Source organism: Haliotis cracherodii, unplaced genomic scaffold (assembly GCF_022045235.1).
Source record: "Haliotis cracherodii isolate W230 unplaced genomic scaffold, xgHalCrac1.p SCAF_4, whole genome shotgun sequence".
In the NCBI taxonomy this organism is placed as follows: Eukaryota; Metazoa; Mollusca; class Gastropoda; order Lepetellida; family Haliotidae; genus Haliotis; species Haliotis cracherodii.
In genome coordinates, this window is record NW_027266297.1 from 66,950,707 (window position 1) to 67,022,795 (window position 72,089).

Consider the following 72,089-nt stretch of genomic DNA (forward strand, 5'->3'; position numbering starts at 1 on the left):
TGATGTGATTAAAGTAAAGGAAGTGATATACATTGACACTGGTTTTTCAGTCTAATGCTAATTCCATTGATCTTTGAAACAAAACAAAATGTAAACAGTCATGCATGCTAACATCTCTACTTAGTCTACGATAAACTGCTAGTTTGTTCTTTTATCCTGACTCTTATCTCGAAGCAGAGATAAGTCAAACATTAGTGGTTCAGTCCATTTACATAAATGGGGGTGCAGGCACATTATTTTAAAGTCGACGTGTTTTCTTCATATCCTGTACTTACAGATTGATCCTTGTCAGAATTATGTTGATCAGGTCTAATACTGTTGCCATGGTTGTCAAAAATAATCAGCATCGGTTTCGGGAAACTCATACGCATTAAGCTTGTCTTCTCTTCACTCCGATCTCTATAGGTCTGTGTCCACTTGCTGAATAATCAATCGGTTTTTTTATTATTTGCCCAACTCTATCGTGAGTTTGCCATGTGTGTTTTTACTAGTCTAAGATATCATCTTTAATGAATATATCCACCATTGTAAGGCTACCCGCTTACTTTCGCGAGGTTGGCCGCGATATATCACGATGTTAAGCTCGTGCTCGTGATACATCGTAAGAGATCGTGGTTTTGTCACGATGTCGGAGATATTTTGGACGTGTTCAGAATATGCCCAATATTCTGGTGACACCGTGTCCTGCTCGTGTACATGTGTATATCGTATTACATTCGTAATGAGCTCGTGTTTTATTTGTGACCGACGTGAACATAATGTTTTCACGATTGACACGATGTGCATTCGATGTCTACACGATAGACAAGATGTGAGTACGATTTATACGAGCACAACACGGGAGATTATTTACAGTCCGCCGTCATTTAGCTGAATTATTGCTGGGCACAGCTTTAAAAAACAAACAAATACACACATTTAAGTGAGCTTCTTTATCATGAACGATGAACGCCTGATCTTCCTGTGACACATCCTCCTACAATATTTGTTTCATTGGAGTGAGTGAGTGAGTGAGTGAGTGAGTGAGTGAGTGAGTTGGGCTTAACACCACTTTGAACAATAATTCAGGTATATCACGGCGTGTCAGCTTAATATGGGAGGAAAAGTGATGCAAGTCTCAGACGTTCACCACTTTGGTGAAACCTGCAAACACGAGTATGATATCGAAAAAACACGAAACATAATTGATGGCCAGGCGTGGTGCTGTCCCCAGTGGTTCCCTCATGAAGGAAACCTGCCTCTCTGTCCTTTAACCGACCCAATCCAGAAGCTCTCGTGCCAGGTCCTGCAGCAAGGTGTCGTGGAAGCCGTTCTGCGGCCAATATAGAAGCAAAGTCCTCACCCAAACCTTGCGCTGGACATGGGCGTGGCGTTGGTCCTCCTCTTCTCTTCGCTTACGTCTACGGACAACCAGGATGGGGGCCGCAACCACATACCGCAGTCTATACTGGAAATCAACAGTCAGCCGCTTGTGTGCCATGTTGCTGCGATAAGCACCCTGCAGTTTATGCTGCGAATTATCAATGAAACGCTCCAAAATTCGGCCCAGTTCTGGTTGTGGTTTAGTCGACATCGTGATATAGATCGTGCTAATGGCGTAGTAAGCTCGTAAATAAACACGTACGATAAAGTCTATATCGTGCCAACATCGGTATGATTTCGTTGTGACATCGCACTGACATCGTACTATACTCGTGTTATGTTCGCAGTAAGCTCGTGATGTGCTCGTACTACATCGTGCTAGTGTCGTGTGCACTTCATTCACAAACACGATTTTATAATCAGTACCATATTTAACACTTTGTGATATATCGAGGTCAGCATCGCGAAAGCCAGCGGATAGCATAAGTCTGGTAATCGCTGCATGCATAGAACGTATGTCATTTCGGAAATATCACTGATAGGGAGGATAATGAATAACTACAGAGGGGTTGTTTTCTAAACTTGTGATCATCTTCTATATATTGAATACTAAACTCGCTCCCGTGTAATACCAATTTCATAAAAGGAAGTCTCTTGTTGCTCTCAGAGTGTGGGCACGGGCGTTATCATGCTGAAACCCGTGGTTGCAGCGACGTGCCAAATGAGGTATGGCGTGTGGTCTTAAGACTTGATCAATGTACCGAGTTGCTGTGACACCATTGCCTCTCCTTGAACTGATGTTCTTGAAGACCACAGGGCCGACCCTCTGAGCAAGACCAATTCCACCCTACACCATGATGCTCGGACCACCCACGAGTCTCTCTCAACAACACAAGCATCCGAATAACGTTCCCCAAGGCGTCACCCGACTCTCTCTCTCTCTCTCTCTCTCTCTCTCTCTCTCTCTCTCTCTCTCTCTCTCTCTCTCTCTCTCTCTCTCTCTCTCTCTCTCTCTCTCTCTCTCTCTGCCGTTGAATTACAGTAACGGCTCTCGTCTGAGAAGAGGACTCTTCTCCAGTGTTGGTGGCGCCAATGCTGGTGCTGTGTTGCCCATCCAAGACGGTCCCGGCAATAACGTGGTGGCAGAATGGGTCCTCGGTGTGGCCTGTGACAGTGGAGGTGTCTGCTCGTCAATCGTCGACGTACGGTGTCCGCACTAATGTATCGCTGGTGTGTCCCCAAGGTCAGTCGAGCAGTTTCCACAGCAGTAACAAAGCGATCTTGAAGATGCTGTCGCACAATCTGATGATCCTGACGTCAGGTGGTGACCCATGGTCTTCCACTACCTGGTCGGTCATCTGTAGTGTTGGTGGTCTGGTACCGTTGCTGGAGCCTGTATATGATCCTTACGTGGACAATGCATTGGCTACTTGCCGGGCGGTATGTCCATCTTGCAATCGTCCAAAGGCTTGGTGTCGCTGATTTCTTGTCAATCTTGGCATGTGGTTGCAATTCAAAAACGAATGAATGTTATCCGATCTGGGTGGATGTTTATAGGGCAAGAAATGGGGGAACGCATGTGCATTTCAATTTGCATGCAACTCACGTGCAGCGGGTTACAATGGCCGTTGTCATGATGCGTTTGGGCGATCATTTTTTTAGTCATATGCTTTGTTTTTTTATCATCAAATTTAATTTTTCCGGATAAGGTAATGTTAAATTTTATAAACTTTGACAATTACCCAGATATATAAATGACAACTTTTCATGAAATGTTACTTGGGGTGACGTTTCTTTTGCGGTTCAATATAGATATATAGTATGATATAAAATGTGCTAAAACGACTCAACAGCATAATTCCTCTATAGTTATTAGGCAATGATTGTCATCTGATCCACCAGATTTGGATGATATTAACTTCATAATGCCTTGATATATTTCAGCTTGTGTAGTTTGTTCATCTAAAATGATCAAGTTGATTGACACCTGAACTTGTACATCGCAGGAGACGCGCGTGCACTTGTCTCAGCGTGACCAATAGTGTGACTGAAAGGAGCACGTTACAGGCAGATGTGATCATTCTAACCTCGATTTGATATTGAATGCACAAATTGATGTAAACAAAGAAGATGAAGCTTTAACATAGACATCAACGCTTGCTACCAAAGAGACCACAAATGTGAAGTCACTGACACTAGCATCTTTTCATCTGTTATTAAATATATTCATATCAAAAGATGTACATCGATCTAAAAGATGTACATAGATCTAGAAGTTGATGTCCAAATGATTAGTTGATTTCTGACATGAAAGGCAGTGTAGATTCAGGCTGTCAGATAATAAGTCATAAAAGTCAATGTCTAAAAGTGATGCTATATCGTCTTCTACCGAATCCACACAAGTCACAGACCGTGGGTTGAAATCACCACCAATTATCACAATAACATCTTCTGTAATCTGCAGGACATCTTGCATTGTTTCTTGGAGTATATGAATGCCAACTTTTTACCAGCATATCAATAATGCATATTTTTCCATATTAAAAACAGACTCATATAGCACCAAGAAAGCTGCATTTTCCCCAACGCAAGTTTTCCTCACCCAGAGAACGGTACCACCTGAGATTCGCCCATGGTTGGCTGTTCTTACTGCATTAAAACAATATGTAATGTTATCACTGAAAATATCATTGTCAATGTCACATTATTATTAGCAGTAGCACCGCTTTGGTTTCCCTGTTGTCCATAAGATAACAAGCAGAGAAGCATGACTTGACTCGCTATGTTGTCTGTATTTGCATGTAAAACATTTCTATGCATAACACTAAATATAAGGTGGTCTCGTATAGGTTTCTGGTGGTCTGTGTCCTTGCTTTAAAATCAATCACCTATCATTGCATATTGATTATGTATTTGGAATTGAACTGAGATTTTATCATGTCGACACAAGTGTAGTTGGTTGTGTTTGCGCTTTGGCTCATTGTCAGAACTGACTTATTTACGTCAGAGACAGAAATAAACAATCATGTATTCATAAAAATGATAAACGTGAAGTTTGGATTCTATTGGATTACTATTGGATTCGCTAGAACTGACCATAACAGAATCTGCTAAAACGTAGGACTAGAAGACGTCAGTAGACTTGTTCTTGTTCAATACATTTGTACTTGAGGTGAACAAAATGTAAGCTGACATGTTGCATCATTTTAATACTGCCTTGTGAGAGTACAGTGGTAACAGCAGGGAAGGGGAGGTACAGCTCTTGCAGCCTATACTAACCCCCTTTCCTGTTCTGTTAGTTTTAATATTCATGGGTTCCCGGCAATCTTGACATGCCAAAATATTAAACACCTGCTCAAGATATTTTGGATATTTTAGTCTGCTTAAGAGATTAGTTGTAAATAAAAAACGACAAAGCCCTTTCCATAATTATACAAAATAGCCCATTTACTGTTTGCAGTGACAGAAATGTTGTTTGTTAGATATGCATGTAAAAAACACAGAACGTCAATGCCAGAGAACAACTATCCTACCATTCACTTTCCATAAACATATAAAATCTGTAAAAAAGCATGTAAACCTACATCATTAGCATATGTTACTACCATGCATTTATTTCCGACTTATCCACCATCCACATGATATCGTGATTAAGTGAATGTATCCATTAAACATGACACTCCTCCCTGAGGTAACAGGTGGCAAAAATAGGTAAACAGTGTGTATATTTGTCAGTCGTGTATCAGTAGTATGTGGTTCTGAATGCCCCAGGGAAACTGTTGGTATTAGACATGGCTAATTGCATGCCAAGTCAACGATATAATTCATTCATATTATAGAATTGTGCCTCTATTTTATCTCAATATACTTTTAGGTTAGAAACATTTGGTTCCCGCCTCAATGGAATCTCATACGTTTGGAAAGTGGGACTACATAGTGTTTGGTGTCATGGTGGCCGTCTCGGTGAGTATTGGCATATATCAAGCCATAGTCGGCAGACATGGTAGACTGGAGGAATACCTTCTGGCTGGACGCTCAATGACCTTCTTCCCCGTAGCGTTGTCGTTGATGGCGACGTTCACGTCGTCAATTACCATGCTTGGAGCGTCAGCAGAGGCGTACAGCCATGGCATCATGTGGATTCTCAGTGAGATAGCCTTCTCCGTGGGAAACCTTCTGGAATTATACCTGTTGTTGCCCCTTCTGAAGAGACTCAATATCTCCAGCCCATTCCAGGTAACGCTTGAAACATTTTTTGTCGCTAAAACATTATGCTGACGTCATGTTCTTGTGGTTGATCTGAGCCATTAATTCGCTGGCCCTTCTGAATGAGCATTTAAAAGAAGAAAATCCGAAGCAACTGTAGATCATAATGCAAAACCATTAGAATCTGTGGATTCGGGAATAACAATCATCAGATTCTCTTCATTTCTCCGTTGCATAATGCTCTGTATTACACCGCTGCATTTGGTAGTACACTTACGCACGTTTGACAGGCACAAGACCAATGTGACTCCGTGTGTAGTAGTTTCATTGATCTGTCTCCTTCGTGGCCATCAGTGGCCGTTACATACGACAGGCGCCTTTGGTCGTGGTGCTGTTGTGATACTGGTATTCCAAACTATGACCGACATCTGTAATCATGAGCTTAAATTATCGATACTCAAGATTAAATAATAGATCATTGTTGTAGTAATGTTGCTCTTTCACCATGTTCATTGATATTTGACGGACTAAAGAATGCATAAATTGTTAGAAGCCTTTAATGATCGGAGTTTACTGACATACATATGAAAACGGTTTCTGTTTTATTAATTGTTTTTCAGTTCCTTGAAGGCCGCTTCAAATCCCGAGCTCTGCGCATCATAGCTACTGTGCTGGCGTGTGTTCAGAACGTAAGACTCCATTATACAGGTGAGGTGAGGTGAAATGGGGTTTAACGTCGCGTCCAAGATTATTGCACTTATATAGCGACGTGCATGTACGTGTGTGTGTGCTTGTTTGGCTTCTTGTACTAGTCCGGACTGATGCCGATTTATAGTGCTAGCTCACTGAGATACCATGCCGCAGTTTAACATGAATACCCCACTCAGACACAGTATACTGACACCGAGCCGACCAGTCCTTGTTTTAGCCCCTTAATGCCGAGCGTCGGACAGGGTAACAACAAGTACCATCTTTTAACGTCTTAACGCTCTCCGGGCGGACGCTCTACCACTAGACCATGGAGGCGGTCCCATTATACAGACAGTGATATAGTCGATGTGTAGGTGGTGGTGGGGATCTGCACTGAGGCGGTCCAGGATGATAGTGAGTGAGTGAGTGAGTTAATTTAAAGTCATATCGGCAATATTTCATCCATATCGTGACTTGAACAATTTATGCATTTATATTATAGATAGATTTATATAAAAACTGTCAACGAAGGACAGTATAACAACCAGCAATATATCACAGATCATAAGTGTAAAACTAGTTTTAGAGCAATAAAATGATTTGATTACAACAGACGACACATTATAAAAACAGGCTATTAATCACCAACAACTAAAGTTAGGCCACCCTACTAGGGACCAAGGGGACTTACAGTACCTTTGCTACCTACATGGTTCCCCAGCAGGATTTACACCATTCCTTTAGCTATTGGCGAATGTTGACGAAATTAGCCGAAAATCAAAATATACAAATATTCTGCGTTTAAAAACAGTGATAGATAAATTACTTTGAATGAAGTGGTCTTACATATCCTCTCAGGGGGACAATAATTTTACACTACTTTAACCCCCTTCGAGGATATAGCCACTTACAATATAAGTTAATTATTCATACTATCAATAGTAAAAGTTATTTATTTATTTACAATACATTGTCATCAAAATTTATCAATCAAGTCAATTTCCTGTAAAAAAGCAAGTATAAAATGTGGACTGATCTGATTAAAAAGATCCCTAATGGATGATACTTTGAAGTACTTATCCCTTGTGATGGAAAAATCAATACAGTCAAGCAGGACATGCTTGACCGTGATTCTTTCATCACAAGGGATACAGAACGGAGGATCTTCACCTTTTAAAAGATATTCATGTGTATATCTCGTGTGGCCAATACGACATCGCCGCAAAATGACCTCTTCAAATATGGACTGACAACCGAAGTAGGTGGAACCGATAGTTGGCTTTATTTGATGTAATTTATTTATACCTACTTGGGTGTCCCACTTCTTCTGCATAAGATCTCTGACGTAACATCTGATAACAGGTTTATAATCACTGTATGGAATCAGAAGTGGTGTCACAGATTTGTTGAGTGCTGCTTTTGCTGTGGCATCAGCCAATGTGTTGCCTTTTATGCATACATGACTGGGAAACCAACAAAAGCCGAGGTCGTATTGGCCCGTTGAAAGATCATTATAAAGTTCTAAAATATTCAAAATAAATGGATGACTTGAAGAGCTCGATTTTTTGCCTGTAGACAAGATAATGCATCAGAAAAAATGATAAACCGTTTACAGCTGGACTGTTTTATAATATATTCCAAAGCTGTTAATATTGCTTTGGCCTCTGCAGTGAAAATTGAGCTATGGTCTGATAATCGGGATGATATGGTTTTTGATCCAATGACAGTAGCACTGGCGACTGTGCTACCATCCTTGGATCCATCTGTAAACATGGAACGGTGGGATTTATATTTATTTCTAACTTGGAGATATTCTTGTTGATACATTAATTGATTAGTGTCTGATTTTTTAAATTGTTTAAGAGGAAGGTCTACTTCCGGTCTGACAAGTTGCCAAGGGGGAGAAGACAAAAGCCTGAAAGGAGCAATATTATCTAAATCAATATTGGTTGCAGTAATGTGGGTTTTAATCCGAATGCCTAGTGGTGGGACCAGCTTAGGCTTACTGTGAAAAAGTTCTTCGTAAAGGGGTTGAAAAACACAGTTGTAAGCAGGGTTTAATGGGTTAGAATGTAATTTAGTAATATATTGTAGTGATAATTTTATACGGCGTTGCTTCAAAGACGGTTCATCAGCTTCTACATGAAGGCTGTCCACAGGAGATGTTTGGAATGCGCCAAGACATAGTCGTAGGCCCCGAGGGGGAATGGAATCCAGTTTTTGTAAATTGCTCTTGCAGGCTCCACCATAAACGATGGAGCCATAATCTAATTTAGAGCAGATCAGAGACCTATACAAGTGGAGAAGGGTTGTCTGATCACCTCCCCACTTTGTATTTGCAACAACTTTCAACAAATCTAGAGCCTTCAGGCATTTAGGTTTAAGATTATTAATGTGTGGCCTAAAAGTCAAATGATGGTCGAAAATGAGTCCTAAAAACTTGGCCTCCTCTACAACCTTGATAGGAGTGCCATCTAAAAACAGCTCTGGATCTCTATGATGCTTGTATTTCCCACAGAAATGAATACAATTGGTTTTAGCTTTTGAAAACTTAAAACCATTTTACTAGACACCATTTTTCGATTTTGTTGAGACACAGCTGCAACTGTCTCTCAATGGTGTGCATATTCTTGCCACGACATGAAATAATATAATCATCAACGAATAATGACCCATCAATTGAGTCATTTAAAACTTTAGATAAACTATTTATTTTTACACTAAACAATGTGACAGACAAAATACTGCCCTGTGGAACCCCCTGATCCTGATTATAATGATCAGACAGGGTTGATCCAACACGAACTTGAAATGGTCTATCTGTTAAAAACTGTGATACGAATTGAGGCAAGCGGCCTCTTAAACCAAAGTCATGTAAATCTTTTAAAATGCCATGCTTCCAAGTGGTATCATAAGCTTTTTCAAGATCGAAAAAGATAGATACAGCATGTTGTTTATTCACAAAAGCACCTTTAACAAATGACTCTAAACGAACCAAATGGCCAATTGTACTTCGGTTTTTAGAAAAACCGGATTGGATCTCACTGATTAGTTTGTTGGTTTCCAAAAACCAAACCAATCAATTATTTACCATGGGTTCCATAGTTTTGCAAACGCAGCTAGTTAATGAAATGGGTCGATAATTTGAAGGATGGGTGTGATCACGTCCAGGCTTAGGTATTGGTACAACAATGGCTTCACGTCATGAGGAAGGAAACTCACCCGATGTCCATGTGTCATCAACTATTAGCAGAAAGGTTTCTAAACAGGGTTCCGGTAAATGCTTCAGGAGTTGATAATGTATATTATCAGCTCCCGTCGCAGTATCATGGGCTTGGTCAAGTGCAGTATGAAGCTCATGTATGGAAAAGATTTCGTTATAATCTTCCCCATTGTCTGATTTAAAGTTTTATAGTTTAGAATTTTGGGACATAGTTAGAAGAAGAATAATGTTGAGCGAGGGTTTCTCCAAGCTTATTGACAATATCAGATTTCTCAGTTAATAGCTCGTCTCCATCCTTAAGATGATGGATGCTAGATTTTGAACCCTTACCTTTAATTTTCTGTATCATATTCCATACTTTGGACATGGGTGTTCATGAATTTATTTTTGAAACATAATTTTGCCAAGATTGGCGTTTATTTTGTTTGAATGTACGCCTGGCTTTAGCATTAAGAATTTTAAATTTATTCAAATTATGCACCATGGGATGGCGACGGAAATAATGTTCAGATTTCTTCCGTGCCTTTCTAGCTTGCTTGCACGTATCAGTAAACCATGGTTTACGAATGTGTGGATTTGCAGAGGACTTGGGGATACATTCATCAGCTATTTTGTTTAGTTCATCAGAGAACACTTTTATTGAATCAGGAACATCAACAAAACGACCAGGATTTAATTTGCTCGTACAGAGTAACTCGAACAAGGACAAGTTAGCTTTTGTGAAATTCCATCTTGATGATCGAGGAACATCAGTGGGAGCTATTGTTTGAAGAATAGTTGGAAAATTGTCACCTCCACAGAGGTCGTCGTGGACTGACCATTCAAATTCGTTTAGCAAATCTGACGTTGTAAGTGATAAGTCAAGTGAGGAATAGGTGCCTGTACCAGGATTGTAAATAGGTTTTAGAATTATCGTTAAAAATGCATAAAGCGTTATCAGAAATGAAATCTTCTAGTATCTTCCCTTTCTGGTTGGAATCAGCACTTCCCCAAAGTGGATTATGTCCATTTAAGTCGCCCATAATGATACAGGGCTTGGGGAGCTGGTCATAGAGTGCTTGAAGGTCAGTTTGTTGGAGAGGAGAAGATGGAGGGACATAAAGTGAGCATAATGTAAACACAATGTTCAGAGTTAACTGGACAGCAACAGCTTGAACGGGTGTATTTAGAGGAACAGGGCTATGTATAACACCCTGCCTCACCAAGATGGAGGATCCTCCAGTGGCTCTAGGTCCTGGAGGAGAGAAATAGTTATATGAATTAAATTGTCTTATCTGGAGTTGATCGGTATCTTTAAAATATGTTTCCTGTAAACAAAATACTGATGGTTTAAAATCTTGTATTAATAATTGTAAATCATTGAAATTATTCTTTAGCCCTCTGCAATTCCACTGAATAATATTATTAGAGCCGTTTATGGTGGGTCATCTGGAGATAGTGAGCGAGATGAAGACCCTTTCCCATGGACTGGGACTGAGGGAACAACATCCATCGCCAAAGGTTTAAAAGGGTTATGAAACTCGACAGGGGTATTTGTAGGAGAAGGCACCTCTAAGTGCTGAAGTGCCCTGGCCCTTCTCATTTGCTTTTTCGTTTGTTTTTTGGACAAATTGGCTTTACCCTGAACATTTTCAATTTCATGTATCTTGTCTGATTCTGACTGTGTTGTAGACTGTGTAGTAGATGGGGTGGGACTCTCTGTTTGAGAAGCAGTTGTCAGTTGGCCACCAAGGTTTATGAGGTCAGCCTGTACCCAAGAGATGTCTGTTTGAGTAGATGCTGTTAACATTTTGGGAGCTGGTTTTGTGGAAGACACAGCAGCTGAATAGGTTATGTTGTTTGGAGTCAGGGATGGAAAAAGTAGCTTTTTTGCTTCAATGTAAGAAATATTGTTTGTTCATTTAAGTTTCAGTATTTTAGTTTCGCGTTCAAAAACCGGACAGGATTTGGATGAAGACAAGTGCTTTCCGTCACAGTTGGCACATTTGATGTCATTTGTGCAATCTGAGCTGTCATGAGTTCTGCTGCAACGGAAGCATCTTGTCTTGGCTGTGCAAAATTTAGCCCCATGACGGAATTTCTGACACTTGTAACACCGGAGTGTATTTGGAACATAAACCTCCACTCCGATGGAAAAGTAACCAGCTTTTATCGTTTTGGGTAGAGTTGAAAGTGAAAACGTGAAAAGGTAAGTCTGAGTATTTACAATATGTCCATCTTCAGTTTTTCTAGTGAAACGTTTGACTGTAGTGACACTTTGGTTTTTCAATTCAGCTGCATTGTCTTCCTCTGTCATGTCTGCGAGACAGTGAGCACGATCTCTCACAATGCCTCTGCTTGAATTCAGTGATTTGTGTTCAGAAACAACAACCTGTGTGTTAACAAACTGCTGGAGACCCAGCAGATTAACAGATTGCTGCCTTCCGATCACATTCCACAAGGATTGAGCCAGATCGTAGAAGTGTGACGTTTTTACTTCTCCACAAACACTTTGTATTCCCTTTGAAATTGCAAAAGGGTTCAATTTTAAGGGATTGCCATCAGCAGATGAGATGACAATGAACCTTGGCCACGAGTCAGTTACCTGTGAAGGGACATCTTCATCAGAAGAAAGAGAATCTACATGCCTACGTTTGTTTGTTTTAGATGAACCAGAATGAGGATTGGAAGCCATGTTGTAAGAAAATATTTCAGCACCCCTGCTCCCTACCCGCAATCGAGTGTCAAAAGGGGCAGTGCCACAGTGGAAACCAGTCTGGAACACCAGGGTTACAGGGGTGTTATACTCCAGAAATAAAGACATGAAAAGCTGTTGTTAGTAAAAGGACAAATGTCAGGCTGGTTCGGCCCATGGTATTTTCCTATAAAAACACAGAATTCAGAGGTCTGTGTGTGTGTATCATCAGATTGGCCCATGAGCCACCGCCTTCTGGCATAGGACTCTAGGCAAAATTTAAATGTACATAATCAAGGTCATCAAATATCCTGATCAAAAATGGTCCGAGATGACATTTTTTAAATAATCAAGCATTCCATGCACAGGGCATGGCGTGACCAGCCGATTGATAGAATTGGGCCCATTCTACCACCCGTCTAGGTGAAGTTAGGGTCAAAGTGGTGTGTTGGGCAAAGGAACACTGTTCCTGGCTCCAGTGCCCTCAACCAAAAGAATCCCGTCCTCCACCGACACAGGGGCGCAACCCACGGCAAACAGGTTGCCCAATTTGGTCGCCTTTTACGACCAGCAATGGGGTGCTGTGGAAATATTCTGCCCCGGTTCCACACGGGGGAAGAGCGATTAGCGTTACCCAGCACTCACCACGAGGAGGTTGCTCTTCACGAGTGCCTCCAGGATGATAATCCAAACAGATTTAGTGACAAATAAAGCGAGGGACCAAAAGAATTACCCTAAATATTCCTCTTCTAATAGAAATTTGGTTCTGAAGTCACTTGTGAATACGTCTCAAGTTGGGTTGACCAGCAATGCATTACCAACTGTAGTGAAACAAGCAACCGCTCGGGGAGGTCAATACATTCCAGTGACTTAAAAATCCATTCGTGAGGTACATGTATGTGAGGTGGTACGGTGGTAAGGATCATTTTATTAACCAGCAATTGATCCTTCACGTCTCCAACATCCCTTTCTGGATCCTTTCTGTCCTGTTTAATTTTATATAAAACGCGGATATTTTTCCCGTTAGAATATATTTAATCCCTCATTACCGTTTTTACATTTTCAGCTTTTCTATTTGTGCATCATCCTGTTTGGACAAGGCATGGCATTGCAGGCTGGTAATGACCTCATCTGTGTCATGCATGAACCTCACCTCAACCGCAACCATATTGAGCAAACCTGCATATTTTGCTACATCTTTTCCATCCCTCATTGGCAGTTGCACCACTCGTGTACCATCTTTACATCATATTTGAACCATAAATATATATATCTGTAACACCTTTGCACCCAAACCGTACCTCACATGTACAGCACATACTGCTCTCAACACATTTTTCATGCGGATTCTCGGTCAAAGTAGTTCCTCAGTAACTCATCTCGACAGTGTGACACAGGCAGCCGTTTCATAGCGTTGCCGCTGTGTTAAAACACAGACCTATAAACTTTAACCTTACCTTCAACACTTTTGTACCTCACATATATTATCTGTGTGCACTTCACCTGAATCTACCCTGGATGACGTGTTTAACACCACTGATACACCTATTCCAAACTCCAGAGAATAATCAGTCTCAATTGGGCAGAAAAGTCCGCGAGTAAGAAGATTCTGAAAACTCCCTCTAAAGGTCATCACACAACATGAGATGAGATGAGATTAGATGTGATGTGATGAACGTCTACCATGAAGTTACTGGGAGAACTTAACCAGGCCTTTTTTCTGTATTTTAGTTGTTGTTTTTTAGTTTTGTATTTCATTTTCCATTATATTTTACATTTCAAATACCATACATAGAGTGTGCATGGATTTATTGTGACATTTTTGGCATGTTTGTAGCATGGACAGATCATATATCATAGTTATACAGAGTTTCTAAATAACAAATGTAGAGAAGACCAGAAGGCATGGAAACTTGCGTAATTACAATTTGAATATGCAATACATGTTGTAATTTCATAATATCGAAGTATTTCTTTTTGAATTAGTAAAAAGATTGGTGTGACTTTTTTTTTCTATTAAATGTGTACAGCATAGATTTTGTTACCATAATTAAAGGCAAAACATGTTTTATTCTGTTTGCAATTGACGCTGCAGCTAACTTATAAGATGTGTTAAGGAGGGAGATGGGACGCCAATTCTTATAAAATAATTATTTTCTTTTTTTTCTTTTGGAATACATGTTATCAATCCTTGTTTTGGGGGATACTGATAGAGATCCATTTTTATATGCATAATTTAGAGCATTTATTAAATAACTATGAAGATCCACCCAAAAGAATTGTATAAATTCTGCTGAAAACCCGTCTGGGCCCGGACTTTTGTTATTTTTCATTTTTTTCAATGCTTCAAGTACCTCATCATAAGTCAATTCTCCCTCAAGAGAAGAAGCTATACCATCACCTAGTCTTGGCACATGGGTATCAGAAAATAGGTTTTCTAAATCAATCTGTGTGCAATCTTCAGTTTTATTCAATTTCTGATAATAGTCTCCAACTTCTTGAATTAGTTCATCTTGTTTATTTATTTGTGTCCCATCTCCCTTTCAAGTAATGCTATGGATTTGTTTACGAAGTTTCTATATTCAAATTGCAGAAAATATTTTGAGGGTTTCTTGCTTTGGGGTGGTTAATATGTTTGTAATTACAAGTGTCTTTATCTTGATCAATTATTAAATTCCAATCATCACATGTAATGATTCTTTCTCCTGTTAATTCTACTGCTTGTTCCTTTATTTTTTAATGAATTCTGGTTTGTCCGAATTTGGTCCATATGAGTTAATTATTGTATATGTTTTGTCATTAATACTAACATCTAATACCACAAAGTTACCTTCATCTTTATCTATAATTGAATGCATAACCTTGAATTCAAAATTATTATTAAATAAAATAGCTGTACCCCTTGCATTGCTTTTAAAAGGACAAATATAACGTTCTGTATTACCCCAATGTTGTTTAATTATTAGTTCTTGATCTACTGTGAAATATGCATCTTGCAGACAGTAAATCCAGGCTTTTATATTTAAAAAAAACACTAAATACTTGTTTCTTTTTAAAAGTATTATTTAAGCCTCTACAACTGAGTGCTAATATCTTAAATTTCCCCTTTTTGTATTTTGTCATAAATTAATATTTTGGCATAATAAATACGTATAGTTAGGCCTTTTATGGTAAAACCTTTATTGCAAACTTAATAAAAACACACTTAATCATCTTCAAAACGTTTACGTTTCGAATAAGAAGCACAAATGTAACACATTTTATGTTACAATATAGTTTTAGTATTCCTCCAGTGACAGGCTTCTCTATGACCTGGTCGTTCTTAGTCCCATCATCGTGCGGTGCGGTGCGGTGCGGTGCGGTGCGGTGCGGTGCGGTGCGGTGCGGTGCGGTGCGGTGCGGTGCGGTGCGAAGAGGTGAGGTGAGGTGAGGTGAGGTGAGGTGAGGTGAGGGGAGGGGAGGGGAGGGGAGGGGAGGGGAGGGGAGGGGAGGGGAGGGGAGGGGAGGGGCTACCCTGAAGTTTCTTGGAGAACTTCACCAGGCCTTTTATGTTAAAACCTTGATTGAAAACACACTAAATCATCAAACGTTTACGTTATCTTTTCGAATTACCAGCACATTTTATGTTACAATATATTTTTTGTGTTTCCCAGTGACAGGCTTCTCTATGACCTGGTCGATCGTAGTCACATCATCAGCAGCTGTTCTATATACTACTATTGTGAGTTATTACACCTTTTCTGAAAACCGGATATTGTAAAAAAAAAACTTACTGCTTAATGCTTTGAACCTAATGCTTTGAATAATTTAATATACCCGATGGAATGTCAATGGCTTTGCCAATTATATATATTTTTGCAATGCTTGACCTAATGTGTCATTCAAATTCGGCAGAGTGTTATTCACAATAATTAGAGGTCACAGGCACCTCGTGTACAATTAATTGAATATCAATAAGATGTTAAACATGCATACCTCCTGATTATGTCACAAAGACATGCCTTGTTAAGTTATCCGAACGATTGCTGCACAGGCATACAGGGACATTTGGGCGTTCAGAGTGAGTGAGTGAGTTGGGTTTTACGCCACTTGTAACAGTATTCCAGTCATATCACGGCGTGTCAGCTTAATGTGCAGGTCTCAGACGTTTACCACTCCGGTGAAACCCAAGAGCACGGGTATGGTGCTGACAAACCTAGAAACATAATCGGGGCGAACCGGGATTCGAACCCACAATCATAGGTTTCTGGCGTGCCCAAGGGACGCAACTCTGCACAGCGAATCGCGGCGCCTTAGACGACGGGGCCACCCGTGCCCCCCTGGGCATTCAGAGAATTATTGAGTAGTACATCTAACTCGTACATCAGGGTACCTTGTAATACTAGTCAACAGTTGACTTCAAGTTTAAAAATTTCAAATCGGAGTCAAACCTGAAAAAGTCACTCACACAATGGTTATACTGGAATAAGAAGGGTTGCTGATATTGTGATAGCCCTCAGTCCGTGGCAATACCCGCACCAACCCCGATCCACTTCTGAAAACCAATAATATTCATTTTGTAAAATAGTTGGACTCCCCTTATTTGCTGTTGTTTTGAGACGTATCCTCCATCTCAAAATAATCATTCTTTGGTAGCAGTATCATAGGTCAGTGCCAATCCAATAGGTATGAGATGGCAAACACTCATTTTGATATCAGGGATAGCTATTATTTCTGTACAGTGTTTTGGAAAAGCGATATATAATTAATCCTTCACTTGCCTGGTTGTGTTTTTTATATTTCCAGGGTGGTCTCAAAGCTGTGATTTGGACGGATGTCCTCCAGTATATATTAATGTATATAGGAATGATAGCGGTGATTGTCAAGGTGACCAATATTACTTTCAGGCACTAATTGATTTCTATGACCTACATCTTTTTGTGTTTATGAGTTCATTGTGTTGTTGACGATCCCACCCCATTTTGAGATGAGTAAGTGAAGGTTTGGTAAAAAATGTCAACAATGTTTGGTTGTACAGTTTTTTTGGTTGTTTCCTTATAATTAACTTTCATCAATTGCATGGTCTAAATTTCCAGTTGCTGATTTCGATGATTTGTGATGAAGATATTGGTTAGAATTGGTCTTCAGCATTCCATGTTTGTTGAAAGAGGCGACTAACGGGATCGGGTGGTCAGGCTCGCTGACTTGGTTCCTATATGAATCACTGGATTGTCTGGTCCAGACTCGATTATTTACGGATCGCCATCATTTAGATGGAATATTGCTGAGTGCGGCGTCAAACAGCAAAGAAAGAAAAAATAACAAACCCATTTGGGGGTAATTCTTTGAAAGGAAAAGTAAAGGTAGGTAAAAGTGTCTAAGGAAGTTGCACACAAGATGCTGTAATCTTGAGAAATGTAATCTTATTCTTAGTATTTCAGAAATGATAGAATTTGAAATAAATAACTGATCTGTAACTTGATGACAGGGGACAATTGACAGTGGAGGAATCAAGGAAATCTGGAGCAGGGTAATGGATGGAGGGAGACTGACATTCATGTGAGTACACATTACTTGAGAGAGTTGTTCTGGAGAGAGCTAGTCAGTCGTTTAGCTTCGATTGTTTTACAGCAGTTTGGGTTTAGGTGGTACAATTAGAGGATAACCCACGATATACGGGTGATTACGGAAAATATGGCCCGAGTGAAATTAACGTTCTCAGTTCCGAGCTTTAGCATTTCACCTGAGAATGTTAATTTCACGAGGGCCATATTTTCCGTAATCACCCGTATCGAGTGGGTTATTCTAATTATTACCCATACTCAATTTAGATGATTTACGTCGTTAAAATGTGCTGCATCGTGTTGCTATATAAGCGAGCTCCATCCGGCCATCTCCAATGTATTCATCCGCAGGAAAACAAGCGGCTTTTTACTGCTAGCCGCTTCACTCTTACCAAGTCAAATTCAAACGATATGCAGTGTAGTACCAGAAAAAAATGGAGAATTCTCATTAAAAACTGCAAACTCATGACTTTGTTTAACAACAATTTATAACAATTGATAATACATGTTACTGATAAAACTTTTAGTTATCAGAGACAAATAAATTTACAAAACAGTCAAAGCTAGGTCAGACCGTTGCACAGTTTGAGGTGCTGGAATGTGCAAGGATGTTGTTAATATTGTGTTGCTGGTGCTCCTTTATTTAAGAATTGACCTTCACTTTGTGTGAGTTCATTGGAGTATGAACCTTCATAGAGTGAGGGCCAAACTGTATGAACGTCGGAGCTTGCGACGACGTTCAAACAATGTTTGGCCCTCACTCTATGAAGGTTCATACTCCAATGAACTCACACAAAGTGAAGGTCAATTCTTATAATTTTTTATCACAATTTCTTACCTCAAAGGATGTAGGCCGAGATCTAAATACAATTTTATTTAGTACGTGTGACTTCATGTTTACATTGACAGCCATAAAACAACCAGCTATATCGCGGAGTAATATAGTTCCTCAAAAAGAGAAGTGACATGGGCGTATGGAGGCACAATTTGCTCTTCAGAAACATCTTACGCAGCACATGTGTTCAAATCATATCCTCATTAGATGAGAAAGGTCTGTAAAGAACTACCTGAGTAGGTCAGTCACAATGACAGCGCGTCGTAATATGTTTACACCAAGTACAAGACGTCAAAATGGCCGACACAATAAACGTAACGGGAGGATTTCCGAAGTTGTTAATGAACCTGTGGCGGTTACATGTGTTAGTCATCATTGATCAACTGGCCGATCATTGAAAGGTGAGTAAAGATGCGTCAAACAGACACCAAGGTAAATTCATAGATTGCTGGAGACGGTCAATGTCAGCCTAGGCACGGATCGAGTCGATACAACGATAGTTTAGATGTGCATTTCATCGTTTGTTCATCAGGATAGGCCGCAGCGAGGATATTCGTGAACAATCATGCAGTCACGCTCTCTGACATTTCTCAATGTATACTGAAACGCTGAGACCAAGAATAAAGATTCTAAATGATCAGAAAGAACGCTTATGTATGTTTTCGTGCTAGGGAATTCCCAGGGGTTTCCCCAGGAATGTGGAAGTAGTCCGTCAGTGTTTACGTCATTTCAAGAACACGGTCTCGTGAAAAACGTATGAACGTCAAATTGTGTCGTTCATACACTTATAAAAGCTGGTAAGGCTGAAGCGTTTTCTGAGTTACTTCGGGACTCGCTATCATCATATAGCTTTGATGATTTCATGGGTGAAATTTCTAGCGGTGTTAATTGTGCAGTTACAAAATTGACATCATTGATCATTACTTGTGCTTCTGTCAGTGATATGAAGGTAATTACAAGCTCAAACATATGTACATTCTCAGGAGCAAGATGGCATGATAGCGAATGTAAAGAGTTGAAACATGAGAAATATCGTATTCTTAATATGTTTAGAATAACTGGTGATCTGAACTATTTACAACAGTTTAGACAGTTAAGAAATGCGTATCGAAATATGTGTAGACAAAAGAAATTGATTTTTGAAGAGCGATTACTTGAGGATTTAATGTCTCATACTTGTAGTCCTAAGATCTTCTGGAACCAAGTGAAGGGACTTGTGTCAAAAAACAGTAATGCAACTCAGTTTATAGCTCCATCAGAATGGGTCTCCTACTTTAAAAATATTTTGAATATAACTGATTATGATGTTGATCATGATAATCTTGCTTCCGCTGAGAGTTTTGTTTATGAACACGAGGAATCTAACTGTTTTGTCTGTAATGATGAAGAACTAAATGATATTTTGAATTGTGAAATCACTGAACCAGAAATTTTACATGCTATTAATCATTTGAAAGATGGTAAGGCGGCTGGTCCCGATGGAGTTCTACCAGAAATGATAAAGTGTTGCAAGGGTAATCTTCTTCCTTATCTAGTTATATTATATAACGCTATTTTGCATAGTGGTAATTTTCCTGAGGATTGGGCTCGAGGTTTACTTACTCCCCTTCATAAGAAAGGCAGCAAATTTGATGTTAACAATTATAGGGGTATTACACTTAGTGATGTATTGGGTAAAATATTTACTTTTATTCTTAATAAACGGCTTACTATGTTTTGTGACATTTACGATAAGATACCAGAGTCTCAGGCAGGTTTTAGGGCTGGATACAGCACCATTGATAATATATTTGTGTTGCAAAGTCTAATACAGAAATACTTATCTAAAGCTAATGGCAGATTTTACTGTTTATTTGTTGATTTTAGAAAAGCCTTTGATTGTGTAAATAGAAAATTGTTGTGGTATGTCATGTTAAATAAGGGTATACATGGAAAGTTATTTTATGTCATTAAAGATATGTATTTAAAAGTGAAATCGGCTGTAAAGTTATCAAATAGCACAGCAACTTGCTACTTTGAAACGCTAAGTGGTGTACGCCAAGGCTGCACCCTTAGCCCTATATTGTTCTCTTTGCTTATTGTTGAATTAGAATCAATGTTGCACTCCTCCGGCGAGAGGGGAATATTTGTGAGTCAAGAATCTCTAGACATTTTGTTGTTATTATATGCCGATGATTTGTGTATAATTGATGATACTGTAGTTGGTCTCCAACGAAAACTTAATATCCTTAAATCGTTCTGTACTAAATGGGGTTTAGAAGTTAACCATAGTAAGACTGAAATTTTAGTTTTCAGAAATGGTGGAAAACTTAGGAGTACTGAGAAATGGAGGTTTGGAGATGTTAATGTTAATGTATCTACCTATTATAATTATCTAGGTTTGTTATTTTCAAATCGGCTGTGTTGGACGACTGGTATCAACTCTCTTGTTCAGAAGGCAAATAAGGCTCTGTTCGTCGTTAAGAAATTACAGCATTGTTTGAAGAACATACCCGTACATATACTTTTTAAAATATTTGACATTCAAATTAAGCCTGTATTATTATACACTTCAGAAATATGGGGCTATTCAAAAATTGCAGCAATTGAAAAATTTCAGATTAAATTCTGTAAATTTACTATTGGAATTGGAAGTCATGTTACAAATGTTGCTGCCCTTGGCGAATGTGGTAGATATGGCTTATTTATTGATTATCACAAGAAATGTATTAAATATTGGTTGAAATTGTTATCTTTACCCAGTTATAGATACCCTAAGCAATGTTATTTAATGCTGAAATCTTTAGATGAAGTTAATCGCACTACATGGGTAACTTGTGTCAAAAGACTATTATTCAGTTATGGATTTGGCCACGTGTGGATTTCGCAGGAAGTTGGTAATGAGACCCTCTTTATTAATGCATTTATTCAAAGGGTAAAAGACTGTAACCAACAGGACTGGTATTGTAAAGTTTGTGAAATACGTAAATTATCAATGTATAGGGAATATAAGTCATTGCTAACAGTTGAAAAGTATCTCTGTGAAATCACAAGCCGTCATTATAGACGTATGTTTTGTTTGTTAAGAATTGGCGAGTTGCCATTGATGGTAAATTTAGGTAGAAGATGCGGTATAGAGTACTGTAATAGGCAGTGCAGATATTGTAATTTACAGGAAATTGAAGATGAGTTTCATTTTATGCTTGTCTGCCCATGTTACAGATATTTAAGAAATAAGTATTTACCTATTTATTACTCTTCCAATCCTACCTTATTTAAATATAATACTCTATTATCTTGTAACCGCACTAGTATTGTAACTAATTGTGTTAAGTATATACTGGAAGCACTTGCAATCCGAAATACTGTCACTTAATACCCTCTTTCATCTGCCTCATACTGTATTTTTCAATGAGTATTTGTACGTGGGCCTATGGCCTTTATACTGAAATAAAGAATTGAATTGAAATATAAAAGTGAACTTCGCGGTCATGTGACCGACCTCTCGTCCAATGGAAAAGCCGTATATCGTGTAAACGTCAAATTAAAACATTATTTTGGAGTAATGATTGATGGACTGGATGTTTTTGTGACCAGACACCTGCATGATCTGATGTGCGGGAACGCCATTATCAGGGAGAGTTTGAATCATCCTTTTCCTTGCACTGTGATTTGTTAAACGTTTTTCAGCTGCCTGATCGTGACGGCCATCCTTTTCATTATGGAACCCAGTTTTACGACCAACAGGCTGGCGTATAAACCATGTTTCTCCAGATTTGACCCCAAATTGTGTGTTGGTTGCAAGGTAAAATGGGTGATCATCACCACAGTAATTTGCGGGTCTCAGATCCCGGTACCGTTTATAAACAGCACAAATCACCAGGCTGTGCCCATGCCTTAGGGGCAACGTCACGTGCCCCCTCAGCCTGACGTGTTTTCGATTGTTTCTCAATATACTGCAGATACCCATTATTTTCAGCATTGTTTTTGAGAATGACATCGCCCATTGCATGCGCCTGTGAGGGGTGGCAGAACGCAGACCAAAGTAGATGGTGTTGTTCCACCATAACGTGTTTAAGATTGCATCAGGTGTACTTGTGCCAAGTTGTCCAGATTCACGGAATTTATTTAGTTCAAGATCTGACACGGGATCGGCCCGCTGGGATAAGTTGCCTTTACCTTGCTTTTTCAGGGATTTTTGTTTAGATTTTAAAACTTCTCGAAGTTTAATGAAATGCACGGAGTCTGACAACGAGTGTTTATAGTCATGTCTCTTCAGATAACGCTCAACACTGGCCTTTATCCCTTTTAATGTCGATGGTTCGTATTCTGTTCCATCCGACTTTTTGGCGGAGATGAAAAACCTGCACAAGAGAATATTAAGTTCACTGGGTGGGATTTCTTCAACTTTCCTTGTTTCTTGCAAACTTTGCTAAAAAAACCTGTGAACAAACTTCATGTCAAGTTTTGTTTTCTTCATGGTATTTTCATTTTCATTACTTGCCAAAAAGTCATCAATATCAATTTCATTTATTGCAAAGTTTGTAGAATTGTTTTGTGTGGGTGGATCGAAAAAGTCATCACTCATTAAGTCATCGACGACTGCTTGGGTTAGGCCAAAGGACGGACTTGACGGACGTGGCGGTGGTGCATTTGACACAGTTTCGTGTAGTAATCTCAGTCGGAATCGGGGAACTTGCATTTCGCCAAACATAGTCTTACTACACGTCCAGTGAGATCGCCATCAACTTTGACCAGGTCATCGACCTTTATCGATGTCACGTGGGCAGCCATGTTTGTTTACAAACAAAGCAGACGTATCAAAGTTGTCCATGGAAATTTGATCGATTGTTAAAAGATTGTGCATTAAATAGATGTTAAAGTAATACAATATTGGTACTTTGTTTTTTTTGGAAAAAGATACTGTATATTGTTCTAGTCAAAGTCACGCATTTGCGAGAACGACATCAGCATATAATTCATGAATGAAAGCACGTGTGGTTTGTGAATGAAATGTGAAAGCTCGAAATTAGTTCCGGCAGTCAGTGTCAGCCAATGAAATAGCGTAGAATTTTAACCAGCCAATGAACACCTAGATTCACCAAAATGCACTTTGCAAATATCCAAAAGTTACACGAGTTCTTCCTGCCCGTATGGGTAACAATCCTTTTTTCACCTCGAGATATCTCACTTGTCTTTAGATTTGACCTTGATCCGACTATCCGCCATACTGTATGGAACGTGGGCGTAGCCAGGGTGTTCTATGGGTTTGGTTTTCTCTTCAAACCTGCATATCTTCAGCGCATAACATCGACAAAGTCACTCACTCAGGCTAGAAGGCAAGTATATTCTTCAACAAGTACCATATGGATGATAATATAAGGCTAATATGAGACTTCCTGTTGAAATTACTATTTGAGTCATCACGGGAAGAAATAATCGAATCCCTATATTACTACAGGTTGTGTTTTGCTTATTCTTTAGAAACAGTTATCTTTAATCATTTACTGACATTACAAAACATTGCAATAGTGGTAACGTGTGTGTGAAGCAGAATAAAGAAGGAATGTTTTTCAGGGCGATGTTACTTGCACTGTTCTGCTCATCTGCGTTTGGAGTCCTTTCGGTCAGCAGTGGTCTTCTGGCATATGGTTACTATGACAACAAGAGATGCGATCCTATGGCTTCCAATCAGATCAACAATCTTGGTCAGGTACAATCACACATTAGTGATATATCCTCGTACGTAATTTTGTGCATTGTTTTGTTTTCCCTGACAGTTAAAGCAAACAGAAATGATGAACTTGTAGTGACCAGTTGGAAAACATTCTTGTACGTTGTGACGCTATAAATGAAAAAAGTATTTGATGCGATCCCATGTCACCACTATTCACTCTTAAGGTATTACCCTTCATGGTGCTCGACATTTTCCGAAACTTGCCAGGAATGCCGGGACTGTTTCTTGCAGCACTCTTCAGTGCATCTCTCAGGTCAGTTTGGTCTCAACCTATGCCTACCCATAAAGTATATCTATTAATAATGTTGAAGTAAACATGTATATGAAATACGTCAACTGGATATTTGGACTGTAATTAACGATTTCAAACTGATTTGATTACAGCTCATTATCATCAGGTGTATCTGCTCTCGCGAACATAACATGGGAGGACTTTATCAAGCCCCGTGCTCCTCAAATGTAAGACGTTCGGCAATTGTTTATCGCAAAGATAGCAGGTAAAACAAGATAACGTGGCTTGTGTAATTTGACTTGCCTTGCCTACCTATTTTGCAAGATACTGCCAAGGTATATCAGCAGTATATATTATTAATTTATAATTATGGGTAAAATATCGTTTCATTCATTTTGCAGCAAAGAACAACATTGTGTAACATTTCTTAGAACTTGTGCGAATCAATAGCTGTTCAGCATCTTCGTAATATGCCATGGTTCAGTAGACGATTATATTTAGTTCTACTTGGTAGTGGTATATTGTGTCTGCTCTGTTATAATATTTATTATTACCCATGTGTTACTGCTTACACAGGCATAATAATCAACTGTTTTGTGTCATAACACTTGCATGGAATGTGATTAGCTAATACACTACATTTGACCATATTGGTACTACCTTTGATTGTTCACAAATGTAGACAAAGCCAGATGCAATCTAATGTAGGTCTATTCATTTAACCATACTGTGTACATAAATGTACAATACCTTGGCGTTTCATATCAAGTTTAATTTATGTCCCGACTGGAATAGTTTTGGCTTGATGAGATGTGGGGAGATTAACTTATGAACAGCCTCGAATGCCAAAATGAATTTTTCGCTCTTTTCTGTTTTCTTCAAAATCTAAAATAGTTGTGAAATGACATCAACTTACCAATACTGACGAGGTTGTGATATCACCAGAACATTATGTCTTTAAAGTATGAAATCTAGTCAGACAGGATGAGCTGACAACGTGGTGGTTTCCCTTCCAGCGCCTCACACACAGCTTGTGTTGTTTACTTCACATGGAGCTGAACATAAAATGTTGAGTGCACACTGAACCATTTTCAGGGGTAATTATGAGCTTTGATCATGACATCCAGCATGGAAAAGGCACCATACAAATGGACTATTATGACGACTGAAATGAATAAACAGGGTTCGTTTGATCATGGCATTGACAGGCTTGTAAGGCTAATCATCAGCTCAGGGCCTTGCCCCCTCTGCACGAAGCCCAGGAAGCGCTGCCTAATCGAACTATTTGGAGAATGAAGACTCCCCCAAAATACAGCCTTCTGCATTACCCAGACTGTCAGAAGGGCTGTCCTCCTGGCAGAAATCAGGGTACTCTCCCTTTGTCAGTCAACACATCGGGAGGTACCAAACCTAAGGCACCGAGAACATGGGGATGAAAGCGTGTCATTTCGTAAGCGAGGTTGGCACATTTGTCATGTTTTTCCTGAATCTCGTCGATGACATAAGTAACAAAAGGGACGGAGAATTCTTTGAAAAAGGACAAGATCATGTTTGTTGGCCTGGATATATCTGAGGCTACATATGAGTGTATTTTAAAGAATTTTATACTTGTAATTTTCCATGACGCCCCCTACATATTCTGGGTCATACCATAGATGGACCACTGTGTCAAAACCACAATCATGGCGAAGATGGTACTATAAGCCACTCCATCATGTCGCTTCAGATACTGTGTTTATGACAAAGCTGGGCATCCACTGACAATGTGTTGGACAGTCTCATTACATTTCTTGCATTATCTACATTTCAATCTGCCATTTGATGCAAAATCACACATTGACAAGTGGTTTCGGGTGGGAAGTGACTGATCCTGGGTAACAAACAGAAAGCCGACTTGATCCAAGCTTGGGACTGTGCAGGGTTGCTGAACATCTCAACACGCTGCACATAAACATAAACACTGCCTCTCTAGAAAACTGAGTCAGGGCTGATTTAATATGGCAGCATATGGTTGATAGTCATTTGTCCACCGCCCAGCGGTAATGAACCATAAAAAAAATCAACATTGACATTGAGATTATGTCCCACATCCTTGGCTCGTTTAAAGAAACTGACCGCTCCTGAATATCAAGACAGATATATCAAGTAACAGTATAATAGATACATATCAATACTTTGTATACACGAAACATAAAGAACGCATCACGTGCATGCGATGACAAACTGAAATGTTTTTCGCCTTGAATGAGTGTACCTACTCTTCAATAACGGCAATAATATTGAAGTCAATAAATAAGTGGACAATAATAATTTAACAGACTACCTCATCCATGAATATTAACACAACAAAACTGTAGACATCGATGCGAAACCAGTGACGTAAAAGTCAGCACAATAATGCAATAAAAGTAGTAAACATCTTGCTTCGCATCACTTTTGACTGTCCTCTCACAAGCCGCCCAGCAGGTGTGTAACAGAAACGTATCGCTGTAAGCAGAGTTAAGCATAGCATTCTGATTAATAACTCGTTGAGTGCTAATAAGTGCCTCTTTGTTTCAGATTCATTACAGTGCCTCCTCGGTGACCTCTGGACCAGTAAGCGGCCTGTTCTACCTCGGGGCTCTCTTCCCCTTTGTCAATACAAGAGTATGTCAAGATTTCTATCCATTAGTATATTGTACAATGGAGGAAAACGTCTCACAATAAAACATTCAACTTTACATTCAACTGAACTATTAACTAATATTGTTAAATGTTATTCACATGGATTATAAAACTATTCATCTCAATAATTAATCTTTGACTCACAACTCACAACTCACAATATAAATAACTCACAATATATTTAATCACAAACAAAAGTGGAGATGTTAACCTCTTAATGCATGTTTAGTAAATGCTATCACGCAGTCATTAACTATGATAAAGTAAATGTTGCCTGATGGTAATCGTAGGTATAGACACAATGATTTATGCCTGTTTCATACCACCCTCTCTCCACAGAGTGCAATTCTTGCTCTGCTTACTGGGCTCAGCTTCCTGACGTGGCTGGTGGTTGGTGCCAGTGTTTCCCAGGGGGTGAGGCAGACGCCCCTTCTCCCCCCTGCTCCAACAGATCACTGCCCAAGTGGACATCCCTCCCTGTCATATTCGATGACTAACATCACCGTGATGAGCCCAAACTCAACAAATCACAATCTCCAGCAATTTACAGGGTAACGTATGGATCTTTCAATGACCAATGTCAGACCTCAATTTCTTCCTCCATTAAACACCATTTTCAAACTGTTTTATTCAATCATTTTTCGATATGCTCTTTTTTAAAATTCCAATCGCCTACTTCTAATTTATGTGGTGCCGCTTGGTCATGTGTACAACGCACATGTCACAAGAGCGATGAAGAAAAGCAACGTTGCTTGTGGAGAGCAGTTGGATAGTTGTTCGACAGCTTGAGTCTTGAGAGAAGGATGAGATGGTAATGTGACCTTCTAGCGCCACACAGGCAGCTGTGGTTGTATAATCCTTCGGGAGCAGAGTATGAATATTGTGTGCATAGTGATCCATTGACCAGGGTAGTAGTAATAATGTAGTGCCTTATGAATGGAATCTGGCGAATAATAAATGAACTTATTGCTATAATATTATAAACCAAACTTTCATTTCTGCCTTTATGTAGGTCAGGCCTGGATGCCTTCTACAGCCTCTCCTACACTCTGTACCAGTGTTTTGGATTCCTCATTGTGCTCGTGGTGGGGGTTGCTCTCAGTCTGGCCACAGGTAAATGAAAATTAAACGACATAATATATATCCTTTAGAGGCATTTTATGATAATGTTGTGACAATGAAGACACAGTTGACTCATGACATTTGCTTCATGAAGGTACTAGCGTCTTTGAAAGTAAATAAGTGATTACAATCCATACGTCAATATCATATTCATCTTCGCCATTTTATACTGAATATGATTCATTTCATATACTGAGCTGCTCTCAATCTGGCAACAGGAAGATGACAATTTTAACTCGGGCAATACACTTTGTTATTCCACTTTCGTTTGCCAAATTTCTTTCAAATTCAATGCATTACGATTTTTTGTTTTATACAAGCAGAAGATCCAAGACGGACAGTATATATACTATACCTGTCACTACTTACTAGTAACTATGTTAATCCTGCAGGTGGAAATATGGGTGGTGTTAACCCTCTCTACGTGAGAAAGTACAAAGGGAGTAGAGATCCGGAAGAGGAATTTGTGGTGGTCTGTATCAGCTGCTGTAGATACAGCTTCATAAAATGCATTCACATAAACTCAGTTTAAAATAATTAATGCGTTATATTAGATTGACATATAAAATAATTTTTTAACAATTCGAAATTGATCTACAGATGAGATTTTCATTTTCACAATCAATTGAATAAAGTTATGATACTTTATGAGGAATTATCCTTTCACCGAGGAACACTTGTAAATAAAAACGACAAAACCCTTCACATTACCATTGCGATTGCACGATTCCGCCTACATCATGAGTATGGGTTTATGAATCACTATCCCATGGTTATGATACCAAGAGTTTGCGATAAGTTGAGCATACCCTAACCCACCGGTGGCATCCGACACAAACACATGCAAAGAAAAGTAAAAAAATACAGCTGGTGTTCAGCTTTGACACACAAGTCGTTGGAGCCAACACGTATGATACGCCTTGTTTGGTGTTGCTCGGTACTGTCGAGAGGATTGTTGACACCTGGTCGGTAGTTGCATCAATGACAACCCCGTTTCACCTTCACAAATAGAAGGACCATGATTCACAAGCGCTGAGGATACATCCTTATTGGCTCCTGCTGAATATCTGTCACCTTTCATTCACGTCTATGAAACTATTTCACTCACCCAAAAGAGTGAGTAAACCCAGTCCTGAACACAAGATAGAGACAGACGAGACAGAGTGAGAAGTTAAGAGATTTGACAAAGTGAGGATGGGTGAAGTCACAAGCACGTGGAGGTTGGCTGTGTTAGAATGTAAACATAGACATAATAAATAATTGATGTTTGCGTGTCAAAAATCGTATTTAGTTGTTTAGGGATAAATGTAATAATGAACGTACGCACGAACGCACGTAGACTAGCCATATCCTGTTCTCAGTTGGTTATCATGTTTTATTTTACAGACTGAAGGAACCCAGATGCGCGAGCGTGACTCTACAAACAGGCAACTGTCAGAGGCTGCCGTCAAACACTGAGCTCCCCTTTATACAACTATCAACAAAAAACAGGAATGTAGAAACATATCTGCGACACAATACCAAATTCACTCCACCATCTTAGAACACACACTGCTTGTACATTAATAACACAGAGAATGTTATATACAGCTGCTCATCACTTGTTTCACTGTTAATGAGATTTTTTTCTAAATGCCACTATTGTATTGGTGGAGGATGCTGCTGTCTTACGTACACACTGTTATGAATTTGAGGACGAAAGCCATGTTATATACAATTGTACTCTTTATGCGGGTCGGCGGGAAATGTCTTTTCCAAAGACAGTTAACCATCATCATTTTTGTTCAGAAAGATTTTGCAAGTTCTAATGTACATGTACGTGTTCTCGACAAAAGAAAGCATCAATTAAGTATGTCTATGATAAAAATGTATTTTGTGTAATGGGTCAATTGGCCTTTCTACAAATAAATATGTTTGTCTGTCTGTCTGTCTGGGAATCGTTTTGAACTGTACATTTACACATAATGCTAACTTTCATTGATTGATCCAACAATCGAACAATTTTCATTCAGTCCTATGCTTGAGAGGTAGATCTTCTGATATTCAATTTGTTTTTGTGAATGTTCCCAATGCGTCGAACACAGATGTGTTTCATTCGTGTTCATCCATTTGTTATAGCAAACAATTTGTGAGATGTCTTCAAATAGCTTCCTACCTCTCGTCCATGGTTTCATCTTTCCAAACAAGTGGTGAGCTTGGTATCTACTTCTTTCAAAATATTTGAAATTTGGTCTCTCAGACGTATGATATCTCCAACACCTTTTCATGACGTCAAACATGGCGAAAGGGGGTTGAAATTGTGGACGTGGCATAGCGCACGTACAAAATGTTGCAGTATTAGAAGTAACCATTTCCGACATATGCAGAGCTATATGATTTAGGGGTGGTAATGTTGACTTGACATTAATAGGGTATAGAAACATTCTGAGGGTGAAGAGTTCCCACAACAGTAAGTATTATGAAGTGCAAACTTCCTTTTACCACAGGCCACTGCTTTTTGCAGTTCTGGGCCCCCTTGCACAAAGCGATCTTAGCGCTACAACTGTTGTAAGCCTATGTTAAAGTATGGGAGTTACGATCATCTTAGCGTTAAGATCGCTTTGTGCAAGTGGGTCCTGGTGACCGTGAGAAGTAAAAAATTACCAAATTTACGATGGACGATTTCAGTACTATTCCATTTTTGGTATTCCTGCACCATATATTAATATTCCCGTTTTTGTTTGCAGACGATATCATTCTAATCGCAGAGTAGTTATGAACAGGATTAGCATAGTCTTATGGAAAAGGATATTAAACCTTTCTCTTATTCTCTATTCAAGGTATCATTTGGTACAGAGTTGTATGTTTGCTGTGTGACCGTACACTGAGTGTGGCTCTTGCTCGGTTTAGCATCCACTATGTGTTGAAACTGGGAGATACGCCAATATCCCACGCAACAGAAGAATATGTTGTGTTTGTAAGGCTGGGTATGTGGAGACTGAGTATCATTTTTTGTTAGTTTGCTCCGGTTATAACAAGTAACGGGTGGACCACTTACCACAGAAATATTGGAATATCCGACCAAACAAAAATTTAATTTCATTATGTCTACAACTAATTGTAAATTAATTAACCGTCTAGCTACATTTGTATCTCTATCAATCAAGCGATGTCACTTCGTAGTACATTATTGTCAGAACAATAAGATCTGTGTACATCACGTCCTTTGTAATACAAATGTAACTATGGGCCAATGACCTACACTTACGAAATAAACCGAACTGAAACCTACCATAGTTTTTGCTTGCTTGCCCACATTAAGTTTTACAAGCCTTAGTCCAAATAAATTTTATAAGTGAAATAAGTCCCACAGATTTATAGGCATTAACTGTTTCATAAATTCACCATTGTAAAACCATTTCTATTTTTTTTACAAGGGGCCTCCCATTCTACCATTCTAATTTTACTCTTCGCGTATTAATATCCATACCCCATTTACAGGAATATAAATATAATTCATCCATACATTTTTTTGTAACTTTAAAACACTATCTGCAACAGGTATTAAGCCGTCGGCAAACAAAAGGGCAATTATATTTAACATTTCCTCTGAGATAAAAACACCATCATGGATTTTTTTTTAAAAACATATAACTAATTCGTTGATAAACAAAGAACATATTACTGGACTAAGAGTACAACCTTGTCTCACCCCACATGAACTATCAAATAATCAGTCAATTACTTTACCATGATCGTATGTTATAGTTGCTTTAACATCATTGTACATACTCTGGATAATACACACAAAAAACTTGCGGTGAATACAATTTTGCAATGAAATATACATTAACCTACACCTATTAACCATATCAAATTACTTTCGTTTGTATACGAGCTTGTAAAATGAAAATGTTATCAAAAGTGGAATGATCTTTCTTAACACCGCCCTTGATATTCACCAATTATGACTTGGTTATAAAAGAAGCAATCTACTCTTTGTTCAAACTATAAGGAAACATTTTACCAATTATTTTGAGAGGTGATATACCACGAATGTTAGTAGGATCACTTTTATTTACGAATTGAACGTCTTTGATAATATACAACATAAGCCGAAAATATGTCAACATCAACATAATTTTATTCTCTGAACAAATGGACAAATAATGTTTGCCCTTAATCTTATCTTCCAAAAAGCTAACGGTAGAGTGAATATTAATATAACATGACCCGATGCACTGAGGCGAGGTCATCCTTCAAGGGCGTATTTATACATTACGTCATAAAAATATGTGAAGAGGTGTATTTCAAGTTGAACGTGAGCACGAGGACGGATTTTACTTACTGCTGTTAAATGTGAAGTTTATGGAACAGTTATGGAAAACACCCCGAGGTATGAACCCTCCCTTGGCACTACTTTGCTCAGGTGGGGTTTCTTGTCACCTGAGATGGATCTACTGTATGACCTGATGCTAGCTTCATTTCTATGCCCTGACAAGTACATGATTTGGCTAGTGCTTGAATGGCAGTTGCACGAATTCAGTGAGGTGTATAGACCCGGCTGAGACCTGCTTCCTTGAAATTGGGCGAATGATCAAACCAAGTTGACGATCCGACATGGGCTTACTCGAGTACCACACAGGGTCATTTACCATGGCACTTGATTTGGGAATGCAAAACAACTTTTCTGCATTTGGGGAATTTTTGACATGAGAAGTTTCAAGATTGCGACAGGACACTGTGACGTACCAGAAGCATACATGTGTTTGTCGGTAGTGTTGTTTTCTGGGTCATCGAAAACCACCTGTGTGTTTTTTTGGATTGTGTCGTGTGAAATTGCGGCATATTCGCGATCCTCGTCATCAAAATGAAATTCAAAAGAACCAGGTCTCAACTGAGAGGGAAATTCTAGGCCACGTGAAACAGAATGAAAGCTTTATACAGAACACAGAGTGGACTCTCGTGTGACATATAATCTTGATTTTGTTGTCATATCGTCATTGCCAATAATTGGCTTATGTTGTTTTGGCATAAATTGACCTTCACGGACACTGGACCTTTTGAATTTTCCACTGAGAAGGTCATTGGCACGTTGGAATTCTTTTTCCATTACTATGTCCATGTGGCGACCCAACAGAAGGATATTTCTGTTGAGGGCAGCTCTCATATTCTTCATCGTGTTTCTATGGTACCCATCGGACACTGGACCCTTACCATCCTTCCTCATGTGCCGCCGCGTCTCGGCATAGAATGCACGGAGATGGTCGGCCAACTCAGAAACCGGAATTGTAATCCAGTCTACGGATATTTTTCTCGTCTCCGATGACCAATCTGTAAAACAGGTAGGCAAGCTCTTTTCAGTATTTATAGTAAATATAAGTTTTATTCTTTCCTTTTTAATGTCTTTTTTGTTTAACACTAGACTAATTAATTTTAGTTGGCTTACCATCGAACATTTCCAAAGCCCATTTAGTGTTTATCATTGTTGATTTGCTGTGCCCTCTGTTTCTCTAAATCTTGGAGGTTTTCTTCCGACACAATAGTAACTCGGGTTTTAGGTTGGGGTTGATCACTAGCAGTCGCTTTGATCTCAGTGTCGGCGGCCACATCTGAGGGGGGCTACAACCTTGTTGCCAGTCACAATTGTCTTGATGCTAGATTCCTCAGTCATTTCCGAAAACAATGCATCAAGGTCAATATCGCTCAAAAAATCGATTTCGTTCAACTCAGTAGTTTTGCAGATTTCAGTTTCTTCACTTGCGTAACTAGTTTTCACAGATAGCCATTCCATATCAAAATCAACGTAATGACAATCCATTTTGTTTCATGTAGCAGACGACAACAAACACCAGTACCAAAGTATTTATTTATTTTGAAGTCAGATTAAATGTTACAAGACCAGACAAAAATACTATAATTAATTTCAATGCCGATAAATGCAGGTATTAAAAAGGAAAAATAAAATAGAAAAAAAGAGTTCATTATAAACACCGATTGAGAGTTCGGGGAAACCCCAGAAAGTAGTTCCGGCAAAAGTTCACACGATCAATTCGCAAAAAGTTGTCCACATCGTATGAACTTAGCTGTCCGTTCACAGGTGTGTGAACTCCAAATATCAGATCACGTGACGACCCATTCAGATAATCAGCATGAAAGAAACAGTATAAACTTAAAATGTATGAAATTATTTAGGAATTGACTTTCACTTTGTGTGAGTTCATTGGAGTATGAACCTTTATAGAGTGGGGGCCAAACTGTCGCAAGCTCCGACGTTCATACAATGTTTGGTCCTCACTCTATGAAGGTTCATACTCCAATAAACTCACACAAAGTAAAAGTCAATTCTTATAATTCTTTATATCACTAGTTTTACCTCAAATGACGTAGTCCTTGATTTATACACAATTATATTTAGTACTTGTGACTTAATGTTCACATTGACATCCATACAACAACCAGCTGTATCGCGGAATAAAATAGTTCCTCAAACCGTAAGGTGACATGACTCATGTATGCTCAACAGGGACAAATTTGGTTTCTTTAGAACAAATGTACTCAAATAATATCCTTATTAGATGAGAAAGGTCTGTTAAGAACTACCTCAGTCACAATGACAGCGTGTCGTAATACATTTACATCAAGTACAAGACGTCAAAATGGCCGACACGATAAAAGTGACGGGAGATATTTCCGAAGTTGTTGATGATCCTGAGAAGAATGACTGCACGCAGAAGCAGAAGTCACATATGACATCACTGTCATACATGATCTCAACTGACTTCGTAACAGGAACCAATTTCCACATTCAATGTAGATATGGAGATTTAGAAGGTGATTGCAAGCTCAGTGTTTGACGGGAGCCTCTGACAGTTGCCTATCTGTAGAGTCACGCTCGCGCATCTGGGTTCCTTCAGTCTGTAAAATAAAACATGATAACCAACTGAGAACAGGATATGGCTACGTTCATCCTCAAATACATAACAGTGTGTACGTAAGACAGCAGCATCCTCCACCAATACAATAGTGTCATTTAGAAAAAAATCTCTTTAACAGTGAAACAAGTGATGAGCAGCTGTATAAAACATTCTCTGTGTTATTAATGTACAAGCAGTGCGTGTTCTAAGATGGTGGAGTGAATTTGGTATTGCAACTACCGATCAGGTCTCAGCAATCTTCTCGACAGCACCAAGCAACACCCAGGAAGGCTTACCATACGCCTTGGCTCCAATGACCTCTATGTCAAAGTTGGAACCTGTGTGACAACATTCTGAGGGGCCTAGTGTAAAGTCGTTTTCGCCTCCCTCACTCCACTGATATGGCACTGCGTGATTCCACGTAGCGTATGGCGAGGGGCCAACGACGTGCGCAAGGTCGAAACTATGGTGGCCGAGGGGGAACATCGCTTTCTCGCTCTATCGCTTTCTCGCGGTATATCCCCCTTGGCCACTATATGGGTCGCATGTGTTATATGTTTCTTTACGATAAAAAGTATATACGTAAAACAACATTAATGAATTGTTAAACCCGACCTCAGTGGGCGGTAGGTTTTAATCATGAAAGAGAGCTGACATGTTTCCAGTCACATATATACATATGTATATGATATGTGATATGAGGTGACATTGGGTTTAACGTCTTATCGATTATTGATACTTATATAGCGACGTGCATGTACGTGTGTGTGTTTGTCTGGCTGCTTGTACTAGTCCGGACTGATGCCGATTTATAGTGCTAGCTGACTGAGATATCATGCCGCAGTTTAACATGAATACCCCACTCAGACACAGTATACTGACTCCGAGCCGACCAGTCCTTGTTTTAGCCCCTTAATGCCGAGCGCCAGCGTCTTTTGGTATGACGCGGCCGGGGATCGAACCCCGGACCTTACGCTCTCCGGGCGGACGCTCTACCACTTGACCACGGAGGCGGTCGTATATGATAAATTTTTCCACTACCTACTTAAACATAATTTAACAGTTGAGACATAGGTGTTTTTTATAACAATCAACGTCTTTCTGCGTGAAAAAAAAAAGAATTTGATTGATTTATGGCCTTATTTAGGAGTTTTATTGGATTCCCCGCCCCCAGGCCAAGTTATCAAACAAATAGCTAACACCGCTCATTAGCGCTGAGTAGTGCGTACTTCCTAAAAAACAATAGTGTTTTCCTAACAACAACGCTTAAATCAATGTTTAGTCTGTTTGCGGAGTAGATGTCATCAAAGTGGAAGTCCTCACCCAAGCGATGGTAATACTACCGGATGTCCATTATGTAATTTCCTGTTTTTGGATGACATATTGTTCTCAGTAACTGTAATGTGGACATAGATAGTTGATTGGTTTTATATTCAAGTTGGTATGTTGGTGAGGCCGTCTTATCAACAGTCATTTCTGAGACATAAATGCAAAGTATTTTTAATTAAGTCTACTCTATTTTTTTGCATTTATAATTACCTTTAACATTGATTTAAAGATTTACAGTACATACTATTCTAAAGAAGTTAAAAAACACCCGATTCTTTCATATAACTATGGTTAGTCATTAGACATCTTATAATTACTTTCGATCAAACTGTCTTCAGGAATAAAATCTAATCTTAAGTGCATGTAAAATATAGTTTAACTTTCCCGCTAGGAGACTAGATATCCGATTATAGTATAGACTCAGGCAGGAATATACATATTTATGTAACAATTCTCTATCCATTTAAACTGTATGGTTAACAATTGTGCGTTCTGATGTGATTAATGTGGTGATCTACTACATTTTTACACAGACGATGAGTCGGACACACACACACACACACACACACACACACACACACACATACATACATACATACGTATTTTTTACAAAACTATACTTAAGATATGTATAAAATATTACAATGATAGCTGATTAAATACATGTAGTAATGCATTTCATATAGTTATGAACTTTAACTGTGTGGCCAGACTAATTATTATGTCTCTCCATATGTGTAGTTTACACAAGTACACATATCAACTGTGGTAACACCACAGCGATGGGACAGTGGGGTTGCCCAGTGGTTAAAGCATTCGATCGTCAACCCGAAGACCCAGTTCGATTCCCCACATGGGTACAATGTGTGAAGCCCATTTCTGGTGTTCCCCGTGATATTACTGGATTATTGTTAAAAGCGATTTGAAACCATTCTCGCTCACTCACTCACAGCGGTGTTATCAAATTACTATATGCAAGTACATATATTTGTAGATTTGCACAAGACAAGAAACACAATTCAAGTTAAACATACATCAAATGTCAAAAAGAATATTTACGGACAACCTTATGACACACTGTAACATCATATACTACCGAACATTTTATAGAACACCCACAATTATAAGATTGTATTTTTGCAAAACAATCAGCCATGACTAATTAACCATAGTCCTCTAAGCTTCTTTTGAAAAGTATATATTTAGATTTTAACCAGATTTATTAAGAGTGTATTGACATGATTCGGCGTGATGGTCACATTCAGCTGAATAGGGCCATAAATCAATCAATTACATTTTACTGATATAAAATCACACACGTCTGTACAGTTAAATTATGTTTTAAGTAAATAGTGAGAAATGTTCTACATTCCCTACCAATTGCAGCAGATATCACATGCGGCCCCTATAGTGATCAAGAGGGGATATTGCTTAACCACGAGAAAGCGAGAAAGCGATGTCCCCTCTCTGCAACCATACGAAAGAGCAGGGAAGAAGCTCAATCGTCAGATTGTCAATCGCGTGAAAGAACTCAAAACGTCCAGTGGTAAGGCACGACCACGTTGATCGACATGCTGACAGGGTGAACCTCAGAGACAATTTATAGGTGCAAGCACGCATACCATCTTCATAGGGAGTGTTATGCAAGTTGAGACAAAGCAATGCAGGAAGTATATAAATAATCCCAAAGAGGGGAGACCAACATATGTTGTGGATGAGAGCAGCCTAGTAGCCCTGGTGGCCTGGTTTTGGTGTTCATATCTTCGAGCAAAAACAACATCTCCAGCATAGCCTTAACTCTTGCCAAGCTTCACTATACTAACACCACGGGAGTTATCTCCCTTTATTTATGGTGGCCGACTCGTCCATCAACAACTTGGCCTTTCTCCCGACACATTTACCTTATGTTGTCATTCGCTGTCACACAGTATTTATTTCAACAGTCGTTTAAGTCACACCAGTGATCTCTTAACACCAAAATTAATACATTCCCATCAACACCACAGGTCTGTCAATTACCATGTGCTGAACGACTTTCTCTTGTATATAATCCTGTCAGTGCAACACTCACTGGTCACCTGATATACACTTAGTGAATTTCCATTGACCTATCTTAGCGCTTGACTAAAACTAACAAAAGATTGACCGACAGGTTAATTTCTGGATTTTTCCATGAATGTTTTCGCTATGAAAATATTATTTTGTTTACTGACAAAGATTGACAGAAATATCATATAATTCAATAAGAAACCTTTATTTAAGTGGCATCTGTGCATTACTTAAGCATTCGTCAGTTTATGCATCCTCTGTATGGTCAAAGTATTACTAACATGAGGATGTCTAAAGTCGTTCATATTCAAAAGATGTTGTTTAAGTTTTCCAAATTTGATACGTCAGTGTAAAAAATGATATCCTTTTTTTACTTGTATCATATCTTTCCGTGTAGTAATTTTTCGGGTGAAAATTTGACTTTCCTTTGCATGTGTTTGTGTCGGATGCCACTGACGGGGCAGGGTACACTCACCTTATTGAAATTACAGTTGGTATCATCATCAGTTGATAGTGATTCATAAACACATACTCTTATATATTATAGGCGGAATTGTACAATCGATTTTGGCAAAGATTTCTTATGACTATGGAAAGGGTCTTGTCGTTTATATTTGCAAGTGTTCCTCGGTGAAACATCATAAAGTGTCATAACGTTTTTAAATGATTGTAAATATATCAATTTTGAATTGTTAAAATGTTATGTTCCATGTTAAAATTGTAAAATATGCAGGAATCTAATATGAAGGGTTACTTTATTTATAATGTGTTTATGTGAAGGCATTTTATGAAGCTGTATCTACAGCAGCTGATACAGACCATCACATATTCCTCTTCCGGTTCTCTCCTCCCAAGGTACTTTCTCACATAGAGAGGGTTAACACCATCCATATTTCCACCTGCAGGATTAACATAGTTTTTAGTAAGTAGTGACAGGTATAGTATATATACTGTCCATCTTGGATCTTCTGCTTGTTTAAAACTATTAAAAAATCGTAAGTATCGAATGCATTGAATTCGAAAGAAGTTTGGCAAACGAAAGTGGAATGACAAAGTGTATTGCCTATGTTAAAATTGTCATCTTCCTGTTGCCAGACTGAGAGCAACTCAGTATATGAAATGAATTATTTTCAGTATGAAATGGCGAAGATGAATATGATATTGACGAATGGATTGTAATCACTTATTTACTTTCAAAGATGCTAGTACCTTCATGAAGCAAATATGATGAGTGAGTGAGTGAGTTGGGTTTAACGCCGCTGTTAACAGTATTCCAGTTATATCATGGCGTGTCAGCTTAATGTGGGAGGAAAGCCCGAAGTGATGCAGATCTCAGAGGTATACCGCTTCGGTGAAACCCAAGAGCACGGGTATGGTGCTGACAAACCTAGAAACATAATAGGGGCGAACCTGGATTCGAATATACAATCATAGGTTTCTGGCGTGCCCAAGGGACGCAACTCTGCACAGCGAATCGCGGCGCCTTAGACGACTGGGCCACCCGTGCCCCCCAAATATGATGAGTCAACTGTGTCTTCATTGTCACAACATAATTATAAAATGCCTCTAAAGGATATATATTATGTCGTTTAATTGTCATTTACCTGTGGCCAGACTGAGAGCAACCCCCACCACGAGCACGATGAGAAATCCAAAACACTGGTACAGAGTGTAGGAGAGGCTGTAGAAGGCATCCAGGCCTGACCTACATTAAGGTAGAAAAGAAAGTTTGGTTTATAATATTATAGCAATAAGTTCATTTATTATTCGCCAGATTCAATTCAATGGCAATGACACTACATTAATATGACCCCAGTCAATGGATCACTGTGCACACGATTTTCATTCTTAGCTCACCAGGGAGTATACCACAGGTGCCGGTGAGGCGCTAGAAGGTCACATTACCTACTCTCAATAGTCGAGCTGTCGAAAAACCATCCAACTGCTATAAACAAGCAACGTTGCTTTACTTCATCGCTCCTGTGACATGTGCGTTGTACACATGACCAAGCGGCACCACATAAATTAGAAGGTGGCGATTGGAACTAATCGAAGAGCATATCGAAAAATGATTGAATAAAACATAAGTTTGAAAGTGGTGTTTAATGGAGTAAGAAATTGAGGTCTGACATTGATCATTAAGAGATCCATACGTTACCCTGTAAATTGCTGGAGATTGTGATTTGTTGAGTTCGGGCTCATCTCGGTAATGTTAGTCATTGAATATGACAGGGAGGGATGTCCACTTGGGCAGTGATCTGTTGGAGCAGGAGGGAGAAGGGGCGTCTGCCTCACCCCTGGGAAACACTGGCACCAACCACCAGCCACGTCAGGAAGCTGAGCCCAGTCAGCAGTGCAAGAATTGCACTCTGTGGAGAGAGGGTGGTATGAAACAGGCATAAATTGAAACATCTCATTATCTCAATGCAAAAATAGTTTAAGCTTATTTTGTGTGTTCCTTTATAAGGTTGATAGATTGTTAGGTTGCATAATAATTTTCTCCTAAAGTCAGTCATGAAGATCTCGGTGATGATAGGGAAGAGGGGAGATCCCAAAGAGAAGCTGAACTACAAGATCAGAAAATTCATAGAAGCCATCAATGGTGTTAGAGTCTTTATCAAAATGTCGCCTCAATTGAAATAAAGAATAATTGAATAATGATTTAGCCTTGTTCATCCCACTGACAAAGCTACTCAAATAAATATGGCGTGGTGGGGTAGACTAGTGGTTAAAACGTTCGCTCGTCACGCCGAAGACCCAAGTTCGATTCCCGACTTGGCTACAATGTGTGAAGCCCATTTCTGGTGTGCCCCTCCGTGATATTGCTGGTATATTGCTAAAAGCGGCGTAAAACCATACTCACTCACTCACTCAGCTAAGCTTACACACTCCACATTAAAGTTCACATCCTTCATCTTTAAACAGCCCATAATAGACCACACATTACAAAAACACACATGACAGTCTTCTGTTATTGTTACATTCCTCATGGAATCAACTGAAAATATGTAATAAAACACAACAGTGTGCATACCAATGATTACCATAGAGCAACATTTACTTGTACCTTTATCCGATTTGAGATACTTGGTAATAATTAATACCTGCGTAATAACATTTCCGAAACGTCTATAAAGAGGTTAACATCCACACTGTCAAAGATTAATTATTGACATGAATCGTGTTATCATTTGTAGGAATAATGTTATAAAAATATTGATAATAGTTCAGTTGAATGTTTTATTATATGAGACTATTTTCTCTATTGTACTCTACACTTATGTATAGAAAAATATATGTGCAATCTTGACATACTCTTGTATTGACAAAGGGGAAGAGAGCCCCGAGGTAGAACAAGCTGCTTACTGGTCCAGCGGTCACTGAGGAGGCACTGTAATAAATCTGAAACAAAGAGGCACTTATTAGCACTCCACGAGTCATTAATCAGAATGGTATGCTTAACTCTGCTTACAGCGATACGTTTCTGTTACACACTTGCTTGGCGGCTTGTGAGAGGACAGTTCAGGAGATGCGAAGTGATATGTTTACTACTTTTGTGAAATTCCCGAGCCCTGGCAAAAAATGGAAAACCACTCGAAAAAACACAAAAATGTCAAATACGTATTAGCAGCACAAAGTTATATTGTGCTTTTGAACACAAGGAAGAAAGCACCTGAAGGATGGACGTTGATCCCACGTGGGAGACAAGCAGGGCCAGACAACAGACCAGAACTCCCCATGTCAATACTGAAGGAGAAAGAATAATGAAGACATTGTACAGACCATGTAAACGTGGGTGTGTTCTGGTTGGGTGTGTGACAACAAACCCTCACGGTCTCCCAATTCTAATAAATGGTGCAGAAATATACACGGCCTGACATTCGCTGTACATGAGCTGAACTTGAGTGTAACATCCCGCGGCAGTGAGGACGATTTCTTAAACAGTAGTGATATGTATATATTTAAGTCAGTATGATATTGTCGGTATTCTCTATATCTATGTATTATATGGGAAAATATATAAATAAAAGAATAATGAGGACATTATGCAAACCATGTAAACGTGGGGAATGGTGTGTCCTTGTTGAGCGTGTGACAACAAACCCTCAAGGTCTCCCAATTCTATTGTATGATGCTGTATGATAAATAAGGCAATACGATTTTTTCCGTATTCTCTTTATCTATATATATTGTATATTGAGTCACATTAAAAACTTCACATTTTTAAAAGTAATTCCATATATGATATACAACGGACAAATGTATCAGAGAAGGTAATTTTTAATCATTAATGTCCAAAGAGGGATTTTAATTAACGGTTGTCACCATAATTTGTTCCGAGCACCTACGGCATTTATTTGTCTGATGATCCTTTTGTGAAGCATACCAAGACTCAAATGACTGTCAACCATGCGAAGCACCATAATAAATCAGCCCTGACTCAAAGAGAGGCTATTTGAACGACCACTGCATCGAGTTTCTATGCAGGGTGCTGAGAAGTGAAGAATCCTTCATTTGGCTGAATCGGCTGGCCTGAAAAGTGAAACAGATGGCTTTCTGTTTGCCGCTCAGGACCAGTCACTTCCCACTCGAAACCACGCATCAATGAGTGATTTGGTATCAAATGGCAATATGAAATGAAGATAATGCATTGAGTTTAATGAGACTGTTCAACACATGCCAAGCTTTAAGACAAACATAGTATCTTAAGTGACATGATAGAGTGGCTGTTATTACCGTCTTTGTCATACTTGTGGTTTGGACACAGAAATCAATCCATGGTATGACCCAGAATGTGTGGAGGGCGTCATGGAACATTATCAGTAAAAATTCTTTGGAATAGACTCGTATACAGCCTCTGACCTGTCAATGCCAAGAAACATGATCTTGTCCTTTTTGAAAGATTCCTAGGAAATTATATATACTGAACAACAAAGGTTCCTGTGATATTAAATAAGATTTAATGCAAAGTTGTGTTCTTTACCAAATCTGAAACTATTTTGGTTTGCAACAGATAAAAGACTCCTGTGAGTGTTCAAATGGTTTAATTTTCCATTCTGACATCAGAAAATGCGTTATTTCATTAAAAAAATCATGAACATGCCAAAATGTCAATTAACAAATCAATAGCGTGTGTGTCCACCTCTGGTTGCGACGCAAGCAACACATCTTTGTCTCATGGAATGGACCAGGCGCCGTACAAAGCCCTGTGGGATAACTGTCCATATCTGCTGGAGCATGCTGAAGCATGTTTTCCTGGAGTGTCTGCGGAACACTTGGTTGACGTCGAAGGCGCCGATCCATCTCATTCCACATGTGCTCGATTGGTGAGAGATCAGGCGAGCAAACCGGCCAGGGGACGATATTCCCGTTGTTTTGTTGAAGGGAATCCTGAACAAGTCGAGCAATATGAGGCCTGGCGTTGTCATGTTGAAAGGTAATGCTTGGGCCATGATGACGGTAGAACAACAAGGCCGATGATCTCGTCGCGGTAGCGCTGTCCGTTGATATTTCCCTCTACCACTATCAAACGGGTCCTTTGTCTTGCTGTAATCCCAGCCCACACCATAACGCTGCCGCCCCCGAACCGATCTTCTTCACTGACTCAGTGATTGACGTAACGTTCACCTCGACGTCGGTACACTCGAATCCGCCCATTGTTGTGGCTGAGGCGAAAACGAGACTCGTCAGTGAATAGAACTTGTCCCCGCTGCATGGCCGTCCAGCGTAGACGCTGTCTGCACCACTGTAGGCGTCTGGCTGTCTTCTGGTGACAATCCCTGCACATCTGTGTCGACGACGTACGGTTTGTGAAGATATTCGTCAAAAGCCAAAGATGTCTTTTTGCAGTCACTGTTGCTTGCTGGAATTGATTTCGTAGGTGTGGTTGTTCGAATCCAGTTGTCGTGTCAATTATTGGTTACGCGTGGCCTGCCACTCAGAGGATGGTCTCTGACTGCATGCGTCTGTTGCTAACGTTGCCATAAACACCAAATGGTGTTTCTGTGGACGTTAAATTGTCTTGCAACACCACTTTGACTCGATTCTGCTTCAAGCATACCAGTGGCTCACAGACGCTCATTTTCGGACAGGCGTGTTGTTTCGTAATGTTGAATAATTGCGTAATGTTGTTGTTTTTCTGAGTGGTTGTTGTCAGCACGATGCTAAACCATGCATATACATGTTTTTATACCCATTTTAGGGTAGTGAAATGCATGGGTCTTGCTTTAAAGTCAACTTTTGCATGGAATGCATGCTTTTCTGTAGCAGTTGTGTTTTTTGTGTCTTGATTCCATACATGTATTACAATATTGAAAACCAAACTTTACTTGTTTGAAAAATACACTAAAATATTGGTGTCACAGAAACTTTTGTTGTTGAGTATATGTCATTGAGTTCACTAATGTGATTGACAAGATTCCGGAAAAACATGGCAAATGTACCTCGCCTACGATATGTCAAGCTTGCATCCCAAGTACTAAGTTGTCCGACTCCCCATTGTTCTCGGTGCCTAAGGTTTGGTACCACCCAATCTGTTGACTGACATTGAGAGAGTAACCGGGTTTGCTGCCATGAAGACAGCCCTTCTGACAAACTGGGTAATGCAGAAGCCTGCATTTTGGGGTAGTCATCATTCTCCAAAAAGGTCTTGGTGGGTTCGATTATGCAGCGCTTTCTGGGCTGCGTGTAGAGGGGACAAGGGGCCCTGAGCTGAAGACGATGCCAGGATCAAACGAACCCTGTATCCTGCTATTGTTTATTTCAGTCGGCATAATAGTCCATTTGTATTGTGCTTTTTCTTTGCTGGATGTCATGCTCAAAGCTCATAATTACCCCTGAAAATGGACCAGGGTGCACTCGGCATTTTATGTTCAACTCCCTGGGAAGTATACAACCCAAGCTGTATGTGAAGCGCTGGGAGGGAAACAGCCACGTTGTGACTAGATTTCATACGTTAAATGTTCATAACCTCATCAGTATTGGTGAGTTACCTTTTAACGTTAACGTCACTTCACACTATTTTAAATTTTGAAGGCAAAGGGAACTAGCGATAAATAGAATTAATTTATTTTGTCATTCAAGACTGTTCATAATTTAATTTCCCCACACGTGCTTATCTCATCAAGCAAACATTATTCCAGTCGGGACATAAACTTGATATGAAACGTCACGGTAATGTACAATTATGTACACAGTATGGTTTAAATGAATAGACCTACATTAGATTGCATCTGGTTTTGTTTACATTTGTGATCAATCAACCAAAAAAGTCAAATTTGGCGTATTAACCAATCACATTCCATGCAAGTGTTATGACACACGTGTTTCTCTACAGTTTATTATTATGCCTATTAAGCAGTAACACGATGGTAATATTAAATATTATAACACGTGAGCAAATACAATATACCATTTCCATTTACTGCTGATATACCTTGGCAATATTTTGCAAAATAGGTAGGCAAGGCAAGTCAAATTACACAAGCCACGTTATCTTGTTTTACCTGCTATCTTTGCGATAAACAATTGCCGAACGTCTGACATTTGAGGAGCACGGGGCTTGATAAAGTCCTCCCATGTTATGTTCGCTAGAGCAGATACACCTGATGATAATGAGCTGTAATCAAATCAGTTTGAAATCGTTAATTACAGTCCAAATATCCAGTTGACCTATTTCATATACATGTTTACTTCAACATTATCAATAGATATACTTTATGGATAGGCATAGGTTGAGACCAAACTGACCTGAGAGATGCACTGAAGAGTGCTGCAAGAAACAGTCCCGGCATTCCTGGCAAGTTCCGGAAAATGTCGAGCATCATGAAGGGTAATACCTTAAGTGTGAATAGTATGTGACATGGGATCACATCAAATTCTTATGTCACATTTATACCGTCACAACGTACAAGAAATGACTCGTCACACTACTACGTCATCATTAATTTCTGTTTGCTTTAACTGTCACGGAATACAAAACAATGCACAAAATTACGTACGAGTATATATCACTAATGTGTGATTGTACCTGATCGAGATTGCTGATCTGATTGGATGCCATAGGATCACATCTCTTGTTGTCATAGTAACCATATGCCAGAAGACCACTGATGACCGAAAGGACTCCAAACGCAGGTGAGCAGAACAGTCCAAGTAACATCGCCCTGAACAACATTCATTCTTTATTCTGCTTCACACACACATTAGCACTGATGCAAAGTTTTGTTAAGGCCACTAAAGGATTGAAGGTAACTGTTCGAAAGAATAAGCAAAACACAACCTGTAGTAAAATAAGGATTCGATTATTTCTTCCCGTGATGACTCTCAAATAGTAATTTCAACAGGATGTTTCATATCAGCCATATATTACCTTTAAAATAACATCTATATTGTACTGTTTGAAGATGTGAATAAAATTTCAATCTTGCCTTCTAGCCTGAGTGAGTGACTTTGTCGATGTTATGCGCTGAAGATATGCGGGTTTAAAGAGCCAACCAAATCCACAGAACACCCTGGCTACGCCCACGTTCCATACAGTATGGCGGATAGTCGGGTCAAGGTCAAATCTAAAGACATGTGAGATATCTCGAGATGAAAAAAGAATGTACCATCTAATATATATATATATATATATATATATATATATATATATATATATATATATATATATATATATATATATGTATATAAACCCAAGCTGCTGTAAAACAAACGAAGTTATACAACTGACAAGCTCTCTCCTGAACAACTGTCTCAAGTAATGTGTACTCACATGAATGTCAGTCTTCCTCCATCCATTACCCTGGTCCAGATTTCCTGGATTCCCCCACTGTCAATTGTCCCCTGTCATCAAATGTTACAGATCAGTTATTAATTGCAAATCCTATCCTATTTGAAATACTAAGAATAAGATTACATTTCTCTAGATTACAGCATCTTGTATGCAACATTCTTAGACACTTTTACCTACATTAACTTCAAAGAATTACCTCCCTTTCTATTTTTTTGTGAGGTATTGTTTTCAATATAATGAATATCCATGACATGACACAGCAAGTTTATTGTCTTTAATTATATTGTTTATCATTTATTGTCTACCATCACATGCCATCAGAAAAATACCTTTCAGATAAACGACTCGGTTTATTTTGCGTGTTTGTTGTTTGACGCCCCACTCAGCAATATTCCATCAATACAACGGCGGTCTGTAAATAATCGAGTCTGGACCAGACAATCCAGACATTCATATATCAACAGAGTCAGCGGGCCTGGCCACCCGATCCCATTAGTCGCATCTCTCGACAAACATGGAATGCTTAAGACCAACTCTAATCCAGATCTTCACAGGTAAATGGACTATGTAAATATTTGTTAGAAGACCCGTGAAGATCCGGGGTAGAATAGGTCTTCAGCAACCTATGCATGTTGTAAAAGGCGACTATGCTTGTTGTAAGAGGTGACTAACGCGATCGGCTGGTCAGGTTCGCTGACCAGGTTGATGCATGTCATCGTATTCGAACTGCGTGGATCGATGTCCATGATGTCAAGCACTGGATTGTCTGATCCAGACTTGATTAATTACTGTATATTAACCAAACGGTATTGACATTTTCGCCAAATTTTCACTTACTCTTCTGAAAGTTAATATTGTCAAAAACTACATTTCAATCCAACTGAATCCAGCCCAAAAAAATATCCGGAGGATATTCGAAATCAATGGGGTCGGATCGGTAACAACACTATCAACTGTCAAACACAAATGGATGTAGGTCTTAGAAATACATCAGTGCTGTGCAATATTCCTCACCTTGATTATCATGGCTAGCATTCCGATATACATTAGTATATACTGGAGGACATCCGTCCAAATCACAGCTTTGAGACCACCCTGCGCAGCAATCGTTCGGATAACTTAACAAGGCATGTCTTTGTGACATAATCAAGAGGTATGCATATTTAACGTCTTATTGATATTCAATTTATTGTACACGAGGTGCCTGTGACCTCTAATTATTGTGAATAACACGCTGTCGAACTAGAATGGCACATTTGGTCAAGCATTGCAAAAAATATCTCTAATGGGCAAAATCAATCAAGCAAATGACATCCCATCGGATATATCAAATGTTGGTAAAGCATTTGGTATTCACAACATGAAGTATTGGGTTTTTTTCATTAACAATATCCGGTTTTCAAAAGAAGGTGTGATAACTCACAACAGTAGTATAGAGAACAGCTGCTGATGATGTGACTAAGATCGACCAGGTCATAGAGAAGCCGGTCACTGGAAATACACAACAAATATATTGTTACATAAAATGTGCTGGTAATTCGAAAAGATAACGTAAACGTTTGATGATTTAGTGTGTTTTTCAGTTAGACCCTCATCTCATCTCACCACAACTCACCTCACCTCACCTCATCTCATCTAATCTCATCTCATCTATCTCATCTCAACTATCTCATCTCATCATCCCAACTCATCATCTCAACTCATCTCATCTCATTTATCTCATCTCATCTCAACTATCTCATCTCATCTATCTCAACTCATCATCTCAACTCATCTCATCTCATTTATCTCATCTCATCTATCTCATCTCATCTAAACTATCTCATCTCATCTATCTCAACTCATCTCAACTCATCTCATCTCATCATCTCAACTCATCTTATCATCTCAACTCATCTCGTCTCATCTATCACATGTCATCATTTCAACTCTTCATCTCAAATCATCGTCTTAACTCATCTCATCTCATCTATCTCAACTCATCTCATCTCATCTATCTCATCTCATCTCATCTCATCATCTCAACTCATCTTATCATCTCAACTCATCTCGTCTCATCTATCACATGTCATCATTTCAACTCTTCATCTCAAATCATCGTCTTAACTCATCTCATCTCATCTATTTCAACTCATCTCATCTCATCTATCTCATCTATCTCATTTATCTCATCTCATCTATCTCATCTCAACTCATCTCATCTATCTCATCTCACCTAACTTCATGATGATGTGACTGAGAACGACTAGGTCAAAGGGAAGCCTGTCGCTGGAGAAACACTAAAACTATATTGTAACATAAAATGTGTTACATTTGTGCTTGTTATTCGAATCGAAAACGTTAACGTTTTGATGATGATTAAGTGTGTTTTTATAAAGTTTTCAATAAAGGTTTTACCATAAGAGGCCTGGTTAAGTTCTCCCAGGATCTTCATAGTAGACTTTCATCACATCACATCTAATCTCATCTCATCTCATGTTGTGCTATGGCCTTTAGATCGAGCTTTCAGAATATTCTTACTCGCAGGATTTTAGGCCAAATTGAGACTTAGTTTTCTCTGGATTTTAGGTGGATTCAGGTAAAGTGCACATAGATAATATATGTGAGGTACAAATGTGATGATGGTATGGTTAAGCTTATAGGTCTGTGGTTTAACACAGCAGCAATGAGATTGATGACACAACATCACCATCAGTTTTGACCTGAAACTATGACACGCATGAGTTACTGAGGTACAACTTTGACCCAGAATCGGCATGGAAAGGTGTTGGGAGCAGTACGTGTGGTACATGTGCGGTACGGTTTTGATGCAAGGATCTTACAGATGTGGTACATTTATGGTACAAATGCAATGAAAAGATGGTACATGTGTAGTGCAACTGTCAACCTTGGATGGAACGGGTGTGGCAAAATATGCAGGTTTGCTCAATATGGTTGCGGTTGAGGTGAGGTTCATGCATGACACAGATGAGGTCATTACCAGCCTGCAATGCGATGCCTTGTCCAAACAGGATGATGCTCAAATAGAAAAGCTGAAAATGTAAAAACGGTAATGAGGGACTAAATATATTCTAACGAGAAAAAATATCCGTGTTTTATATGAAATTCAATAAAATATATCAAATTCTGAAATGAATGAATACAGCTTTGAATACATACTCATGAAAGCATCTCCTTGATTCACAATTTGCACGGACAGATATGAGAGGGAAAGGGCTGTTGGAGTTGTAAGGATCAATTGCTGGTTTAGAAAATGATCCTTAAATAGGCTAAACCTCACCACCGTAATGTGTTGGATAGACCACAAGAAAAGCATATGAACCCCACGAACCTGTACCTCACGAATACTGACCTCCCCGCACGGCTGCTTGAATTGCTCGTCAACTCAAACTGAGATGCATCCGCACAAGCCAGTGGTCACTTCGGAACTCAATTCTATTAGAAGTGGAATATTAAGGGTGATTCTTTAACTTTCCTTTTTGCTTTGCAAAGAGGAAGGTAACCATCCTGGACCACCTCAGCACAGATCTCCAACAGAGTTATTGACCATCTTGAGGAATGTTAGGCCTATATGGACTTAGGGGTGCAGGTCAGGGACAAACCCTACGATGCCCACATCAAGGAAAACGGACGGAGTACAAATGTAGACTTTAGAAAAGCTGGAGTTCACGGCTGATCTCATGAACGCCCACAATAAAGTCAAAGCCACAATTTTTTATGCTATACCCGTCCTTTCGTAATCTTTTGGTGTTGTTGATTGGACAAAACAAGAAATTCACGTTTTTGATACCCTCACGTGAAAAATCATGTCAGACAATAAATACCACAACCCTCGCTCTTCCCTCAATCGCTTTTATTTACCAAATATGATGGGATGGCGTGGTTAGAATAAAATAGAATTGCATTGTGCACTTTTGCACATATTTATTTGTCTGATGATACTTTAGTGAAGCATATCAAGTCTCAAATGACTGTCAACCACGAGCAGCACCATATTAAATCAGCCCTGACTCACAGAGAGGCTATTTGAACGACCACTGCATCGAGTTTCTGTTCAGGGTGCTAAGAAGTGAAGCAACCACGCATAATCCTTTATGTGGATGAAGTCGGCTGGCCTGAAAAGTGAAACAGAAGGCTTTCTGTTTGCTGCTCAGGACCAGACACTTCCCACTTGAAACAACGGATTAGTGAGTGATTTGGCATAAATGGCAACTTGAAAAGAAGATAATACATTGAGTTTAATGAGACTGTTCAACACATGCCCAGCTTTTAGACAAACACAGTATTCTAAGTGACATGATGGTGTGGCTTTTATTACCGTCTTCGCCATACTTGTGGTTTTGACACAGAAATCAATCAATCCATGGCATGATCCAGAATGTGTGGAGGGCGTCATGGAACATTATAGCTAAAATGGATAGAATTATCATTAAACCGCCCGCATGTTATCAGAAATGTGCGGGCCACTGTAACTTGATAATGCCCTCATATTGTTTGACGACGAGCCATTATCACGCCCGTTGTTATGTGACGTCATAGGGTAGAGAAAATGACGTCACGTATTATAGTGACGTCATCTGGTTTGTTCTTTGACGTTTCCATATTTGTCAAATGTGGTAAGTGACATTCGCGTTGATTGCAGTAAATGTTTCAAAACCAATGATGTTGTTTCTCTTTATTTGATAAAAAATTCCATCCCTTTTAGCTATAATAACGGTAACGCTCTTTTTCAGGTCATTATCATTTGCAGAAGCCCTCGGTCTTTTCAACTGCCCTCCTTCGTCGGGCAGTTAATGGAAGACCTCGGGCTTCTGCAAATGATAATGCCCTGAAAAACAGCGTTACCCTCATATTATCAGTATAAATTCTTTGGAATAGACTCGTATACAGCCTCTGACCTGTCCAGCCCAACAAATATGATCTTGTCCTTTTTGAAAGAATACTAGGAAATTATATATGTCATTGAGTTCTCTCTCCCTTTTGATACTAATGTGATTGACAAGATTCAGGAAAAACATGACAAATGTACCTCGCCTACGAAATGTCACGCTTGCATCCCAAGTACCAAGTTGTCTGACTCCCCATTGTTCTCGGTGCCTTAGGTTTGGTACCTCCCAATCTCTTGACTGACATTGGGGGGCACGGGTGGCCCAGTCGTCTAAGGCGCCGCGATTCGCTGTGCAGAGTTGCGTCCCTTGGGCACGCAAGAAACCTATGAGTGTGGGTTCGAATCCCGCTTCGCCCAGATTATGTTTCTAGGTTTGTCAGCACCATACCCGTGCACGTGGGTTTCACCGAAGTGGTAAACGTCTGAGACCTGCCTCACTTCGTGCTTTCCTCCCACTTTAAGCTGACACGCCGTGATATAACTGGAATACTGTTAAAAGCGGCGTTAAACCCAACTCACTCACTCACTCACTTGACTGACATTGAGAGGGTACCCGGGTTTGTTGTCAGGAATACAGCCCTTCGGATAATCTGAGTCTTTACATACTCCGAAAGGTTCTTGGTGGTCCAAATTGCTGTCTGGGCTTCATGTAGAGGGGGCAAGGGCCTAACCAGCCTGATTGTGCCAGGATTATACAAACCCTCTTTGCTGCATTTATCTTTTATGATATGTAATTAATAATGATAATAATAATGATAAATCACAGAACCAACTTGTCAATAACTATTATCATCATGCCATAACTTTGCCCCAGTCCTGAGCGATATGATCAATGTTTTCGTGTTATAGGCATCGATTATTTCACTGTCTGTATAATGGAGTCTTACGTTCTCAACACACGCCAGTACAGTCAAAATGATGCGCAGAGCTCGGGATTTGAAGCGGCCTTCAAGGAACTGAAAAACAATTTATAAAACAAAAATCGTTTCATATGTATGTCAGTAAACTCCGATCATAAAAGGCTTTTTACAATTTATGCATACTTAGTCAGCCAAATATCAATGAACATGATGAAAGAGATACAGCAATCATTACTACGACAATGATCTATTTTTTTATCTTGAATATCGATCATTTAAGCTCATGAGTACTTATGATTAGGGATGTGGATTTTAGTTTGGAATATCACAACTGCACCAAGGAGAGACCTAAGGCGCCTGTCATAATCGTATGTAACAGCCACTAATGGCCATGAAAGAGACAGATCAATGAAACTACGACAAACAGAGTCACATTTCTATTTCTCTATACTTTTTGCATTATTATCTCCAGTTGCTTCGGATTTACTTCTTTTAAATGCTCGTTCAGATGGGACAACAAATTAATGGCTCAACTACAAGTCACCTACTATGGCGTCACCATAATGTTTCAGCTACAAAAAACGTTCAAGCGTTACCTGGAATGGGCTAGAGATATTGAGTCTCTTCAGAAGGGGCAACAACAGGTATAATTCCAGAAGGTTTCCCACGGAGAAGGCTATCTCACTGAGAAACCACATGATGCCGTGGCCGTACGCCTCTGCTGACGCTCCAAGCATGGTAATCGACGACGTGAACGTCGCCATCAACGACAACGCTATGGGGATGAAAGTCATTGAGCGTCCAGCCAGAAAGTATTCCTCCAGTCTGCCATGTTTGCCGACTATGGCTTGATATATGCCAATACTCACCGAGACAGCCACCATGACACCAAACACTGTGTAGTCCCACTTTCCAAACGCATGAGACTCCATTGAGGCGGGGAGCAAATGTTTCTAACCTAAATGTATATTGAGATAAAGTAGAGGCCCTAATAATAATTCTTTAATATGAATGACTTACATCAGTGACTTGGTTGTCAGTGGCTTGAAATTAGCTGTTTAATACCAACAGAAACAGATACCTACGATGTTTCAGTTCATATCAATGGCAAATTGGACAAAAAAATGATTCAGCCATGATCAGAAATATCTCCCGCTTCCTAAGTTGACAGTGAACCCAATCATAAGACTCGACTGCATAAATAATAACAGAGTGACTGGGTATTCCAATGGGCAAAAATGTCTTGCAGATGAAAATGGAGAAATTTGTCCTACAGAGTTAAAGACAAATTAGCATTCTAGATAAAGTGGAATAATGTTTCTCTACCGGATTTGTGTTCTTGGATCTTGCGAGGTGAGCTAAAATGTAGTAATGACCTGTCCAGAGGAAATTGTTTTGATTCTGCTCTGCTGTGAATGTGTTATGATTTATAACGCGAGAAAATGTTTGTAGATAACAGACAATAATCTGTCAAGCTTTTTTTTCAACAGCAATATTTTCACTCCAGTAATCAGACAAATTACCAGTTCGAACTTTTAAGTCAACTCCTAAAATGCAAGGGTCGTTCCTATAGTCTTGCGATGGATCTTAGATTTTATTTCCTGAAAGGTTTATACCATTACAAATATACCTAAAGTGGTGACTACGCTTGTCCTAAAAGGCGACTAACGGGATCGGGTGGTCAGACTTGCTGACTTCTTTGATGCATGTCATCCAAAATTGCATGGATCGATGCTCAGTTTTGCAATGGATCTTAGATTTTATTTCCTGAAAGGTTTATACCATTTCTATCTGATTGTTTGTCATTAAATGTGGACGGTTATAACATATCTGCATTCATATCGGATAATGACTTATCAAGCACTACAAATATACCTAAAGTGCATTGGGGCCTGCTAAAGGCAAGACAGGCTGTGTCCACTGTGAAACGAGGATGTGTCAAATGTCTCGGCAAGCTGATCGGAGTATGTTGGGCATGTGTACGTCAACCCTTCACTGGTTAGACACACGAAGGAGATTGAATGAACAGAATCAAATTACTAATTATTTAATATGTATGAAATTCTCAGTTTTAACTGTAATCTCATTTAAAATTAGAGCGTGGTGCATCTTAAACATGCATGTTTGCGTCAGTCTTTTGTCATTTATTATTGTGCAAGGAAAACTATCGTCTTGAGTTTAATTCTAAAAATATGCAATTGTACTTGGTTCTTCGATTATATTATATGCTAGTATTACATGCTGGATTTTAATAAGGCGTTTGATTTATTGTTCTACAATGTAGAGGCGTTTCTTTCAAAATGCTAATTGCCTTAAATTCATTAACAATTGTGTCAAAGAATTTGTCAGAGCTAACAACATTTTGACAGACCCTTTACAATGCCTAGTTGGTCTAAGACAAGGATGCGTGTTGGACCCACTATTGTTCTCAATGTTTATTAATGAACTTGCTGATGAAATAGAATCTACATGTGGATATGGTGTTCGGCTTCATCCAGATATCATTCATTTTTTTTCTGCTTTTGTTTGATGACGATGTGGCACTTACTTCATCTACAATTATTGGTCTTCAGAAACAGATTGACACAGTCAGACTTTAGATGGCCTTTGTCCTGATTTCCCAATTTCAATTTTTCTGTTAATTTAGAAAAATAAATAAATACTTTTATTCAAGAATGGTGGCATTTTGTCAAGATAAGAAAAATGGTTTTGTCGTGACACACCGATAGAATGTGTTACATTTATATTCATGCCTTGGAATATTATTTTCTAAATCTTTCTCATAGAAAAACTATCTTGCAAGTGTCACGTTGCAAGCCAACAAAGGTTATGTGTGTTAAAAGGACATTGTCAGCAATCCAACCTCTACCTGATGACACATATATCTTTTTCAATATGCCCCTTTTTTGTTGTACGGTTCAGCCACATGGTGTCATCGCTGGTTTTCAGTGGTCCATTTATATAATTTTTTCACGGAGGCGCACTACTTTTAGCGACATTTATGCATATTCATTGTACAAACGACACTTTGAAACCGACAGCCGAAAATAAATGACACAGCAAACGCTTCATTTCTAACCAGCATTTTTCAAACTGTGTTTCCCCGTTTTCAGGGAACACTAAAGTTTGAATCTTGTGGTAACTGACCACCTTCTCCCGGACATATTTCTTCCGGTTCATTACAGTGTGACTGTTGCAGTTCTTTTCGCCTTGTGCCCTAATTGATAGGTCCTATGAACATTGTTTTTATCCCACTCTCCGTTAATTGGCTACTGACTTTGTACACGTGTCAAGTTATGTGCATTAATTTACCGATTCATGTCACGCCAAAGTTTGTATTCATATACCTGGAATGGTTATCAATCTAGCCATTTTTGTCTTTTTTTATATATATTCAACTGGTTTTGGTTAAACTGTTGTAGATAAAACATGTTTTACGTTGTCGAATTTAATTATCAGCATCCTTAACATATTGTTAATAAACTGGGTTAAGTCTATGAGGTCAAATGTCCATCCAGGTAGGTGTTTGGTCATAAACGTTTAAACATGCAACGTTTTTTCATGATTGGTATATTAGTCACCACTTTGAGTTTGATACTGTAAACTCCATTCTTAAATTATTTTAATTTTGAAGTTTTAAGAATATGCTTCGTGATATCATTGATCCATATTTAAACATATATAAAACAAGGCTCATATCACTCACGTATGCAGTAAGAAGTACTAACTGCTTCTAACTAGTCTACATATACTGAGCATGAGCTCTTCATGAGCAAACGATCAACATTCAATCTGAATTCGGACGAGCAAGTTTGCATGCAAGGCGAGGTTTCTACCCCGGGTGAGACAGGTGTGTCGGAGCTGTTCAACCTACACACTAATATATGGCTGATATGCCGCAAATTAAGGTACACGAATTGTATTTGTTTTCATGTCGATTTGATATCTGGTACCAGTTGCCTGTTTCAAATGTATGTGTACTTACCTACAGCACCAGCATTGGAATGTAGCAAACCGCAGGTGGCTATTAGTAGTCGTGTTACATGTGTGTCACACGCAGGCGATCAGATCACGTGTCTAACTGTATATACATATTTATAACACTCAACACTCAACGGGCATAATCAAGACGGACATCACTATCATCGCCGGTTTAAATATTCAAAACGGTTTACTACCAAAGCATGTGAATACAAATGGCCTTAACAGTGATAACTAAACCAAACTAATTTCTCCATTCTTTAAATGATTTCTGTACCTTCCAAGGACGTGAACTAATAATGGTACTTTTCAGTAAACGAAACTTTTTATTTGGTACATATGATCATTTTCAAAACTCTAAGTACAACTTGACATTTCCTGAACAGGTGTGTGTGTGTGTGTGTGTGTGTGTGTGTGTGTGTGTGTGTGTGTGTGTGTGTGTGTGTGTGTGTGTGTGTGTGTTCGGATGAGTATATAAGACACCCCTCAATTGTATATACATGAATACTTATTATATATCCCTTTACTTTTCCTCGTCAAATATTAACTCTTAGTAATATAAGGTATTGTATTAGGTATCAAAATAAAAACAGATTTGTTTTCTTTCATTCTATATTTGCCCACACGTCTTGACCGTTTGACGGTATGACAATGAATACATTGCTTGTTTGTTGATAAAACAAAATAAATAAAAGCGATATAACCTTTCCATATTCATTAGAAGCAAAAAAGCAGAGTTAATTGTACGATTCCGACTATATCATGGAGTATGTGTTTATAAATCACTGTCAAATAGTGGACCCGTGAAGATTCCGGGGTAGATTCCGGGCTTGCCGTAAAAGGTGACTATGCTTGTCGTAAAAGGCTACATACATACATACGGGTGGTCAGGCTCGCTGACTTGGTTGATGCATGTCATCGATCCCATTGCGTGGATCGATGCTCATGATATTCATCACTGGATTATCTGGTCAAGACTCGATTATTTACAGACCGCCGTCAAATAGCTGGAATATTGCTGAGTGCGGCGTTAAACAACCAACCAACCAACCAAATATACAAACATTCGGATGGTATATTATTTTCAAAAGGTTATGCAATTGAGGCACAAATAGTTTAATCTTTGATATGAAAAACATGAAGTTTATTATATCTACTCAGTGTTTTAAGACATATGATGATGCTTGTTAAAACTACCATTATAAGTGAAGTATAAGTATAAGTTCTGGGCCAGGCATTTCCTTTCAACATGACAACGCCCGGCCTAATATTGCTCGACATGTTCAGAACACCCTTCAACAAAACAACGGGAATATCGTCCCCTGGCCGGCTCGCTCCCCTGATCTCTCACCAATCGAGCACATGTGGGATGAGATGGATCGGCGCCTTCTGCAGACACTCCAGGAACTTCGAAACATGCTCCAGCAAAAATCGACAGATATCCCTCAGGACGAAGATATGGACACACACGCTATTGATTTGTAAATTGACATTTTGGCATGTTCATGTTTTTTTATGAAATCACGCATTTTCTGAAGTCAGTATGGCAAATTAAACCATTTGAACACTAACAGGAGTCTTTTATCTGTTGCAAACCGAAATTGTTTCAGATTTGGTAAAGAACGTAACTTTGCATTAAATCTTATTCAATATCACGGGAACTTTTCAGCAGACTGAGACAACGTGTGCAAGCAGATGAAACACCCTTCCAGCAGCTGTATGAAGGTGAACAATCCGCAGCGCCGGACCTAACCTCATTACAATCTGATCTTTGTTTTCGCTACTACAAAACAAAGATCTGAGGGCATCTTATTACAGATCACGTCAGAATGACCTTCTGACAACTTTGATCGACCAATGCAATGATTAACAAAAAATTAATCAGAAAGCAGCTTTCTCGAACTTTATGTCACTAGTTTCCATTCCAGACAACGCTATAAAGGTATCTTTTGAATTCTTTTGCAAGTGTACAATGAGGACTCTACCGTCGACACCAGAGCAAGACACACATGCAGTTACTTGATGCGGCTACTAAATTAATCAAACTTGGAAAATACATTTCTATGATTTGCCAGTGAAAAAAGGGAAGACTGGCTTGACACTTTCAACCTGATTGAATGTAAAAGTATTGCCATTACAAAAACTGTAATTACTGTTCGAACTTTTTCTGTTATATTATGAATATAATTAATCCGTGTATTTCATTATGTGTTATATTTTTATTTCATTGCACACTTGTTTCCCTTTGTGCCTACATTGCTTCGCTCAATATGAACAAGTCTGTCTCACATTACATGTGAATCAGGTAACTCTCACTTTCTGAGCATCGGACCTTATCTTTTCATGATTTTACTATGGGCACGTTGGGACGATACCTGGATAACATCACACCGTTATTCAGGGGAAGTGTCCTCTTGTGGACTGTAACAGTGCAATGACATTGTTCCTTTGATAATGTAGACTATATATTGGACTTTAAGAAGACATTGGAGTGGCGTGTTTTGATATATTTTTCTGTAAATTCATAATATTCATAACTCATTGTGGGTATTAGTGTATCGATGTTGATATTCGGGTATTGGTGTCTTAGGATTAGTATAGTAGTAGTAATGTTAGTAGTAGGATATTAGAGTTAGTTGGTAATTATAGTAGAAATATGTTTTGAATAGATGTTAAGCTAGTTTAGTTAGACAGTTTAGTAAGTTGCGTAAGTTATTTAAAACAGACTTTCACTTTTCCTTTTATATCACTATTTCATATTCCTAGAGATCTAGATCTATTAAATAATTTCATTTAGTACATGTGACTTCATGTTTACACTGACAGCCATACAACAACCATCTGAAACGCGGAATAAAAAGGTTCATGAAAAAGAGGCTACAACTTGCTGTACAGAAACATCTTTTTTTATAGTTTGGTAACAACAAATAGACCTAAATAAGATCATCATTGGACGAAAAGGTCTCGCATGAACTAGCTCAATATGAAATGTAGATTATGCAATGAATTTAATGAGACTGTCAAACACATTGTCAGTGGAGGCCAAGCTTCCTGTGCACAAACACAGGATCTTTAGCAGCATGATGGAGTGGCTGGATCTTCTATTATCGACTTCGCCATGCTTGTGGTTTTGACACAGAGGTCCATCCTTGATAGGGATATTTAGAGGGCGTCATGGAAAATGATAAATGCAAAATTCGATGGAATAGGCTCATGGAAGACGCTTCCAGGATGACAAGGACATAAAGGCTGCCACAGAGGCGTGGTTAGAGGGCCAATCTGCGCATATCTATAAAAGTAGTATTAAAAGCTTCAAGGAAAAATGGAATAAGTGTATTCAGGTGAATGGAGATTATATTGAAAAATATAAGAGCAAAAGATATTCTGCGACTCGGTCTTTTATTGCAGTTGCAAAATTTATTGAACGGCTCTCGTAACGGCCACTAATGGCCATGAAGGAGACAGATCAATGAAACTACAACAAACGGAGTCAAATAGGTCATGTTGGTTATGTCAAATGTACATTACCCAACGCAACGGTATAAAACAGAACATTAATCAATAGAATCTGTTGATTGTTATTCCCGATTCCACAGATTCTAGTGATTTCCCTGACTTCTATTTCTCTATAATTTTTGCATTATGATCGACAGTTGCTAAGGCTTTACTTCTTTTAAATGCTTGTTCAGAAGGGACAGCGAATTAATGGTTCCGATCAACTACAAGAATATGACGTCACCACAAAAAATGTTTCAAGCGTTACCTGGGATGGGCTAGAGATATTGAGTCTCTTCAGAAGGGGCAACAACAGGTATAATTCCAGAAGGTTTTCCACGGAGAAGGCTATCTCACTGAAAATCCACATGATGCCATGGCCGCACGCCTCTGCTGACGCTCCAAGCATGGTAATAGACGCCGTGAACGTCGCCATCAACGACAACGCTACGGGGATGAAAGTCATTAATCGTCCAGCCAGAAGGTATTCCTCCAGTCTACCATGTCTGCCGACTATGGCTTGATATATGCCAATACTTACCGAGACAGACACCATGACACCAAACACTATGTAGTCCCAATGTCTAAACCTATGAGACTCCATTGAGGCGGGGAGCAAATGTTTCTAACCTAAATGTATACAGATAAATGTAAGTAGATAAAGTATAGGTCCGAATAATAATTCTTGTATATGAATGAATTATATCAGTGACTGGGTTGTCAGTGGCTTGAAATTAGATATGTTTAAGACCAACAGAAACAGATACTTTCGATATTTCAGTTCAAATCATTGTCGGATTGGAAAAATAATGATTCAGCCATGATCAGAAATATCGCCCGCTTCGTAGGTTGACAGTAAACCCAATCATAAGACTCAACTGCGTCAGTAATAACTGACTGAGTATTCCGAATAAAGATAAAGTGCAATAGTGTTTCTCTACCAGGTGTGTGTTCTTAGAGTGTGTGTGAAAAGGTTTGTAGATAACAGACAATAATCTGTCAAGCTATATTTTCAAGAGCAATATTTTTACTCCAGTAATCAGACAAATTACCAGTTAGGGCATTTACGTCAACTCCTAAGATGCAAGGGTCGTTCCTATAGTCTTGCGATGGATCTTAGATTTTATTTCCTGAAAGGTTTATACCATTACAAATATACCTAAAGTGGTGACTACGCTTGTCCTAAAAGGCGACTAACGGGATCGGGTGGTCAGACTTGCTGACTTCTTTGATACATGTCATCCAAAATTGCATGGATCGATGCTCATGATATTAATCACTGGATTGTCTGGTCCAGACTCGATTATTTACAGACCGCCGTCATATAGCTGGAATAGTGCTGAGTGCGGCGTTAAACAACAAACCAACCAACCAGCCAACCTAAAGGGCATGGGGGCCTGCTAAGGGCTAGACGGGTTGCGTCAACTGTGAAACCAGGATGTATCGGCAAGCTGATCGGAGTATGTTGGGCACGTGTACATGTACGTCAACCCTTCACTGGTTTGACAGTCGAAGGAGATTGATTGAACAGAATCAAATTACCAATTATTTAATATGTATGAAATTCTCAGTTTAATAATGAATAAGTTGATAAATTTGGACCGCAGTTACCACTTAACAGCTTAAGACATAGAGACAGGGAGTCGATATATAACAAAAGTTATGGCCCTGTTAAGACGATTGACAGTTAGAACGTTGGAGTAATAAATGACCAATAATTGTAGGGTCAATCGCTTTTGGCATGTTTAAACTCACGTTAAGGCACACGACAAGTCAAAACTGGCCGCCCTTATTATGTTCTTATGTTAGACAGCATCTATGCTCGTGGATTACAGAGACAGATGTGATGTTTTACCTTGATGTTATCACAATAAGCGAAAATGTCTTTAAAGTCCACAGTTTGTTTAATGGTTCAAAAATAAGTGTGTTAAAAATATATCAACATTTTCTTTCATTGAACACAATATTTGAACTGTATTGCCGTAATTAATCTAGCCTGCTGCCTATGTAACTTAAACATGTATGCAATTAACAATTGCGAGATATGTAGTACACATTATATTTATTCAGTCAACATAACAACATGCAAATATATCATATAGCCGACATATTTTCATACAATATCACACAAAAAAGTAAAATTTGAGAAATGGATCCATTCATAAAGTCCATCCATTTGAATATTAAGCCAAATTAGCCAAGATGCAGCAGCTCTGACACATGGTCCGTGTAGTTTAACTCGGTAAGTCTATCGGCAAGAAGATCGGCCTTCAAGGATCGAATCCGAGCATCGATGATGCGGTAGCGACGTCTACGGATTGGATCTCTCTGCTGTCGTTGGATCTGCTGAATTTTTACTTCAGTGACTGATTGTTCTTTCTGCAGCAATCGCACAACCTCACGTTCGGATGTTTCTTCATGGTTTCATCTGTTTGCAACGCAGGGGACACAGGTGGGGACACGCAGGCGCCGAGATTCGCTGTGCAGAGTTGCGTCCCTTGGGCACGCCAGAAACCAATGATTGTGGGTTCGAATCCCGGTTCGCCCAGATTATGTTTCTAGGTTTGTCAGCACCATACCCGTTCTCGTGGGTTTCACCGAAGTGGTAAACGTCTTAGACCTGATTCACTTCGGGGTTTCCTCCCACATTAAGCTGACACGCAGCGATATAACTGGAATACTGTTAAAAGCGGCGTTAAACCCAATTCACTCACTCTGTTTGCGACGCCAGATGCACTGGGTGTAGTGAAAGAAGCACCCACGAAGCTGCATTGTGAGACGCACGTTCAAGTCCAACTGGAACACATCAGGAGAAAGTTAAAGTCCTCGAGTCTCTGTCGTATGTTTCAGGTAATGATTCAGCATGGATCGAGTCGATTTGGTCAAAACGTCGAGGTGAAGACGAAAATGAACCATCTGCAAAGATGATATCTGCTGCACAGAGAAGCTCCGGATTCTGGCTTGTGAAGAACAGCAAAATGTTTCCAGCATCTAGACGGTGCAGAAAGTCATCTCCAGCTTCCGTCATGGCCAACTCATTCTCCAGATTGATGTCTGCAAGTGTCTGTGGAAGCCTAGGGACGGTCTTATGTCTCTGTCGATACATGCTGGTTCTCATGGAGTCAAAGAGAGGGGTGTGTTGGAGAAGGGCGTCAGGAGCAGCTGTTGGGTTCTTTCTCAAGTTGCTGATTTCTTCTTGGTAGATCTGGGGGATAGGCGTGATGATATCAGTCATTGCACGATGGTGGAGCTTTGACTTGAACGCATCAACTTCAGTCAGAAAAGGGATAGCAGGGTGGTTGTGACCTGGTGTCACCAGGTACGATGGGCAGTTGGCATCTGTACATCTCCAGTATGTTTTCTGAGCTCTGCGTCTGTTGACTCTGTACTTAAATCCATTGTGGTAAAGATTCTGACCTCTATGAACTGTTGTCTATCAGTGTAACATGCGCCATAGCATTTGCCATTTTGACACTGGTGACCACATTTTTAATGATCTGTTATATATATCCAAATGCAAAATGTTTCAAACAGCATTCCGATAATCCTTCTACTCCTATTATCACATGAAATAATTATTTCAGTTTTTACTCCTTCTACTCCGGATAGTTAATGACCTACTTTTCATGTTAATACACAAAAGATTAATTTTCCTACTCATATAAGTCAAATATAGTCTTACTTTTCTTAACAATAATTTAAGAAAAATATTCTCTTTAACTTAATCCCTTTACTCGTTTTACGAACAGTATCCATCAGTAATCTCTAAGAAAACATTCTTATCAGTTAATTAACACTGTCACGGTTAAGTGACCACACCATGTCCAAAGGCCGGGTAATTTCTTTTGTCAACGGTTAGCAACAACATATTTTTCATGTGTCGACAGATCGGGCTGACACCGCTGATGCTGTCATAATGTTCTATTTCAGTCTGACACACCAAGCGCGAATAAGCGTTATGCATGTGTTGATAAACCACACTGACGCAAATATATTTTTGTAGATATGAAACTTTCTAGTTAATTGTGGATACGCTGGGCACACATACATAACAAAACCTCGTGACCGATGAGTTGGTGCCTTGATATGCAACAAGAAAGAATCTTGTTTATTTCCAGGTCATCCTGATCATCGTTTACTACTGCAAATTGCATGGTTAGAGGCAAACTCAAAGGCGCCGCCCAGCTTTTAATAAAACAACAAACAGGGTTGTAAGTTTCGCTTTGAACCACCATCCTCACCCTGTCGGTAGGGGTTATGTAATCGGTGCGCGCATAACTGTGTCCAGGCGTGTCAAGATGGCGGCGATAGGTGTGTTCTCTCACGAGCAGCCAGATTGTTTGCCTCTAACTTGTTCCAGTAGTGTCTCGTGACTACAAGCAGCATGAGGTATGCTACTAAACTGAAACATAATGCCCCGTAAACCAGAAACTGAAAATAAGGCAAATAAACAGACAGCAAAACGGGAAAAGAAATCATTATCATCGGCGAACGACTCTTGACACAACTTTAGGTGACACCCCCCAGCGGAAAACACCATCGACAACCATGGACACTGGTAACCTAGTGAAACAGTCTTTGGAAAGCGTGTACACCCTACAGGCAGCTCTGTATCCACCCCAGAGGTGCCACCAACCACCAGGCAAGTTTTTACAACAACCCAGCCCTTATGCCCCGCTACCTCACCACCCTGCCCTTGACATGTCCGCCATTATGACCAAGGTTGAAAAAATAGATTCGAAACTAACCAAGCTTGATGATATTGAGAAGGATGTTGCAGAGATAAAAAATAATGTGGCAAGGCTAGAACTAAAGGTCAAAGATCTGGATATGCTGGATGATATTGAACAGAGTGTGAACTTTGTTAGTGTTGGCTATGAAGAATTTAAAGCTGACAAATCAAAGATAGAGAAAGAAATCAATATGATGAAGGCCCAACTTGATAAGCTCAGTCCAGTCTTTGAAAAGCTCCAACTTGACAATGTCAACCTTCGGGAGTCTGTCGTTGACTTACGATGTAGGTCCATGCGTGATAATTTCGTGTTCACAAACATTCCTGAAGCCTCTCTGGAAGAGTGCGAGAAGGCCCTGGTGGACTTTATTAAGCATGAGCTCCACATGGATAGTGATTCTATCAAATTCAAACGGGTACACAGGATCGGTCATAAAAACTATCAAGCAGGACCTGATGCACGGCCCCGCCCACCCATAGCCAAGTTTCTGTACACTCATGATAGAGGTGCATTTAGGGGGGCGGCTAAAAAGTTGAAGGGTGCAAATTACAGTATCAACGAACAGTTCCCGGAAGAAGTGGGTAAATACAGAAGGGAAGTATTAAAGCCACTACTGAGGGAAGCAAGGAGTTCTGGCAAGAAAGCGCACATATCTGTAGCTAGACTCTTTATTGATAATGTACCGCAGAAAGCTGCTATACCACCCCCGTATCGGGCCCCCCAGCAGAGTTCATCTGCACAACCCAAGCCGAGCCGCGCGTAGGAATACGCTGGTGGCCAGACGGCGATGACACCATGTCACCAGCCTGTCACCAAATATGCCCAACCACATACAGCCAGTGTGACTGCCTCTGACAGCGACGGCATAACCGTGTACTGCAGGATATTCCGGTGAGGCAATTTCATTCTGTATTCTGTAGAGTATCAAATACTGTTGGTAATGCGATAGCACGATGCCAAGTGTAGACCACATGGTGTGTGACCCTGTGCACAGGGAGGAAACTTTTCATAATGTTTTATGTCATACCCCAATTAAGATCACTAAGAGACTCCCTGACTCCACTGTGTCAGCTGATGACTCTGTTTGTATGAAGTGGGTTGGTGATGAAACCCCACACTATCATCATACCGAAAAACATGACGCTGTCGATACGATCGAGACCAGTAATGTTGGTTGCGCTACACCCAGTCGCAATGTTGAACTGGGACTGAGAACAACTGAATAGTGTTCGCAATATTGATGACTCTAGTTTTAACACTTCCATCGATGGGACTCCTAAACTGCCTAACAAACACCATTATACTGTAAATACAGGTATACCACCACTAAGCATTACTAAGGACAATACCCAAGCTTTTAACATTCGCCCTACATCTTTGCACTTTTTAAATTTGAATGTGTGTGGAATAAGGAGGCGATTAGAATACCCCGAGTTCATGGATCTAATTGATAATAATGATATACTAGGCTTCCAAGAAACCAAAACTGATATATTGGATGATATCCATATTGAGGGTTACCATGTCTATCTCCAACTTAGGAACAGTGCTTTAAGAAGATCAGGAGGTGTCGGTTTTGCAATAAAAGAAAATTATGCTCAATATGCCAACCCCATTGAGGAAATATGTGAGTATATTCTCTGGGTTAAAATCTCTAAGGAGCTATTTGATATCGAGCAAGACCTGTATTTAGGAGTAGTATATATTCCACCCGAAAATTCTAAATACTTTAATGAAGATGAATACTATCAACTTGAACAATCCATATTACATACTCTATCCTTGAGTGATTATGTTGTACTGATGGGCGATTGTAACGCTAAAACTAGTAACCTGTGTGACTATTGTACCATAGAGAAACACATACTTGATGAGTTGGATATAGACATAAATGATTTGAGATCTGAACTCGAACCTGAAGCAGTACTCGATGATCTTTCTCTTCCAAGGGTTAGGTCGTCAAAAGATATATCAAGAGTTAATAACTCGGGTGCAAAATTGATAGAACTATGCAAGAATCTGAACTTATTTATATGCAATTGGCGTATGGGTCAAGATACAATGGTTGGGAACACTACGTGTCTGGACAAGAGTGTGATCGATTATGTCATCTCATCGACAATGTGTCTTCCTTTATTTAAAGATTTTGAAATTAAAAGTTACTGTTCATTGTTTTCTGATGTACATTGCCCAATAAGGTTTTCTCTAGATAAATCAAAATGTCCAGAAAGTCAAAATCGCACTATAAAAACAGTGAAAAATAAGACGGGCTGTGAACCTAAGCCCTAAAGATTCGAGAATACAAAAAAAACAGATATATTTTGATAATATCGATAGAGACCGGATTGATTGTCTTGTCAAATTAGCAAAGTCATTACGTTTGGGAGTTGCTGAACCAAGCACTATGAATGATATAGCAAACGAAATTGCACATGTCCTAGTGGACGCTGAATATGCAACATTCAGGGTGAGATCTTGCTACCGGCGTGATGCGGACGCTCCCACTAAGAGAAAGCAAAAACCTCGGTTCGGTCACGAATGTAAAAAACAAAGGAATTACTTCCGTAAGGCTAAAAAGAAATTTAAGAAAACTAACACTATTAAAAATAGAAAGCTTTTCCGAGAGCAATCGAAGGCATATAAGAAATGCTTAGACAAACATATCAAGAAACATAGAAACGATTTATGTAATTTATTCAGAGCCAATCGAAAACATAGTCCACGTGAATTCTGGAACGCTCTGAACAAAAATAAGAGTAAGGTAAATAACACTGAGCCTGCTATCGCAACATTTTATGAATTCTATAAAGATATAAATAAAGACATGAATACAGACACAATTATTGATGAAGAATATCCAAATTCTACTATGCACGATGATTAAATGCTCAATAGTGATATCACAATAGAAGAAATACGCAAAGCTGTAAAAAGCCTGAAAATAATAAAGCTTCTGGTATAGATCGCATTGCAAATGAGTATATAGTAAACTCCTTGGAATTATTAGCACCCGTATATCTTGATTACTTTAATGCCGTGTTCAATACCGGAAACATACCAGATGCATGGCTAACCTGTGTGATCAAGCCAGTATTTAAAGAGAAAGGTAACCCACTAGATCCAAACTCCTACAGACCAATCACAATTTTGAGTTGCTTGGGGAAACCTTTTACGAGAATACTAAATACACGATTGTCATCTTTCACTGATAACAATAGCCTCCTGTCTCCCGCACAAGCTGGATATAGGAAAAACTACTCAACAGTAGACAACATGTTTATCATCAATATGTTAATGCAGAGCCTTAAGTATAGCAAACAAAAGTTGTACTGTGCTTTTATAGATTTCGCCAAGGCTTTTGACAAAGTGTGGAGAATAGGTCTTTGGCACAAACTGTTGAAAAGTGGCGTCAGGGGTAAATTTCTCATCCTAATTAAAAATTTGTACAACAGTATTACATCGTGTGTTGTTAACAACGAAATATCAGCTATTTTCCCAAGCCTTTTGGGAGTTAGACAAGGGGAAAATGTATCCCCATTACTATTTTCATTGTACATAAATGACCTCGAGCAATCTCTATTGGAACATAACTGTCACGGTATAAATGTTGATTATAATCTTGGTGATGACGCAAACGTATTATTACAATTTATAACTTTACTGTTTGCTGATGACACAGTCTTATTTAGTCGATGACCCGCCGATTTACAGAAAACCCTTGATTTACAGAAAACCCTTGACTCGTTTAAATTATACTGCACTAAATGTAAACTAGATGTTAACATTTCAAAAACAAAAATTATTATGTTTGGCAGTGGTCCTGCTAAACGAAGTAAACTCCAGTTCATGTTTGATGGAAAACATCTCGAGATAGTAGATAGCTATGTTTACCTTGGCATAACATTCCATAGAAATCGAAGGATGATAAGCGCAATCAAATCTATTGCCTCTTATGCCAAGAAAGCTATGTACTGTCTCCTGAAGAGAGCACGAAATATCAATCTACCTCTTGATTGCCTTATATCGGCGTTTGATTCTAAGGTATCATCTATCTTGTTATATGGTACAGAAATATGGGGGTACGAAAATTTATAAATTATTGAGCGTGTTCATTTAACATTTTAAAAATTTGCTACCCTATTAAGAGCATCAACTCCAAACTTTATGGTTTATGGCGAATAAGGCAGGGAACCTCTACGCATAACTATCTCAAAACGTGTAATTAAATTCTGGCATAACATCGCAACACCTATGTGTGATAAGAAACTTTCACAAATGATTTATCACATTGTTGAAAGGAATCATGATGTAAGCAATCCCTGGCTAGAATGGATTAAAACAATATTAAATAACTGGACTAACTCACATATTCTATAACCCTTATACGTGTAATACCACATGGCTGGTTGCAAAGGTAGGCCAGATACTACAGGATCAATTCCTACAAGAATGGAGATGCAATATGGCATTGAGCAGTAAAGGCTACTGTTATCAGTATCTGACAGAAAAACCAAAATTTGAAAGATACCTACTAATGGCAAAAAATATGTATATTCCAATCTTAAAATTCAGAACTTGTAACCATAATTTACCTATTGAAACCGGCCGTTGGAATAATGTAAAGAAAGAGGATCGTGTATGTGAACTGTGCAACTCTCCTACAGTTGAAGACGAATTTCATTATCTGTTTAGATGCCAGGCTCTGTCAAAATATAGATGTGTATACTTACCAACGGCTTACCAAAACAATTGGTCTAATTTATATAGATTCAAGAAGTTATTATCCAGTCAAAACACGAGATATCTTAAGAACCTATCGAGATTTATTGATGAAATATTTAAAGCAATAAGAAAATACATAACAGAAAAGATATAACATATTCATGCATGACATACTGTCATCTTGTCACATATTAATACTTTGTTTACATGCTTGTTCTTTTGTATTCTTTTGTACCACCGATGGTGGTTTGGAGAATTATTAAAACTGAAGCTACCGCCGGGGTTGATACGGTGTCATTGTCAAATGTTTTTGTGATAGTTGTACAAATATTCGTTGTATATCGTATATTTTCGTAATTAACTATTTTTAATTGCATTTTTACTATTTATTCATTATGTGATATCAATCATGCATTTATGGATACCAAAGAATGAATTTATATCACAAATTTAGCAAATCGGTTTTTCAGATATCAATAACTGAATTTATTATCAAATAATTACTATTTATTCATTATGTGATATCAATAATTCATTTATGGATACCAAAGAATGAATTTGTATCACATATTTAGCAAATCGGTTTTTAGATATCAATAACTGAATTTATTATCAAATAATTACTATTTATTCATTATGTGATATCAATAATTCATTTATGGATACCAAAGAATGAATTTATATCACACATTTGATTTGATTTTTACAATGAAATGTTTATTAATATAGCAAATCGGTGTTTAGATATTAAAAACTGAATTAGTAACGCGTTGCACACGGGTATAACACGCGTGGCGGACGGGTTCCACACGAGTGACCAACGGGGTGCACACGGGTTGCGTAACGCGTTGCCCATGCGTGTAAGGGGAAGGAACTTCTAGGCAGTAGTGTATATTTATAAACTTTTTGAACAAATAAAGGTGCACAATGTGTACTTACCGATACGTCATTTTCTTGTTTGAAGATTTGGGAAATATGTGGCCAATCTGTTTATTAATCATTTCAAATGCAAACACTTGTTGTCTGTACAGAAACCTTTTTATGATTTTCATGTTCCAGTAGCCATGAATGATTGATTGTGAATATACGCAAAAGCATTTTGTATTTTCACACGCATTAGCTGAGGAATCGCTGTGTTCAAAAGGATTAATGACCTTATTATGGTAGCATGATCTTTGTCCGGGTGGACATACCCGTACGCTTCATATCACATTTCGTTTTTTAGATGAGGAATTCTGAGAAAGCAGAAAAAATAGTCGTATGAAAACTATTATTTTCATTTGAAATGCAAAAACCTATTACGTAATAGATTTTACTTTTATGTTGAACTTTACTGCAATTGTTTCATCACTGACGACATTTAAATGATGTTTCACCGGAAAGCTAAGTGAATTTAGTGTTATGCATGCAAATGTCTAACATACAAATACAGACAACATAGCAAGTCACGTCACGCTTGTCTGCATGATATCATATGAACAACAGAGAATTCAAAGCGATATTACTGCTTATAATAATAATGTGACATTGACAATGATATTTTCAGTGATTACCGCGAATCTCTGGTGGTAACGATCTCTGTGTGAGGAAAAGACTCACGTTAGGGAAAATGCAGCTTTCTTCGTGGTACGTAAGTCTGTTTTTGATATCCAAAAAGATGTATTATTGAATTGTACGTCGTGAACCAAGGAGGATCCACGTGGTACAAAAATAAGCTCATATACTCCAAGACACATTGCAAAATGTCCTCCACTTTACTGGATATGTCATTGTTATGATGGGTGGTGATTTCAACGCACGGACTGGGACTTGAGTGGATTCGGTAGAGGACGATATCATATCACTTTTAGGCATCGACTTTTATGACTTTCTATCTGACAGGCTGAACGTACGTCGCTTTTCATGTGACAAATCAACTAATACATTTGGATATCAATTTTCTAGATATATGTATGTCGATGTACATATTTTAATATGATTATATTGAATGACAGACGGAAAGATGCCGATATCGGTGACTCCACATTTATAGGCTTTTGGGAGCAAGCGTGGTTGTCTATGTCATTGCTTCATCT

At 39.0% G+C, this 72,089-nt stretch overlaps 1 protein-coding gene and 1 pseudogene across 1 annotated transcript; one reads left to right on the forward strand and one right to left on the reverse strand.

Moving 5' to 3' along the window:
• Nucleotides 1–5,262: 5,262 nt before the first annotated feature.
• Nucleotides 5,263–24,712, forward strand: LOC139480426 (sodium-coupled monocarboxylate transporter 1-like). Its single transcript, XM_071263493.1, has 10 exons — nt 5,263–5,598; nt 6,189–6,257; nt 13,222–13,273; nt 15,809–15,876; nt 16,941–17,021; nt 17,623–17,693; nt 23,714–23,851; nt 24,090–24,225; nt 24,414–24,502; nt 24,634–24,712. The coding sequence occupies exons 1-10, from the start codon at nt 5,263–5,265 to the stop codon at nt 24,710–24,712; spliced, it is 1,119 nt and encodes a 372-aa protein (XP_071119594.1).
• A 10,694-nt stretch (nt 24,713–35,406) lies between these two features.
• LOC139479617 (sodium-coupled monocarboxylate transporter 1-like) lies at nt 35,407–54,024 on the reverse strand (annotated as a pseudogene).
• Between the last annotated feature and the right edge of the window lie 18,065 nt (nt 54,025–72,089).

Excerpts from the sequence above, each read along its gene's own strand:
- LOC139480426 (XM_071263493.1), top strand. The coding sequence starts at position 5,263 with ATGGAATCTCATACGTTTGGAAAGTGGGACTACATAGTGTTTGGTGTC. Across the intron at positions 13,274-15,808 it reads AGGCATGGCATTGCAGGCTG|TGACAGGCTTCTCTATGACC; the intron begins GTAATGACCTCA and ends TGTGTTTCCCAG. Across the intron at positions 24,226-24,413 it reads AGATCAACAATCTTGGTCAG|GTATTACCCTTCATGGTGCT; the intron begins GTACAATCACAC and ends TTCACTCTTAAG.